Genomic DNA, 72,089 nt, shown 5'->3' with positions numbered 1-72,089 from the left:
TAGAAGACAATGACTACCGGAAGATTGAATTATGATTACCGGAAGAATGAATTATGACTACCGGAAGATTGAATAATCAGATTGAATAGTCAGATTACAACAACAATTAACACCAGCCATTTAATCAACACCTGTTACGATAATAGCAGTTAAATTTAGTTACGATCGACACTAGAAAAACACTTCAGCATTAGACTACGAGTTTATCGCCACTGTTATTAAGTAAACAACACCTAAGGATGAAAACAATTTGATAACCTTGTAGTGTATAAACTTGTGTGATGTGTATGTGTGTGTGGTGTGTGTGGTTTGTGTGTGGTGTGTGTATGGTGTGTGTGTGGTGTTTGTGTGTGGTGTGTGTGTGTGTGGTGTGTGTGGTTTGTGTGTGGTGTGTGTATGGTGTGTGTGTGGTGTTTGTGTGTGTGGTGTGTGTGGTGTGTGTGGTGTGTGCGGTTTGTGTGTGGTGTGTGTATGGTGTGTGGGTGGTGTGTGTGTGTGTGGTTTGTGTGTGGTGTGTGTATGGTGTGTGGGTGGTGTGTGTGAATGGTGTGAGTGTGTGTGTGGTGCGTGTGGTGTGTGGCATGCGTTTGTGTGTCTGTGCGCGTGCATGTGTGTGTGGTTTGTGTGTGGTGCGTGTATGGTGTGTGGGTGGTGTGATTTGTGTGTTGTGTGTGAATGGTGTGTGGGTGGTGTGTGTGGTTTGTGTGTGGTGTGTTTATGGTGTGTGGGTGGTGTGTGTGAATGGTGTGTGGGTGGTGTGTTTGTGTGTGTGTGTGTGTGTGGTGTGTAGGTGGCGTGTGTGCGTGGTGTGTGGCATGTGTTTGTGTGTGTGTGCGCGCGTGCGTGTGTGTCAATGTGTGTGTTAGCGTGTGTGTGTGTGCGTGTGTGGTTTTGTGTGTGTGCAAGTGTGTGTGTGCAAGTGTGTGTGTGTGTTTATGTGTTCGTGTGTGTGCGCGCGCGCGCGTGTGTGTGTGTGCGTGGGTGTGTGTGTGCGTGCGTTTGTGTGTGTGTGTGTGTGTGCGTGCATGTGTGTTTGCGCGTGTGTGTGTGTGCAAGTGTGTGTGTGTGTGTGTTTATGTGTTCGTGTGTGTGTGCGCGCGCGTGTGTGTGCGTGGGTGTGTGTGTGCGTGCGTTTGTGTGTGTGTGTGTGTGTGTGTGTGTGGCGTGGGGGGGGGGGTAGGGGGGCGCATGAGAACAAAAAGAAGAACAGATCCGAAGAAATATTATTTACCTTTGAAAATGTAATTGTCCTCGAAAAATGGAAAGGGGAAACCAATAAAATTGTGTTCAATTTTGAAATGATCGCAACAGGTGTTGATTAAAAAAATTACCATACTACTTACAAAACACACAACAAAATGCGTGCACAACGTTAAACATTTCAAGTTAATTACACTGTAGTAGAAGTAACAGAAATCCAAATGAATGAATGACAATGACGTACATTTCTAATCTCGCAAATCAAGTTTTTTTGCAGTCACTTAACTAAGATCTTTAAATCACAATCTGCATCCGAAGCTTAGCCTTATCGATCTTCAAATTTGAAAATATCAATGCTCAGATCAAAATAAAAAAAAAATGACATTATCTGATTACTTTAAATTTCCGGCCAAAATTACCTACTATGAAAATGTCAGATTTTTAGATATTTGTACATTCCAAAGGATTTTTGGTTTCTTTTTAAGTTAAAACAATAATCGTTGATCCCATTGGTTTTGAAATTTTGCGCAATCGAACATTGGATAATGACATGAGATGCCTCAATTGCTTCATATGTAGATATAAATGATTACTAGCAGGTGCGTAAAGGCTATCGGAAGGCATCTTAACTTGAAACTTTAACAATCGATAGTCTCATTGAAAACCTATTCGTGATAACTGGTGTACATGCATTCTTTTGTGAATTCAATGAATTTTTATGCAAACTACTTTGGACATCAAAAAAATGGAGCGCCAAATATGTGAAAGACAAGTTTTAAGCGAATTAGGAGTAAAAAACGTTCTCACAGAGCATTAAATATTCAAAACCGTTAGGATGAGGTATAAAGAGGGTGAGAAAGAGAGAAATCGATTGCAGCAGCAATATACAATGAGTCGGAGAGCAAATAGATTTAAAAAAACGAAAAAACCCAAAAGACAGAGAAAAAAGAAGGTTGAACGCAGAGAAGGAAACAGAAAAAACGAGTCGGGGAGAAAACCAACGCGAACAAAAAGCGAAAAAAAGTGGAGTTAAAGACAAAAAGAGAAGGAAAACTCGAAAATGATGAGAGAGGTAAAAACAGAAAGAATACAATACAACAGAAACCACAAGAACATCATGAACCAACCGTAAGAAAAACAATTGGAAACAAAAAAATGAATCAAAAACAGACAAAAGAAAAAATGAAAAAAACAAAACAAAAAAACAACCAAGAAAAAAAAATAAAGAGTGAGAGAAAGGAGGAAAAAGGAAAGTGAGCATGAGAAAAAAGAAGAAAAACAGAAAAAAACAAAAGCGATAGAATGAGAGAAAATGGAACAGCAAAAATAAAGAAACCCAAATCATGAGAGAGAAAGTACGAAAACAGCGAGATAGTGACCAAGCGCAAAACAAAGGCAAAAATTTGAATGCAAAATAAAAAATACAGTTCGATAAACACTTGAAGTGCAGAAATAGAAGATCGCACAACAGAAATAAGAAAGATAGAGAAAGAAAAAGAAGGGAGGGAGAGATACAACAGTTCAAAGAAGATGAGAAAACAGGTCCTGGGTGAGACGATGAACTGCAGTTCTCATAAAAAGGATGAATGTGCTAATGAGATCACGTTGGACGTGCCCAAAACGAGGAATGTGCCGATAAAAAGGAATCGTTGTTGAGCCTTTGCGAATGCTTTTACGAAGTCAACACGCACAGAACTGAATTAAAGAGCTGACTAATGCCACCAACAAAACTTTCCTTGAAAAAATAAAAGAAGGAAATGATATACCTATCATGTTTTGTAAGCAATATCTTATTAGTAACAGCCCCTAATATGAAAAAGTCCTCAACTGTGCGCTAAAATTTTTTCTATTTATTTCAAGACGCCAGTTTTGTCATATATAATTTTTTGGCACCTAAATTAGGTTATATCATTGTCACCTTTTGGGTCTTTTAAACTTCACAAATTTTGTTCGCTGAAATTCTTCTGTATCAAAAAAGTTTCGTACAGTGAAACTGTGGCAAAACAAATTTCCATCCTCCACCCTTTAATCCTTGACGTTTTTGGTGAGCGACTTTTCCTTCACAAATATTCAAGACAACCTTTTTCATCAATAATTTTTTGAGAATGAACTACTAAAAACAATTGTTTTTTTTTCGGTAAAAACTATTTGTCTTGACACAATTTCGATATGCTACTATCAATGAAAATTTGACAATAAGTAATTTTTGATTTATATTCAGATTCCCGCTCAGTGAGATTTGAACCAACATTTCATCCTCTAGTTTGCATATTTTCAGATGTTATTTCGCTCAACAAAATGACTCGTTCGTTCTCCATTACAAAGTCATCAAAAAAGAGCCGAATTTTGTTATTTAAACTCCTCAGAAGGCAAATATTTTCTTCAAGGAGCCTTGTGCGCTTTATTTTCATTCACATAGAGTCACTGAAGAGTACGTTAATGAGCAGAATCAAGGGTTATTTTAAACTTTGTCAAACTGGTCACCACAAAGCAATTAAACCAAGATTACTGTCGCACAAATCTCTCTATTTTGCGGTGGAAAGCAAGTATTTCTTAGCTAGTACGTGCACTTCTATTACCAAGTACAGCGAAATACTACATACAAAACACACTTGCACACAATTATAGGGATTGTTAACTAGAATAGGAGCATTGTTAACTAGATAAATCATTGATACTGATCATTGGCGGCACATTCATTTTAAAGTCATCCAATTGCACATTCATTTTAAATTGCACATTCAATTGCACATTCATTTTAAAGTCATCCAATTGCACATTCATTTTAAATCGCACATTCAATTGCACATTCATTTTAAATCGCACATTCAATTGCACATTCATTTTGCTCATTTGAATTAGATGTTTAGTCGAACTCGTAGGTAGTGTGGAAATTTGAGACCGCACAATATGATTACATAAATTGTGTTCATATTGAAGCTGTACATAGTTCTGGCTCAGTTAATTCTATTGATATCTGTGCTACGACGAGATCGCTCGCTCCGGCTAACAGCTTTCAGCTCATTTGCCAAATATCCAGACCATGTATACGTGTTTGAATTTGTCAAAACCAGACAATACACCGATCGTACATGCCGAAGTAGAAGCCTCGATACACAAAGATACCCACGCAAACGATCACGAATCCTCTGTACAGTCCTCCAATGACGTCAGATACAAATGTCTTTCTGTAGACGTCTACCATTCCGTTGAACTGTCGCTCTCCGCTCTTTCCAGTACAATTAGCATCATTTGCCAATCTGGTTCGTCAATAATTCAGAGAGTAGACAAAGCAGAGAGACAGTGACCCGGCACAGCAATGTTCTTACTGAAGTTGACTACGTTGACTAAGTTGAACGTTGACTACGTTGTTCTTACTGAAGTTGATATTTTTTGTTGGACTTGAAGAGAGCCTTAATTTGATCTTTAAACGCAAAATTAAGAGCTTGCGATTTTAAGTATCTAATAATTGACTGCAAATTGTTGAACTACGATCAATAATTGACTGCAAATTGGTATTACGAAAGTAACAGGTAATCCAGTAAACAAACTAAAGTAAAACAAAGAAGTAAAAAAACAAGTATCAGTCAATGCAATAATTAATTCAAAGGAACAACTGATGATGATGATGATTTTGCACATGACTTTACGCTTGTTCACCCCGACTTTGATCCCGACTTTGATCCCGACTTTGATCCCGACGGCTTTGACCCCGACGACTTTGACTCACACCTCAATCTCAAATTAACAGAATTATGGACCCTTTGATTATGTCTCTTCAAATTCGCAGAATAGATAGTCTTGAATGGGCATAGATCACATTTTGTAGGCCGGACGCTTTTCAGATGAACGCGAGCAACGTGACTTGCAGTGATATACTGCGCACGTGATTCATACTCACAGTACCCGCATTCAAATCGCCTCCCGTTCCGTCCATTCACTACAGTACTCACACTCGCATCAGGTGCCCGTCTTTTTTGCAAATTCCGTACTTGATCCATTCGTTCGTTATCGATGTCGAACACCTTCCTCGCTGTTAGTATTCCATGGCACGTCTTCTCTTCAGGATCCGCAACAACAAACATTATTTCCCCCCTGCATTTCATAATCGACTCGTGTAACTCCACCGTAATAACAACCTGTTCCATCTTGATACAATCCAAACAATTCAATCAAATCAAAGTCAGTTCAACAAACACAACCTTCAAATACAAGTCTCAATCAAATCTGAAATACACAACATATGAAGACATATGAGTCTACTATTCAAACACTGGAAAAAGGTTAACATAAATACACTGGTGCATTCACATCAATCAGGTAGAAACGGCGGAGGTCGGTGGAGGTCGGCGGAGGTCAGAAGTCGGCGGAGGTCGGTGGAAGTCGGCGGAGGTCGGAAGTCGGCGGAGGTCGGTGGAAGTCGGTGGAAGTCGGCGGAGGTCGGTGGAAGTCGGCGGAGGTCGGAAGTCGGCGGAGGTCGGTGGAAGTCGGCGGAGGTCGGTGGAAGTCGGCGGAGGTCGGTGGAAGTCGGCGGAGGTCGGTGGAAGTCGGCGGAGGTCGGAAGTCGGCGGAGGTCGGTGGAAGTCGGCGGAGGTCGGAAGTCGGTGGAAGTCGGCGGAGGTCGGTGGAAGTCGGCGGATGTCGGAAGTCGGCGGAGGTCGGCGGAAGTCGGTGGAAGTCGATGTGTCAGTTAATTGTGGTGTAGTATGTACAAGTTAGGCTAGAATGCAGCTCCGGGTATCGCCACGTTGAAAATTTCATGCATGATATCAGTCATTCGAAATTTTCAAAATTTGCTATGTACAGTCTGTTAGTTCTTCGTCTGTACAGTCTGAACTGAGACATTCTGTGCAGTGTTAACCAATAATATAAATGATGCTGCGAAGAAAAGAAACAGACTGGGATTTTTCTTAATCGACTCTGGGCAGACTGGCAAATTTATTTACACTGCTATTTGTCTGGTACAGTACTGGTTACAATTGAAAGTCAATGGTACAGCGCTGAAACTCACTGCGACCTAGGTACGGGCTGCGAAATGCAAAATACACAGTATTCCTATGCCCGTTTGTTTCTGCTCAATTAAAAAAACATTGGTTACCACTGTTCTTAATGTAAACAGCAAGCTGTGGCAGCAGTTTTTGGCTTTTTTATTCAGAATCTTTGCACTCCCTACCAATTTTGTTACCCATTCCTTCTGATGATATCTAGAACTCATTTTGGATTGGCAACTATCAACGTATAAACAATTTTGCTTCTGTTCTGCTTCTTTTTCCAAAAAAGCAACATCACCGATTTCCCTCTAAAAAATTAATATTAAAAAACTCGAAATTGAAGAGAAGATAAATCTAGACAAAAACTGTTTTCTGCGGATCGTTTTCAATCAATCAAGTAATTCTTACACTCGCATTTTGATCTTGTTTTTAGAGCGGTTCTTGAATGAAAAAGATCAAAGGATTCACATTTTTTATATATGCACTTCATACCTAAAAAAAGAGAACGCACTCTTTTTGCCGCCCACAAAGTCAGGACTTTAAAGCATTGAAGACATTTTTGCTTAGAAGACTTTCCAGAATTGTGTAACAAAATTATCGCATTACATGTATAACCTTTTTCTTATAAATTAGGCACAAGTCTTGTAAGAAAAATGAAATAGCTAAAATTTCGTTTCATGTGATTCAGCGGTGCTGTCATTTGCGTAACATTTGATGTTTCTTCCTCTTTTATTGCATTACTTCAAATGTCAATTTAAGTTCATCCTCTAGCACCAAAAATTAAAAAATGAAAAATTTAAATAAAAATTGTTTTTCCGCAAAAATTAGTTAGAAGTTGAATACTTTTCCTGGCTGATCTGAAAAAAAAACTGATTAAATAATCTTTCCCCATTTGTTTTATAATAAGCACATTGTTAAAGCTGTTTTGATCAATAAAGTCAAAAACTAGTGGGGATCAACATGCGTTCTACAAACATGCGTTCTACTGTATTGTTTGCTTAGGTAGTGAAAAGAACTCTAAAATGAAGGAAAAAGTTCAAAACAAGGTGCAGCACCTGTAAACAGCGTAACTATGGAAAGATGGAAAAACTTGACTGCTCAGGCGATAATTATAATAATTTTTCAATTTGAACTAAAAAAACAGCTGCAGGTTGCCACAAAAATAGCTGCGATTGCATCGCAGCACTGCAGTCGCAATAAGAAAAAAAGGCCAAAAAATAAATTTTCTTTTTAATTGCTGAACTTTCCATTTTGATAAAGAATCATTTTAACTTAATCCTGCTTCTTTTAGCTGCTCTAAAATAACCTTCAATCAATTTTCAATCACACGAAGAATAATTAAACTTAATCTACTATTAATAAAAATGGCGTCCCACACGATATTTAATGAAAGTTGCATTAATGATTGAAAAAAAAACAGATTTCAAGTGATCATGATGCAAAATGGTCATGTCATACCTGGACATCATGCATTACTTTAGTGCAGTAAAATTAATATGATGCAGTTTTTAGTTCAAATTATTTTGCCTTTTTGTACCTGTAAATCAGATTTGATTTCATATTTCCCGCAAGTCTAAGTTACTGTCTTTTCACTCCTACTTTAATTCCCGCTGCATGATCAATCAATTCTGTTCAGAAAGTCTTTTTCTGACGAATACTTCACTTTTCGTTCTCTGAATTTAACAAGTTCAAATTCAGTCATCAAACGTTTCTTTTGATTTTGCGCTGCAAAGCTGAGGCTAGAAAATAGACAATTATTTTGCTTAGCGAAATCCAATCTCAATGTTAAGTTGTCATCTCGCGCCGCGAAGACGGTAGTAAAACAATTAAGTACGACATGGCACAGTCAGCAAACAAACGATCTCCTCTGGGGATGAGTGCATTTTGGGACAAGCCCACTCCTGACCCTCCCCTTCGCTGAGAAAAATGGTGAGTAAAATACAAGCTAGCCCTGCTAACCGCAGAAAATATCACTTTGAGCACTTACCTGGCTGCAAACCAGAAATGGTGGACTTGCTTTTAAAGCCGATATACGAAAGACAATCTTAGGCTCATCGGCACAATCGGAACCAGATTGCAATGCCCAAAATTCTGAGCAGTAAACGAACCGGCAGAACAAATGTCAACGTTTGATAGAAGTTGGCATAATTTGCGGGGATAAACCATGACAACTCGTCAAACGAAAGAACGTATCGCTGCTATACTTGAGTATTGGTGTGGAGGGTTCCCGAAGTAAGAACCCGCACATCATATCCGACCCATTTTGGAAAATGGTTGAAAAAGCGTTCATCAGACCCCGTAATATAACATTTTACAGACAATTTTCTCTCATAAGGAAAGACTTGCGAGTGGAGACATTGTAAAATTACTATGAAAGGCTCTAAGAACTGGCAGAGAACAGCGATTTTGACAATAAAGAAGATGCACTCCTCAGAGATGTCTTATAACAAACTTGATCTATCCCGAATTTCAAAAAGAGTTGCCGAAACAAACGGCGGAACCAAGGAAGGCCCTCGAATTAGCCATCAACATGATACTCGGGATGCAAAATCAATGCCAAATTTAGGCCCATAATAAACTTTTGTCCCGGCAAACGTAAACGCGATACAATATCCGTCTAGCACTTGCTCCTCGAATTGGCCAACTACAAATTGTTTCCCAAAACAAAGAGCTAGACCACCACTGTTCCACTGCCCGAACTGCGGGGTATTATGGATTCCGGGCCACAGAGAGAAATGTATTTCACGCAAAAAAACTTGCAATAATTGCAGTCTAATGAACCACTTAGCCAAAATTTGTGAGAAACGAAACTAGCAAATGAATGCTCCGAAACTCTAGAAAAAATTGGTTGATGCCCTAGAAGAATCTCAACCTGGAGAATCAGTAGACATAGTACAATTATCACCAGGATTTGCTTTATTTGAATCAATCTATAGCAGTGAGGATGAAATTACGGTTGCTTGAATCGACAATGGTATCGAAAAACTGAACCTCTAAAAATGCCAATCAAACCGATAAACGTCTGTACTACCCTACTGGTTAATTCAGGAAGTACATGATGCATTTTGGACAGGTCACTTGCGACGCGAGTAGTTAAGAGTAACACACAAGCGATATGGGTGAGCAAAATGAATAGACCTCAGTTGCGTACGTTCTCGAACGAATCGATCCAAGTTAAATGAAAAAAATGCAAACAACGGTGACAAACACTAGCTGCAGAATCCACAGTTGCTGCTGCCAGGCTCATCCAAATAATTGGCTGCGATCTTTTTGACCGACTTGGACTCGCAGTCACACAACTTCCTTCTAAAAAAGGTAATCAAGGGAATAATATTTCAAAACATTGCGCAATAACACGCAGTGGAAGATCAAATAAACCTTTTGGCCAAATCAAAATTTTGTCAACATTTCTAAACAAGACATCAAAAAGGAAGACGAATTCCAATAAACTAAGAGAAACTAAGTAAGATATACTAATTCTAGAAATCACAAAATACTTGAAGAAAACCACATCATTAAACGCACAAAATGCCCAGACCAGTTCTTTTTCTCACCTATTGTAGTCACTTTTTTAAAAAGATCATGCCAAAAAGCTTGCAAACGATGCTACAAATCTAAACAAAGCTATCCACAAAATTCAATATCAAATGGCAAATATTGAAACGCAAATCGAACCAATATCTCAACAAATTAGTAATCTCGCATCGCAAAGCACTATCTATTTCCCAACGTTAGATCCTACATATTCATATAGCCAACAAAGTTTACCTTCCGAAACGGCTGACCACTGTTACTTTAAGATAATAAGGGGCGACATGAGAGGCACATATCGATTTCAGATTGGAACTTATGGCCTCACTGATATGCGCGCCGAAATTCAAAAAGGAATGGACTACACCTTAATAGAACTAGGACAATACCTATTGCTTTTTAGTTGACATATTAATAGTTAGCAAAGGAACAGAGCAGTAATATAAAAAATATATCTTCGAATGCCTGTGTCGTCTAGAAGAAGAAAATTTTCAAATTATTTTACCTAAAAGTCGCTTGTTAATACTATAAGTAGATTGGCTTGGTTATCACATTTTACAAACAAGACTTTCGCTCATCAAAAGTTAAACATCCGTCAATCTTTCCATTGAAGCACCGTAAACTTTATTGAAACTTCGATCATTTCTTGGTTTTGTACACTATATTAGCAAAATAATTGTAAATCGTGCTCAAATAAGTCGCCCACTACGCCCTCTACTACAGAAATTATTTAAGTTGGCCTCGATTGATACACAAGAAAACAGCATCACAGAAATAAAAAATCGCAATGAAAAAGCTACTGAAAACTGTCACTATAACCCGCAACTCGAAACGCGGGTAAAATGCGACGCTTCCTGTACCGGACTCGAAGCAGCTTTAAAACAATTTACAATAGATGGTTGGAAACTGAAGCTATTACACCTAGACTTCTAAATTCTTGAGAAGAGCGATTTTGCAATTATGAATAAGAATTGTAAGGAATCGTTTGGCCAATAGAGTACTTCAAAAATTACCTTTATGGACATCAATTCAAAAGATTAAGAGACCACAGAGCATTACTTTCATTACTCATGGAACACCGTTCCAATAAATCTTAAAACAGCCGCTTCACCCGTTGTGTTGAATGATCTATGCTGTATCACTTCCCAACAAAACACATGCCAGGTGCGAAAATGCGAATATTTCTCGACATCCGAACCACAATCTAAAGAGATATCTGTTTAGAATTAGAATGAGGATTTCCCTGTTCCCAAGTTAGAATTCATCTGTGCGTCTGCAAAGCCTTTTAACTAAAATTCCAAAAAAAGGGAACCCAATTATCCATTCTAATTGAAACATGACCTCACACCACGATCTAACACATTAAATGATTCTGCCACAAACGCAGTAAATATAATTAACAAACTTGCCACCCTTGCACACGCGCAAGCTTTTTTCTTGTCACCTGTTCAGCAACATTCAGCATTATTTAATAGTCAAAAATCAGACTATTCTAAATATGCGCATTATGCACCACAAATACAAATTAACACATCACTCGCTAGTCGTAATCCACCTGAATTTGTTAATAAATACGATATATAACCAAAAGAAGAACGTATCGCGAGGTTTGGTTCCCAGTTCGAGCGTCAATACACTTGAAAAGTACACACAGACCAACTTGTACCGCTACGGGTGAAAAACCTGTTGAGGGAAATATACAAAGCCACATCAATTCACACAAAATTTCGATGTCGATAAAAATGTGAAGCACAAAAGACGTGAACCGGGCAGCGGGGTCTCATCCTCAAAAGCGAATATTGCACGCTCTATGCGAGGGACATTCCAAAAACCCCGAAATTTGCGGCTATCAGAGATCAACATAATTCACTAACTGAAGAACCGCCCAGTGAGTTAGCCCTCACAATAATTCAAAATGCACACTCATCCGCCCTACAACAAGTTTCCAACACTCAAGCAGATAATACGAAGAAGCGATACAGTGCAGGAAACAGGAGGATCCCAAATTAGTATGGTAGTTTGGAATCGTTATCGCACACAAAAATCACCGCTCCACCTAGACAAAAGCGCCGAGCTGTAGATGTCGAAAATGCGCCGCCACCGTCCATATCCGTTATCGAAACCGTTTAAGAAACAGTGGAGCAGGCACCAACAGAGCGAAACGTCTCGCCTGTCATTGAAGAGGTCTCCCCTCCTAATCCGCGAGTGAAATCTTCAATGACAACAGAAGACCGACCCCCGAGGACGCTATAATTTCAATGACAGAATATGGAGCGGAATTAAATAATGACTCCGATTAAAAGTGTTTTGTGCAATTATTAAAACTCTTTATTATTACCTATCAGTAGCTATCATAACCAATAAAATTGTAATTTTTACCTATTTAAAAGGTAATAATTATTAATATTGTAAATAAGTCACTATAATTAAAATTTTCGTTTTTGTGCAGTTTTAATCAAAATTCTGATGTAATATTTGGACATCGTTCATTAATTTCGTACAGTAAATTTAAAATGATGCAGTATTTTAGTTCAAATTATTTTTCTTTTTGTTTCCTTATTAATCAAATTTCAGTTCAACTTTTACGCTTGTCTAATTATTGTCGGTTCGAATGCGGTAGTAAAACAATTAGTTACAACAGGTTGTAACAAAAATATTCAGGTCGCAAGACTTAAGAACAGCCAGAATATTCAGGAATTACAACCAACAAAAAAAATGAATTAAAGAACCTATTATTAGCACTTCTCCAGCAAATCTCGGCAGTCAATAAAGTACATGGCCATATATACACAAAATTATAGAGGAACAATCAAAAATTAGTGCGGTCAAATTTAACACAAGGGTTTAGAGAAAATGATACTACACGTGCTTAGAAAACATAAATCCTTGTTGCGGAAAGACAGAAAAAGAAAAAATGGCAAAAAAATTAAATTATTGTCGTTAATCTGCAATGTTTTGAAGAATAGTTGAATCTGAGTTTTAAAACAACGCAAAACTACAAATTAAAACTCCTAGTCACAATATACAAAACAACTTTAGGAGCAAAAAACATCTGTTATTGGATCCAATAGTTAGATAAATGGACAAATATAGCAAGCAGAGTTAAGTTTCAAGAATAGCAAAAAGTTTTTCACACACAAATAGTCGTGCAGTCAACAAAAAATGAGCTCAGACGCACAATCACTAATATGGTTACGCCGCACTAGAGGACCGAAAGCGACTTTTTATAGTTGCGACAAAGCAGCAAGATTACAAGAAAAACTAAAATTTTCCTTGAAATTCAAAGGCACTGTTGTGTAAAATAAGGTTTGTGTAGTATGAACTAGACTTGACTTACGATAAATGCCCTTCAAAATTAAGTATGTCATTAAATTAATCAAATCGTATAAAAATTTTACTGCACTAAATTAAAGTGAGTTTATTATGTACAGTTTTTCTATCAGCATCAAGTCTAGTAGACAAGTTCAGACTAAGCAACTCGCCAGGCGAACCTTTTTGCAAGATTGTGTAAAGTGCGCGCGCTGCGAAAAGACCAATTTTGTACACAATCAAGTTTGTGTACTGTAATTGAGTTTCGAATCACAGTTCGTATATCAAATCAGTCGTTTTGCTCAGCGCCTACATTTTATACAATCTTGCAATAGGATTTGCCTTGCGGATTCCCTAGTTTAAACTTGTCTACTAGACTTGATAATAAATACTGTTGTAGATCAATGAATTGAATTGAGCGGCTAACCGCGAGAAGCAAAATGAAGATAATGAATCTCCAAGAACAAGAGATAATTATTACATGAAAAAATAAAATTCCGATGCGGAAATAAGAAAACCAGTCACGCACGTGATAAATAAGGTGATTTGGGGTACAAAATGAACTGAACTTGACTTATGATAATTACCCTTCAAAATTCAGCACGTCATTAAATTAATCACATCGTATAAAAATTTTACCGCACTAAACTAAAATGAGTCTACTATGTCCAACTTTTTTTTTACCAGCATTGATTTTTTTAAGAGAATCAGTGACTAATTTGAAATGATCTGCTTCGGAAATTTTGCTTACAATTGATAGGTTGTCAGGTAAGCAAAAAGTATTTTTAGGGCCTATGAGAGTATTTTCCATGGCTTTTTGGAACTCGGCAGGCATGTCGGTAAGTCCATAAAAGCCAGTTTTTAATCGATTAGTGCTGGTCAGGTCGTCACTTACAATATCGCAGTTACAGTTTTTCGCGGTATTAGAGTGAAGATTTAACTGACTATAAGCATTTTTGAGATCTATTGTAGAAGAAAATTTATCAGATGATTCAGTTTGGTAGTTTCTGATTATATGTGATACAGAATCAATTAGTGTGTTATTATTGGGGTTCTAGTGCTTGTTTTTATGAATAGATTTGATAAGATTTTTCGAATCAGGAGCTGATTTTTCAGTTTGGTCTCGTTTAACTGTGATAACAATGGGTGAAGTAAAATATTGACCTAAGCAGTTGTTAAATTTTTCCTTATATCCTTCTTTAGCTAATTTTTTATTTTCAGTATTAACTCTTTCTTGTAAATTGATAGGTACTCTTCTACCGTTTTGATGTTTTGGTGTGAAATATTTTGAAATTATGATTTGACAATATATACATTAGATTGTCCAATACGTGAAATAAGATTTGGGAACGGATTTCCTATTCCAGTTTCAAATGGACACTGTGTATTGATAATGTTGTTCATATTTTCAGTATTAATCCTTTCTTGTAAATTGATAGGTACTCTTCTACCGTTTTGATGTTTGGTTTGAAATGCTTTTGAAATTATGATTTGACAATATGTACATTAGATTGTCCAATACGTGAAATAAGATTTGAGAACGGATTTCCTATTCTAGTTTTAAATGGACACTGTTTATAGATAATGTTATTCATATTTTCAGTATTAATTCTTTCATGTAAATTGATAGATACTCTTCTACCGTTTTGATGTTTTGGTTTGAAATGTTTTTGAAATTATGATTTGACAATATGTACATCAGATTGTCCAATACGTGAAATAAGATTTGGGAACGGATTTCCTATTCTAGTTTTAAATGGACACTGTGTATAGATAATGTTGTTCATATTAACTTTAATTGGCTTTAGAGTTTGGGTTACTGATGTGCCCAGCGCATCAAACAGGTCTCTGCCAATGAGTGGTTTTAGGCCTTTTTTGACTACAACAAATTCGGCATCCTCAATTCGCCAACCATTGCCTTCCACTGGAGTTTGTATCATGCCAATTACTGGAATTTGCTCTTTGGCAAAAGTTTTGAGGTCTTTTGAGGATGCGGCTGTTAACCATCATGCAAGGGATGAGTTTTAAAGATTTTTATGTGAGTGACTCGTTCAGGATACAACAGACACTTCCAGAATCAATTAAGTTAAAGATGAATTGAGAAAATTTTTGTCAACGTCAATTAGAAATAAGGATCAATTGTGGTGATAGGCCATGGAACCAAGCCGATCGAAAATCCGTCTCTGTAAGTACCGGAGCCTTGGAACAGAAGGAAAAAGAATTATTTGTAGCCGAAACACGCACATCAGGATGGATCCCCTAACCACAATAGAACTCTGGCGTATCATGGATCAGGTTTTCATTCGAACAAGGAATATAACAGTTGATAGATATATGCCCGTTACAACGAAAGAAATAAAACGAGAATCAATTGAACAATATTACGAAGAACTGAAAGAAATGTCAGAAAACTTTGAACTCGGAAACCAAGAAGACACTCTAATAAGACAACTCTTTAATGCCAATATGCAAGATTCTGGAAATCAGAAAGAATTTTTGAAAGGTCGAACCCGCCAAGGCATTACGTTTAGCAATTATAATTGAACCTGGACAGCTAATCCAGCTGCAAATCTCTTACAGTCAAACTAACCTACAAGCAAACGCTGTAGTACCAAGAAGACACTCGAATAAGAGACTCTTCATTGCCAATTTGCAAGATTCTGAAATTCAGAAAGAAGTATTGAAAGAAACAGTCGAACCCACCAAGGTATTACAATCAGCAATTAAAATGGAACTTGGACATAGAAACCAGCTGCAAAAGCCTAACAGTCAATCTAATCTACAAGTAACGCTATAGTACCACAGGACCAATTTCGCAACTCGAATCAACGTCAAAACTTCGAAGTACAAATTTGACCCGCAAAAAAACTTTGTCGAAATTGTGATCTCAATTGTTCAGCCAATCATAAAGACAATTGTATAGCAAAAAGCAAAACCTGCAGTAATTGAGGCCTCAAGAAGCACTTTGCTCGTGTGTGTCGAAAACCAAAATCCAACTCTAAAAAAACTATCTGCCCAAATATGAACTCAATTGACAAAAAAAACAGCTGGCAACTCAGTTAAAGCTGTTTCAAACACAAATTACAACCCCTAATCCCAATCCGACCATGATAGCTCAGATGAAATTATGGTAGCAAGTATTGCAAGCAAAACTCTCCGCATTTAACCGAAAAACTCGCGTCTACAAATTGGAAACAAAAAAACGGGCCTCTTAATTGACTCTGGAAGAGTCTGTAGTATCCTGAACAGGTCACTTGCTACAAAAATCATCGGCACTTCATCCCTTGCACGATGGTTAAAAACCACAACCTCGAAAGACCACAAAACTTTCGCCATTGAGCAAATTCCTGCAATAGGCATGATAAAAACTCCAGTGAAAGCAATGTTTGGCTAATTGAGGATGCCGAATTGGTTGTAGTCAACAAAGGCCTAAAACCACTCATTGGCGGACATTTCTTTGGTGTGTTTGGCATATCAGTAACCCAAACTCTAAATCCAATCAATGGTATTATGATCAACAAAATCAATACACAGTGTCCATTTAAAATTAGAATAGCAAATCAATTCCTAAATCTTATTTCTCAAATTAGACGATCTGAAGTACATATTTTCAAATCAAAATTTCACAAGCACTTCCAGCCAAAACATCAAAAAGTAGTAGAATACCTATCAATTTAAAACACGGAGTTTATAGTGAAATTTAAAAAATACTTGAAGAAGGACATATAGAAAAACTTACCAACAACTCAAATCATTATTTTTATTTCACCAATTGTTATCATAGTTAAACGAGTCCAAACTACAAAATCAGCTCTTGATTCAAAGACTCCTATCAAATCTATTCATATTAAAAAATGCCAGATGCGCAATATTGACAAACTTATTGATTCTATATCACATATAATCACAAACTAACAAACTGAATCATCTGTCAAAATTATTTTTTCTACCACAGATCTCAATTCTGCAAATAGTCAGTTAAATCTTCGCCCTGATACCCCAAAAAACACAGAGACTTCGATGTTGTAACTGATGACATGACAGGCACGTATCCATTCAAAACTGGCTTATATGGACTTACCGACATGCCTGCCGAGTTCCCAAAAAGCATGGATTATACTCTCATAGGCCTCAGAAATACTTTTTTTTCTGGACGAAAATTAATTGTCAGCAAAGGTTTCGAAGAAGATCATTTCACGATCGTAAGTCAAGTTTAGTTCAGTTAGTACCCCAAGTCACCCTAGTTTTCAGGTGCATGGCTGTTATGATTATTCCCCCCCCACGGAAACTTATTTGTTCAAGTACTAAGTACCTCTTGTTGTTGGGGATTTATTCTCTTCAATTTGCTTCTCGTGATTAGTTGCTCAATTCAATTGTTTAACCTACAACAGTATTTATTATCAAGTCTAGCAAACAAGTTAAGATTAGGCAATTCGCGAGGCGAATCCTATTGCAAGATTGTGTAAAGTGTAAGAGCTGAGCGAAACAACGGATTTGGTATACGAACTGTGATTCGAACCTCAATTACAGTACACAAACTTCATTGTGTACGACATGGCGCAACTAACTGCATAAAAACGGACACCTCTGGTCGTTGAGCTGCTGTGGGGAAACCGAGCCCGGACCCTCCTCCCAAATGGGAGAAGTGGCAGATCCAAGTGAAGTTAGCCCTACTAGCGAATGAAAAATCACCCTAGACACTGTACTTGGCCCTCAACCAGAACAGAAACAACTTCCACTTGAAACGATTTATAAAGACACCATTCAAGGATTATCTGCTCAATGAAAACGCAAGAGACTAGCCAGAGACGCACAGTTAAATATGAATTGGGAAATTTTTTTGTCAACTTCAATTAGAAATCGGGATCATTTGCGGTGGTAAGCCTTAGAACTAAGCAGATCGAAAATCCATCTCTGTAATTTACCTCAGCCTTGAAACGGAAGGAAAGAGGATTGTTCGTAACCGAAACCAGCACCTCAGGATGGATACTTTAAACACAATAGAACTCTGGCGCATCATGGAGGAGGCTTTCAGTCGACCAAGGAATATAATAATTGATAGATATATGCTCGGTACAACGAAACAAATAAAAGGAGAATCAATCAATCACTATTATGAAAAACTGAAAGAATTGTCAGAAAACTGAACTCAGCAACCAAGAAGACACTCGAATAAGAGACTCTTCATAGCCAATTTGCAAGATTCTGAAATTCAGAAAGAAGTATTGAAAGAAACCGTCGAACCCACCAAGGTATTACAATCAGCAATTAAAATGGAACTTGGACATAGAAACCAGCTGCAAAAGTCTAACAGTCAATCTAACCTACAAGTAACGCTATAGTACCACAGGACCAATTTCGCAACTCGAATCAACGTCAAAACTTCGAAGTACAAATTTGACCCGCAAAAAAACTTTGTCGAAATTGTGATCTCAATTGTTCAGCCAATCATAAAGACAATTGTATAGCAAAAAGCAAAACCTGCAGTAATTGAGGCCTCAAGAAGCACTTTGCTCGTGTGTGTCGAAAACCAAAATCCAACTCTAAAAAAACTATCTGCCCAAATATGAACTCAATTGACAAAAAAAACAGCCTGCAACTCAGTTAAAGCTGTTTCAAACACAAATTACAACCCCTAATGAAAATCCGACCATGATAGCTCAGATAAAATTATGGTAGCAAGTATTGCAAGCAAAACTCTCCACATTGAACCGAAAAACTCGCTTCTACAAATTGGAAACAAAAAAACGGGCATCTTGATTGACTCTGGAAGAGTCTGTAGTATCTTGAACGAGTCACTTGCTACAAAAATCATCGGCACTTCATCCCTTGCACGATGGTTAAAAACCGCAACCTCGAAAGACCACAAAACTATCGCCAATGAGCAAATTCCTGCAATTGGCATGATAAAAACTCCAGTGAAAGCAATGTTTGGCTAAATGAGGATGCCGAATTGGTTGTAGTCAACAAAGGCCTAAAACCACTCATTGGCAGACATTTCTTTGGTGTGCTTGGCATATCAGAAACTCAAACTCTAAATCCAATCAAGGGTATTATGATCAGCAAAATCAATACACAGTGTCCATTTAAAATTAGAATAGCAAATCAATTCCTAAATCTTATTTCACAAATTAGACGATCTGAAGTACATATTTTCAAATCAAAATTTCACAAACACTTCCAGTCAAAACATCAAAAAGTAGTAGAGTACCTATCAATTTACAACGCGGAGTTTATAGTGAAATTTAAAAAATACTTGAAAAAGGACATATAGAAAAACTTACCAACATCTCAAATCATTAATTTTATTTCACCAATTGTTATCATAGTTAAACGAGACCAAACTACAAAACCAGCTCTTGATTCAGCGACTCCTATCAAATCTATTCATATTAAAAAATGCCAGATGCGCAATATTGACAAACTTATTGATTCTATATCACATATAAACACAAACTAACAAGCTGAATCATCTGTCAAAATTATTTTTTCTACCATAGATCTCAATTATGCTTATAGTCAGTTAAATCTTCGCCCTGATACCGCAAAAAACACAGAGACTTCGTATTGTAACTGATGACATGACAGGCACGTATCGATTCAAAACTGGCTTTTATGGACTTACCGACATGCCTGCCGAGTTCCCCAAAAAGCATGGATTATACTCTCATAGGCCTCAGAAATACTTTTTTTCTGGACGAAAATTAATTGTAAGAAAAGTTTCCGAAGAAGATCATTTCAAGATCGTAAGTCAAGTTTAGTTCAGTTAGTACCCCAAGTCACTTTAGTTTTCAGGTGCATGGCTGTTATGATTATTCCCCCCCCACGGAAACTTATTTGTTCAAGTACTAAGTACCTCTTGTTGTTGGGGATTTATTCTTTTCAATTTGCTTCTTGTGATTAGTTGCTCAATTCAATTGCTTAACCTACAACAGTATTTATTATCAAGTCTAGCAAACAAGTTTAGATTAGGCAATTCGCCAGGCGAATCCTATTGCAAGATTGTGTAAAGTGTAAGAGCTGAGCGAAACAACGGATTTGATATACGAACTGTGATGCGAACCTCAATTACAGTACACAAACTTGATTGTGTACCACATGGCGCAACTAACTGCTTAAAAACGGACAATTGTGGTCGTTGAGCTGTTTTGGGGAAACCGAGCCCGGACCCTCCTCCCAAATGGGAGAAGTGGCAGATCCAAGTGAAGTTAGCCCTACTAGCGAATGAGAAATCACCCTAGACACTGTACTTGGCCCTCAACCAGAACAAAAACAACTTCAACTTGAAACAATTTATAAAGACACCATTCAAGGATTATCTGCTCAATTAAAACGCAAGAGACTAGCCAGAGACGCACAGTTAAATATGAATTGGGAAATTTTTTTGTCAACTTCAATTAGAAATCGGGATCATTTGCGGTGGTAAGCCTTAGAACTAAGCAGATCGAAAATCCATCTCTGTAATGTACCTCAGCCTTGGAAAGGAAGGAAACAGGATTGTTCGTAACCGAAACCAGCACCTCAGGATGGATACTTTAAACACAATAGAACTCTGGCGCACCATGGAGGAGGCTTTCAGTCGACCAAGGAATATAATAATTGATAGATATATGCTCCGTACAACGAAACAAATAAAAGGAGAATCAATCGATCACTATTATGAAAAACTGAAAGAATTGTCAGAAAACTGAACTCAGCAACCAAGAAGACACTCGAATAAGAGACTCTTCATTGCCAATTTGCAAGATTCTGAAATTCAGAAAGAAGTATTGAAAGAAACAGTCGAACCCACCAAGGTATTACAATCAGCAATTAAAATGGAACTTGGACATAGAAACCAGCTGCAAAAGTCTAACAGTCAATCTAATCTACAAGTAACGCTATAGTACCACAGGACCAATTTCGCAACTCGAATCAACGTCAAAACTTCGAAGTACAAATTTGACCCGCAAAAAAACTTTGTTGAAATTGTGATCTCAATTGTTCAGCCAATCATAAAGACAATTGTATAGCAAAATTAATTCTGGAAGTGTATGTAGTATCCTGAACGAGTCACTCACATAAAAATCATCAACCACTGATACCTTGCATGATGGTTATCAATCGCATCCTCAAAAGACCTCAAAACTTTTGCCAAACAGCAAATTCCAGTACTTGGCATGATACAAACTCCAGTGGAAAGCAATGGATGGCGAATTGAGGATATCGAAATTGTTGTAGTCAGCAACGGCCTAAAGCACTCATTGGCAGACACCTGTTTGATGCGCTCGGCACATCAGTAACACAAACTCTAAATCCAATTGAAGATAATATGAACAACAATATCAATACACAGTGTCCAATTAAAACTAGAATAGGAAATCCGTTCCCAAATCTTGTTTCACGTATTGGACAATCTAATATACATATTGTCAAATCATAATTTCAAAAGCATTTCAAATCAAAACATCAAAACGGTAGAAGAGTACCTATCAATATACAAGAAAGAGTTAATACTGAAATTAAAAAATTAGCTAAAGAATATATAGAAAAATTTAACAACTGCTTAGATCAATGTTTTATTTCACTCATTGTTATCACAGTTAAACGAGACCAATTAAAAAAATCAGCTCTTGATTCGAAAAATCTTATCAAATCTATTCATAAAAACAAACACAAGACGCCCAATATTGACACACTAATCGATTCTATATCACATATAATCAGAAACTACCAAACTGAATCATCTGATAATTTTTTTTCTTCAATAGATCTCAAAAATGCTTATAGTCAGTTATATCTTCACTCTAATACCGCAAAACACTGTAACTGCGAAATTGTAAATCACAACCTGACCAGCACTTATCGATTAAAAACTGGCTTTTCTGGACTTACCGACATGCATGTCGAGTTCCAAAAAGCCATGGAAAATAATCTCATAGGCCCTAAAAATACTTTTTGCTTACTTGACGACCTGTCAATTGTAAGCAAAGTTTCCGAAGCAGATCATTTCAAATTAGTCACTGATTCTCCTAAAAAAATTGATGCTGGCAAAAAAAGTTGGATATAGTAGACTCATTTTAGTTTAGTGCGGTAAAATTCTTATACGATGTGATTAATTTAATGACGTGCTGAATTTTGAAGGGTAATTATCATAAGTCAAGTTCAGTTCATTTTGTACCCCAAATCACCTTATTTATGACGTGCGTGACTGGTTTTCTTATTTCCGCATCGGAATTTTATTTTTTCATGTAATAATTATCTCTTGTTCTTGGAGATTCATTATCTTCATTTTGCTTCTCGCGGTTAGCCGCTCAATTCAATTCATTGATCTACAACAGTATTTATTATTAAGTCTAGTAGACAAGTTTAAACTAGGGAATTCGCAAGGCAAATCCTATTGCAAGATTGTATAAAATGTAGGCGCTGAGCAAAACGACTGATTTGATATACGAACTGTGATTCGAAACTCAATTACAGTACACAAACTTGATTATGTACGACATCGGTCTTTTTGCTAAGCGCGCTCACTTTACACAATCTTGCAATAAAGTTCGCCTGGCGAATTGCTTAGTCTGAACTTGTCTACTAGACTTGATAATAAATACGGCTGTAGATTTATTGAATTGAATTGAAAGACTAATCACGAGAAGTCAAATGAAGAGAATTAATCTTCAAGAATAAGATACACTTAGTACATAAACAAATAAGTTCCCATTGAGAGAATAAGCATAACAGACATGTACGTGAAAACTAAAGTGACATGGGGTACTAAATGAACTAAACTTGACTTCTGACAATTGCCCGTCAAAAAAAAAGTACCTCATTAAATTAATTACATCGTAAACGAATTTTACAGCACTAAATTAAGATGAGTTTACTATGTGCAACTTTTCCCCTTGTTGTCAAATTTATAATTGCACTACTGAAAAATTTTAAATAACAATTTTGATAACATAATAAAATTATTCACCCGTTATATAACAATTAACAAGATATTTATTGGTTGCGATATCTAGTGATATTTAAAAAATGAAACGAAGATTGAGTTCTCAGAAATTATTCAAAGTTCAAATTTTCCCCATCTAATACCAAATTGTCATCTGCTCTTTGATCTACCGCGCAATTTAGGGGAGGCATGGGAGATACTATACCAATGACTGGCGAGAGATAAGGATTTGGTATGGGCCCAACTTTCGCTGCGGTGTTCACTATTGATTGCATAATTGAAGATTGTAAAGATTCAAAGTCGCCTACTCGTCTTTTCTTCTGGGTTGGAGCCAATTTGGAAGGCATGAGGTTGTAGATTCTCCAGACGAATCATCGTGTCGCAATGGATAATATTTGGGCTCTTCCTTGTATGTTTACCAGTCTTTGGTAATATTTTTGTAGGGCTTCTCGGGGTGCTGATATCGAGGGAAATTGCCATTCTTGAGAAGTATTAGTCGGCGGAGCTGCGACAATCGGCTGTTTAGAAGAAAGATTATAAACTGGAATTTGTTCTGTGATTTGGGGAGCCAAATTTACCGGAAATTTTTGCATTCGAACTTTGTTGAAGATACCCTACTTGAACTATCTAATCTTGTCTACTAGACTTGACAATAAGTACAGTTGTAAGTTAATGAATTGAATTGAGCGACTAATCACAAGAAGCAAAAAGAAGAGAATGAATCTCCAAGGTTTGCTTACAATTAATATATCCCTCTTGAATACTCTTTTCGTTACTTTTTCCTTCAAGTTCAATTAAAAAGGATCAAAATTGTTAAAAATTTAGCTCGCGGCCAGTAAACAAACTCTTCAAAGAGCAGCTATATTTTATGACTTTGACCATTTGTGGTCATGGTAAAAAAGTAAAATTTGCCCACATTCTGTTTAATTTTTGTTGTCTTTTTAATTGATCTCCTGTGAAAAGCAATTACTGTAAACTTGTCCGTGTTTTCTCGCAATTTTTTGCCGGATTCTTTGAGCGGTTTTCTTCTAGAAGAATCTTTGACTCCTCAAGTGACTTTTTTCCGCACTTAATTTTTGAGTGATTTCAATTGAGCACACTCCGAAATAATGTCTGTTGTTCGAACAAAACCAATTGTTAGAGAGACGAAGATATTGCCCTGATAACCGAGTGGTTAAAGACTCTGTCGAGGTTACGGAATCGGATTCAGGAGTTGGAGGCTCAAACCCGAATCTCGAGTGTTATTTTTGCAAACAAAAAAAATTTTGTCTAGGTTACAGTCCCTGAAATTAATTGCCCCGCTTATCATACGAGAGCAATTTTTTCGACGTAAGTCGATTTGTGTTTGTTTATTTCTTAGATCTAGTTAAATCTGCTGTTAATGAGGCATAAGCGGATCTAATGAATCGTTTCCGCTTCTAATGAATCGATCTAATGTTTCAGAAAAAATTAGTGAATTTTTGTGTTTTGTTTTTTTTTACTGTCGAAGCACCTTCTCTCAATAAAAGCAGCTCAATTTGGTCTTCGATAGAAATATTTGTACAGGTCTTTTTTATGTTCAAGTGATAGCTGATGGAAGTGGTTACTCTGATTTTGAGTCTGTTTACAAAAAAATATTGAAAACTTTATGTTTTACCCTTTTTTGTCTTCAGTTTTGTAGTCCTGTTTATTTTTTTCTTTTTTGTCAAGTCGCTCGGTTGCTAATGGGTTGAAAATGGAACGGAATAATGTTTCAGTTCTTCGCTATTGCTTTGAACGACTTCCACAAAAATCATTTAACAAAATGTTGCTGAGTTCGTCCGTATTTGTTGTCATGCTTGTTCTCGTTTCATCCATTCTTCTTTAGTGCGTTCTTTATAGGTTACTTGTAAGATAGAAAAAGAGAATCTAGTGATGTTTCTAGTTGATAGATAATCGTTTTTAAGACTTAATGCCTTTATTTTCATAAAATTTAATGAGCCTGTTGTACATATCAAACTTATCTTAATTTAGTGCAGTAAAATTCATATAAGATGTACTTAATTTAATGACATACTTAATTTTGAAGGGCAATTATCATATGTCAAGTTTAGTTCATTTGGTACCCCAAGTCACTTTAAATTTGACTTATTCCGCATCGAAAACTTATTTGTTCTTGTACTAAGTATCTCTTGTTCTTGCAGATTCATTCTCTTCATTTTGCTTCTCGTGATTAGTTGCTCATTTGAATTCATTAGTCTACAACTGTATTCAATATCATATCTGTTAGACAAGTTTAGACTCGACAATTCGCCAGGCAAATCCTATTGCAAGATTGTGTAAAGTGTACGCGCTGATTGAAACGACTGATTTGATATACGAACTGTGATTCGAACCTCAATTAACGTACACAAAACTTATTGTGCACGATATGGCGCAATGTGTTTTTATTAAGAGATTTGATAAAAAATGTTTGAATCAAGAGCTAATTTTATTGTTTGGTCTTGTTTAACTGTGATAGCCATGGGTGAAAAAAATATTGATCTCAGCAGTTGTTAACTTTTTCTTTATATCCTTCTTTAGGTAATTTTTTAATTTCAGTTTTAACTTTTTCTAGCCAATTGATAGGTATTCCTTAACCTTTTTGTTGTTTTGGTGTGAAATGCTTGAAAAAATTGTGATTTGACAAAATGTACTTTAGATCGTCAAATACGTGAAACAAGATTTGGGAATTGATTTGCTATTCTAGTTTTAAATGGACGCTGCGTATTGATATTGTTGATCATTTTACCTTCTATTAGAATCAAAGTTTGGGTTACTGATGTGCCAAGCGCATCAAACAGGTATCTGCCAATGAGTTATTTTAGGCCGTTGTTGACTACAACAAATTCGGCATCCTCAATTCGCCAACCATTGCTTTCCACGGGAGTTTTTATCATGCCAATAACAGGAATTTGCTCATTGGCGATAGTTTTGAGGTCTTTTGAGGGTGCGGTTGTTAACCATAATGAGTTCTTGATAATTTCTGTAGCGTGTTACTCGTTTGGGATACTACAGACACTTCCAGAGTCAATTAAGAGGCCCACTTTTGTGTTTCCCATTTGTAGACTCGTGTTTTTCGGTTCAAAGTGAAGAGTTTTGCTTGCAATACTTGCTATCATATTGTCATCTGAATTATCATAGTAGAATTTGCATTCTGGGTTTTAATTCATGTTTGAACCAGCTTTAACTGAATTGTCGGTTGTATTTCCCTCAATTGAGTTCGCATTTGGGCAGGTAGCTTTTGTAGAATTGGATTTTGGTTTTTGACACACTCGAACAAAGTGCTTCTGGAGGCCACAATTATTGTAGGTTTTGCCTTTTGCGATGCATTTCTCTTTATGATTGGCTGACCAAGTGAGACCACAATTTCGACACAGCAGATTTGCGGGTCAAATTCGTAATTGAAAATTTTGCCGTTGATTTGAGTTGCGAAATTGGTCGTGAGGTACTATTGCGTTAATTTGTAGATTAGATTGACTGTTAGACATTTGCAGCTGGTTCCTTTGTCCAAGTTCCATTTCAATTGCTGATCGTAATACCTTGGCGGGTTCGACTGTTTCTTTCAACACTTCTTTCTGAATTTCAGAATCTTGCATATTGGCAATAAAGAGTCTCTTATTAGAGTGTCTTCTTGGTTGCTGAGTTCACAGTTTTCTGACAATTCTTTCTGTTTTTCATAATAGTGATCGATTGATTCTCCTTTTATTTGTTTCGTTGTAAGGAGCATACATATATCCAATATATTCCTTGGTCGCTTGAAAGCCTCCTCCATGATGCGCCAGAGTTCTATTGTGGTTAAAGTATCTATCCTGAGGTGCTGGTTTTAGTTACGACCAATCCTCTTTCCTTCCGTTCTAAGGCTGAGGTTTATTACAGAGACGGATTTGCGATCTGCTTAGTTCTATGGCTCATCACCACACATTATCCCGATTTCTAAATTAGGTTGACAAAAAAAATTCCCAATTCATTTTTAACTGTGCATCTCTGGCTAGTCTCTCGCGTTTGCATTGAGCAGATAATCCTTGAACGGTGTCTTTATAAACCTTTTTAGGTGGAATTTGTACTTGATCTTGTTGAGGGCCAAGTACAGTGTCTAGGGTGATGTTTTCCTTCGCTAGGAGGGCTAACTTCACTTGGATCTGCCACTTCTCCCACTTGAGAGGAGGGTCCGAGCTCGGTTTCCCCAAAACAGCTAAACGACAACAGGTGTACGTTGTAAAGCGGCTAGTTGCGCCATGTCGTACACAATCCAGTTTGTGTACTGTAATTGAGGTTCGAATCACAGTTCGTATATCAAATCCGTTGTTTCGCTCAGCGCGTACACTTTACACAATCTTGCAATAGGATTCGCCTGTCGAATTGCCTAATCTAAACTTGTCTACTAGCCTTGATAATAAATACTGTTGTAGATTAACAAATTGAGTTGAATGACTAATCACGAGAAGCAAATTGAAGAGAGTGAATCCCCAAGAACAAGAGATACTTAGTACAAGAACAAATCATTTCCCGAAGCGGGAATAAGAATAACAGACATGAACTTGAACACTAAACTGACTTGTGGTAGGACATGAGCTGAACTTGACTTATGATAATTGCCCTTCGAAATTAAGTACATCATCAAATTGAGAAATTCGTAATAAACTTTACTGCACTAAATTAAAAATGAATTTACTATGTACAACAGGCTCTTAGTTTTTATGAAGATAAGTCCATTGAGTCTTAAAAAACAAAAACTATTATCTATCAACTAGAAACATCATAAATTTCTCCTATTCTATCTTACAAGCAACCTATAATGATTGCACTGAAGAAGAATGGATGAAAAGAGAACAAGCATAACAACAAATTCTGTCAAACTCACTAATTCAGTAACATTTTTGAAAAGGAATATTGTGGAAGTCGTGCAAAGCAATAGCGGAGAACTGAAAACAATATTTCGATTCACTTAAGGCACAAATATTTCCATCGAAAAACCAAATTGACCAGCCATTATAGAGAGAAAGTGCTACGACGAAAAAAAACAGAAACACAAAAGTTCACTATTGTGTGAGGTACATTGGCTCCATCAGCAATAAACAGAAACGATTCATTAGATCCACTTATGCCTCATTAACAGCAGATTTAACTAGTTATTACGGAAACAAGCAAACAGAAATCGACTTACGTCGAAAAAATTGCTCTCGTATGACAGGCGGGGCAATTTAATTCAGAGACTGTAACTTAGATAATTTTTCTTTGTTTGCAAAAATAAAACTCGAGAGTCCAGACTGAGCCTTCAACACCTGAATCTGATTCCGTAACCTCGACAGAGTCTTTAACCACTCGGTTATCAGGGCATTATCATCGTCTTTCCAACAATTGGTTTTGTTCGAACAACAGACATTATTTCGGAGTGTGCTCAATTGAAATCACTCAAAAATCAAGTGCGAAAAAAAGTCACTTGAGAAGTCAAAGTTTATTCTAGAAGAAAAGCGCAAAAACAATCAAGCAAAAAATTGCGTAAAAAGACGGACAAGTTTACAGTAATTGCTTTTCATTGGATATCAATTAAAAAGACAACAAAAATTAAAAGGAATGTGGGCAAAATTTATTTTTATACCATGACCACAAATGGTCAAAGTCATGAAAAATAGATGCTCTTTGAAGAAATCGTTTACTGGCAGCGAGTTTTTTTTTATAACACTTATGAAGTTTTTAGTTGAATTTGAAAGAAAAAGCAACGAAAACAACCAAATTATTCCACGTGAAAAAGTTCCTTTTAAAAAACAAAATTCGAAAAAAACTGACTCCTCATAAAGAGGAAATTGGGAAAAATTAACGCTTGAAACAAACTGTTTTCTTTACTTCGCAAGAAAATCTTACTTATTAACATCAGAATGTCGAGAAAAACTATGACCAGGTCAGTGTTGTGCAACAATCAAGTCAGAAGTGAAACTTGAAAAAACATTGACTTTTGTCCTTATCGCAACCAAAACGAGTTGGTTGTTCCCGCAAATTAAATCTGATATAAAAACTTTGCAAACTGTCTAGAACAATGTAATTGAATCCTTATCTACAATCTCTTACATTTTATGGTTTACCCCTCGTTCAAAAAACAAAAATTTTCCCCAAAACATTTTTGAGGACAAAAGTCTCCCCTGTCATTTGAAAAAAATTTCATAGGACACAGAAGAGACACAGAAAAGATACCGAAAAAACACAGAAAAGACACTGAAAAAACACAGAAAACACACAGCAAAGAAAAGACAAGCGATTTTTTCAGCGACGAAGCCAAGTTTGGGTTACAAACGTCACCCGACGAGAGGATCTAGTTTTTTTACTGGTTTCAGACGTCACCAGCAGAAGTCCGCCCGATGTCTCAGACGTTACCTCTGATGTCCTGTTCCCCGGTTAGATCCATCCAAAACGTCTATTTTTTTTCGACAAAAAGCCTACAAAAAATTGAAATATTTTCCTCAAAAAATTGTTTTTGTAACTGTAACAGCTCGATTTATAAGACTTGACAAGTTTTATTATTTTCAAAGCGAGGAGAGGCAGTTTTCTAACCTATAAAGAAAAATCTGCGGAAAAAAAAACAAAAGTCAGAGAAATGTTCCTTAAATCAGAAATTTCAAAAAACACAATTTAGTTTTGACTACATATTCGTTTGAATTGAGGAAAAAACTATTCAACCACTCTCCTGATTTCGTTTGCAATCAAACAGAAGGCTATTTCCATCGATATATCCAATCAATATCATATAAATAAAAATTAAAAATTCAAAAATTTTTTGAATTCAGAAAAATCAAAAAAGACAACTTAGTTTTCTGACTACATACCCGTTTGAATTGCGGAATAAACCACTTAACCACTCTTATAAATTAGTGTGCAATCAAACAGAAAGCTAATTCCATCGGTTTATCAAATCAGTATCATATCAATGAAATGTCAGAAAAAATTTATAAAATCAGAAAGTTCAAAAAACACAATTTAGTTTTCTGAATCCACATATGTTTCAATTGCGGAAAAAACCCGTAAAGCACTCTCTTGAATTGGTTTGCAATCAAACAGAAAACCATTCCCGTCGATTTATCCAATCAGTATCATATAAAAGAAATGTCAGAATAATTTTTCTGAATTCAGAAAGTTCAAAAAACACAAGTTAAGTTTCTGACTACAAACTCATTTGAATTGCCGAATAAACCACTAAACAAACCCCTAAAGCAAGTCATTGTCAGGCGGTTTGATAGTTTCACCTGTATAGGGAAGTAAATTGAAATTCATTAGGCGCCACACCAAATATCAATACTTCCATTTGACGAAAATAACTACCATTTTATTTTTCTAGAAAAAACATCCAAAACTTGATTCTTTGCAGAAGTCGTTGGTCTCAGACGTTGCAGTCTTTGAATTCCCTGTATCCCTATTGATTTCAGACGTTACCATCAGCAGAAGAGGAGTTTTCGAAGAAAATTGGTTCCAGTAGTCACCTGAAAATTTGATGTTTTTTTCCTACTTTCAGTTTCTTTTGAAAGGCAGATCTCAGACGTTATCTGTCGGAGAGAGCTTTGAAAGTTTAGTACAGTCAATGCATATTAAAGATAACGAAGAAAAACTGAAAAACAGCAGATAAAGTTACACAGTTTTAAAGAAAACGAAGTTTTTGCAAAAACCGAAAAAAGACAATACACCAAAGAGTTCTAAAGATTTCCACAATATGACTCGTCTCTGCAATTTTCTAGCATTCAGTAGCGCTTCTGTAGCTCTTGTTGCCTCAACGCATCGCATTTTAACGAATTTCTTATCTTTAGCCGCCACAACAAATAGACTCCTAGAAAAAGAACAGGTTTCAAAGTTATAAATTCGCAAAAAACTGTGAGGTATTTATTAATCATAGTGTTCGGTTAGGGTTAGGGAGTTAAAAAATTTCTTGGGTAGTTTTATAAGCGTTCTGGTTGGTATTTTTTGTATTTGAGAGAAACAGACGAGTTTATTAAATATTTCAAGAAAAAGGAGTTTAATGTAACAATTATTTGAGTTCTGGTCTAACATTGGTTCAACTGCATAATTGTAGCAAAGCACAGTTTTCCTGTCAACCACAGCAGCCACACACACTAGTTAAAACAGTTAAAGCCAGCTATTTAAGCAAAACTTGTGTTTATTCAACAAAAAAACAAGCAATTATTTACGTCTGTTGAACGAAAATCGATAAAAGCGCGCGAACGTTCGGAAAAGCTTTGGTTTTTTTAAGTTCAAAAAACTAGATATAGCTCAAAAAAACGTCTTAGGACACCATTTTTCGAGAAAAATTGCGTCGCTGGTCTTTTGAACAAGAAAAAACTAGGATCATTAGCATTCAAATCTTAGACACTTTTTTTACACAAAAATTTGCGTCGCTCCGGTTCTCAAAGCCGTTTTTTACCTTCAGTAACGGGCCTCTTCACGAACATCATCAACAATCAGCTACAACAGAGCAACAGCCACCAAGATGTCGAAGCAGAACAGCGCTGAATGACAGTTAGCCATCAATATGTTCAAAGCGACAGAAATGTCAATGAAGAAACTGTTGGATCTCCTTGAGAAAACTGTGGAGCAGAAAAGGAGTTTCCGATCATTGTCTTTGATGATCAACAAAATCAAAGGCCAGGAAACAGAGCTTAGGAAACTCTCAGAGGAAGTGATGAGACAGCAGCCACATCAAAGCACTGCATCATCAATATTGAAAAGGCAAACGACACTAATAACTCGACTCAATGAATTGGAACTGCAAGTAGATCTGTTGGACGATGATGGCCAGCTCAGTCAGTCTTCCAGTCGCACTAGACATGATTTCAGCATGATATCCAGCAGAAGAAACTTGTCTCGGCAATCAACACCTTCGCCCAGTGACGACAAGGAACGAATCCAGCATCAGCGCGATATAGAAGAAAAGCAGACCAGCAGTGACATCTTCAATCAGCCGCCCCGGCCAAGACAACCATCATTGTTTCTACAAACATCTAATGAACCAGGACTTCAAATTCAACATGTGCTTGAAGCCCACGAAAGAAATCCTAAGAAGGAAGTTCATGAAAGTCCTCTAAAATCGAAAACTAACCTTGGAAACCAAAAAAATGTTCCCAATCCTTTTCCCTGGCATTGACCAAGATACCAGCCAGGAATTCACATCTGCAAAAAGATTAGGGAAACTCGAAAAAGCCTCCAATCTGGTAAAAAGAGATTTCCGCGAAATTGAAACAGCTCAAATAAACTTGAGTGACAACTTTAACACGTCGCAAAACCTTTTGCCTCCAATCCATAATTTGAACATTTCAAGTAATCACTCACTTTCAAACACCTTCAATTTGGCAGATCCATCTATTCAATTACATGCAGATGATCTATTTGCCCAAAACACGGCATTAGAGGAAACCTTCAATTTAAACTTGCCAAAGCAAAGAAACAATCATGATTCATATGCCAATAGAAAACCTCAATATCATAATTTTCCCAATCTGCAACAGAATTTTGGACCTTCTGAAGTTCAACTCGGAACAAATAGATACCTAGATAGTCAACTGTTTAACTGTGATCTGCAAAAACTCCACTGCTTACCCACAGTGGCAAACAGAACCTCAAATCTTGCAAGTAAAACTGATAAAATAGTCGCAGAAAACAATTGCCTACAATCAAATCAATGTATTAATCCTATAACTGGGGTACATTCCGCAAGTGTCCCTCCAATTGCCGTGCAACTCATTGAACCACCGAATCAAAACACCGTTTTAAATCCTGCAGCCCCTAATTTTCTGCCAAACCAGGTAGCTTCACAATCAAACGTAATTGCAGCTCCTCTGCAATTTCCAAAACCTGTGAACAGTCAACACGGCCTCGTCAGCACAGGCCTCTCAGTTAATCAAAATATGGCACAATCCAGTCAGTTGTGTAACAACCAGTTTGTTCCTGGCTCTCAAGTTCAATCGAATTTTCGAGCCCCAGTAACTTCCACGATCCATGGCCCATGTGAATTAATCAACAGCTAAATCCTGTTGGACAAAATCAGTTCAGCCAGCCTTCAATCAACCAGAGTTTACTAACCACTGTCAATCAACACATTAGCTCAGTACACTCGAACACTAATGTAACACATGAAAAAGGAAATGTTGATTTCAAACATTCAATCAAATTGCCACCTCTGAAACTTTCCAATTTCAATGGTAACCCTATCCACTTCCACGAGTGTATCAATAACTTCAACACAATGATTCACAACAACATTTCCATTACAGTCGCGCATCGTATAACCTACTTTTAGAATTCTGTAAGTGGGAAAGCAAAGGACTTGATTCATGCTTACTCCTGCGATCCATCTTATTATCAGACAGCACTAAAATGAACTAATGCGACATTTCTAGTGATCAAACTATTGTTGTTAATGCGTTCTTTAACCAGCTCGAAAACTGACTAATGAACTTCCAAAACAAGCAAAGCTTCATTGTCTTTTCCTCGTTTTTGAAAAGACTAGTGCAAGCCTTCCAATACCTTGGTTTTACAGCAGACCTCAGGTCTACAACACTCATTAAGAAAGCCAAAGAGAAAACACCACATGATTTGGTTCTCAAACGGACTGAACATTGTCTTACCGAGCTCAGCTCAGACCCGGCTCTTGTGGATTTTCAACAATGGTTAGAGCTCCAATTCTACGACAAAGGGAGTCGAGAAAGCAATCAAAGAATCATCAGTTCTCAAGGCTCAAAGTTTGTCAACTCAAACAACCTGCATACCAAGCCATACAATAGCAACCTCTAATTGTCAGTCAACAACGCAGCAGCGAAAAACAGTAGAAAACATTGGAACTGTGCGCCTCAGCAAAAACAACCGTCAATTTCACAAAACGTGCTGAATAAAACTTTTAACACAAAACGATCTTGTGAGAAGTGCAAACAAGAAAACAATATTGCCATATGCTCTGAGTGTCAGTTGTGCTCACCAGGTGATCGATACAACCTTGTCAGCCAAAACAATTTGTGTGCAAACTGCTTGAGCAACAAACACCACAAACAATCGTGCCCATCGCAAAAACGTTGTCAGGTTTGCAGTGGATTCCACCACACAACTCTTCAGGATCCTGCCGAGAAAATCAAACACCCTACAACAGCTTTTTCTACTGAAGTTTTTTTCTGTAAGCAATCCAACAGCTTCGTCTAGTAGTAAAGCTTCGAGTTAAACTCCAAATACATCTTCTCAACAGAAAAGTCAAACAAACGAAGCCCCCAACAGCCGTTAAGGCCAAACTTTCAACAACCCAAGCCAGTAAAACGTGCAAGGACGTAATTTAAACAGCAATGCAAATAAACAACCGCTTAGCATTAACCAATGCTCAGAAACACCGAAAAATTGGTATGAGCAATTGCAGCTTGTTCCTGTTTCATTCCTCAAGTGGCATAAAGCATTCGATATCTACGCCCTCATAGACCCCGGTAGCCAATTCAGCTTTGTAGTTGACGCCATAGCTGAATTTATTGAGCTTCACCGAGAAATTCAACAGTCATTACCACTACAATTTTCCAATACAGAGAAAAGCATGTCCCTCTCAAAAATTGTTGAGCCAGTCACAATAACTCCATATAAGTCAACTGAAATATTGTTTGAACTCTCTCGAACGTTCAGCACCCCGTCTCTGAACGTCGCAACTGCAAAAATTTTCGAAATTAATCAAATTTGTGATACCTTCAATAGTTGGCGCCACATACATTTCCCAAGTATTGCCAATGACAAAATCGGCGCCCTCCTCGGTGTTAACGCGTTCGCATTCACCTACCCTACACATGTTATACCTGGCAATCAAAATCAACCGTTTGGTGTGAAAACTAAACTTGGTTGGACCCTCGCTGACGAATATCAGAATGAATTGTATCTCAGCCACCACTCAGCAGCCCGCAAGTCAGCAGAAGAAATTTATTTTCCATGTGTCAAGAAACACAACAGATGAACCCGGACTTGACGGACATGTTCAACAAATCTGGAGTTTTGAAGCAGATGGCACTCAGAAGGACCGTGAACAAGTTTACACAAAACAAGAAGAACAGTTTTTTGATATTTTGAAAAACTCCGTCAATCACAATGGTGAGAAATATGAAATCAAACTGCCCCGGAAATCAGAAATAAATTTGGAAAACAACTTCTATTCTGCACTGAACCAAGTCAAAAGCCTCATCACACGCCTTCAGCGAAAACCTTTGTTGCAAGAACAATACAGCAATTCTCTCTTGGCAGACCTTGGGAAAAACTATGTCAAACTGGTGGAAATTCAAGATCCTCAACCAGGCAGAATTTGGTACCTGCCACACCATCCTGTAGAAAATATCAATAAGCCCGGAAAAGTCCCTCGAGTTGCAAAGGCCGCTTCAAAATTCCGCGGCCAATTGCTTAATTCAAACCTTCTTACAGGACCAGATATCCTTAATTATCTTTTATGTGTCCTGATGAGATTTCGAGAACATCCCGTTGCAGTCCTTGCGGACATCGAAGGCATGTTTATGCAAATCGCTATCCATCAGATTGATCAATCTGCTCTTCGATTTCTCTGGTTAGCAGACAATCAGATACAGCAAAACCAATTTACCAGACTTATCTTTGGAGCAAATTGCTCGCATTCGTGCGCAATATACGTTCTTAACCATAGTGCCAAAGAGAACAGTCAACAATTCCTAGAAGCCCTCGAAGCCGACAGAAAGCACTTTTGCATGGATGACTACATCCAATCACATGCAACAGAAGAAGACGCTTGTAAGGCAGTTCTTGAAACAAAACATTGTCTGCAAACATGTGTTTCAAACAGCTCTCTAGTTCTAAACCAAATCCCTCTAGAAGACAAAGACAACCAGAATAGATATTGTTAGAGTTCTTGGTGTTAAATGGAATCTTGAGAAAGACTGCTTTTTTATGAAACCTCTCACTGATTTTCCAAAAGATGCCTCAGAATACACTCAACGTAAGGTCTTTAGTCTTGTCTCCTCGATCTTCGACCCAAAAGGGATAATGTCGCCATCAACGATCCGTTTCAAAATAGTTCTTCAAGAACTGTGGAAACTTGGAAAAAATGGGACGAGCATATTGATCTTCAAGTAGTTAACCCACTTCAAAAGAATATGGACTTATACTTTTCTTCACCAGAAGTGACATTGAACAGAACTCTCAATAAGATGTCCATTCACCAGAAAGTGAAAATGAAATCCGTATTTGTCGACGCCTCAGCTGTAGCAGTTGCAGCCGTTGCATACTTGAAAACAGTTCCTAACTTGGCCACTCATGTTGAAAGTTGTTACTTAATAGGCAAATGCAAAGTTGCTCCAATTAAACAAATAAGCATACTCAAAATAGAGTTGGAAGCCGCAGTATTCGGAGTGCGCCTTCTTTCAACCATCATAAAAGAGTCATCGTTTCACATTACTCGTTCTACACTCTGGACAGATAGTCACGTAGTACTTGACTGGTTATCCACAACCAAGAAGCAACCTGTTTTTGTTGCGAATCGCCTCAAAGAAATCCTTGCATCTACTGATGCTTACCAATGGAAACACGTTACCACCAAAGAAAATCCAGCTGACCACGGGACCCGTGGTCTCAATCCAGACGAAACTCCAGCCAAGTGGCTAACAGCGCCAGCATTTCTTTCCACAAGACAGCTCAGCGCTTCTGGAAACTTCAAAGAATGTGTTAGCAAAACATGAATTTTCACGCAATTTGTCGGAGCAAATAATCAACCCGACACGGTTCTCAACTTGGAAGCAATTGCTCCCGGTTTTAGCAACAGTCTTCAATTTGGTCTTTCGGATCAAAAAGCAAAGACCTAAAGATCAGCAGTATATAACAGAAGACGTCATTCTTGCAAGAAATCAGCTGATCAAAAAGTCGCAGCAAAATTTCTTCTCAAAAATCCAAGCCCTGAAACGTGGTTCCAGGATAGATTCAAAGTGCAAAATCCGTTCGCTCAACCCAATGTTGGACAACATTGTAATCCTTCATTCATGCGGAAGATTGCAATTTGCGCCAGTTATCCTCGAAGCCGAGGAATTTCCGATTATACTGTACGCAAAAGACAAGATAGCGAGACTCTTTATAGAGCATGAACACAACATTTGCGTTCACCAAGGAACAGAGCCAGTGAAAGCTTTTGTGCAGCAAAGGTACCACATCATTGGACTCAGAAAAACACTTTTGAGTATAAAGTACAGATGTTTTCTTTGCAGACGATTTGCCTCTCAAAACATTCAACCTGTCATGGCTCCCCTTCCTGCCGGGCGTTTCCCGACAGACTCTACCCAGTATCCTTTCGCGATCAGCGTAGTCAACTTTTTTGGACCGTTTTATATAGAAGATGCCAAAGGACAGATTGATAAACACTACGGCCTCATCTTCACTTGCCTGGTTACTAGGTGTGTCCATCTAGAAGCTTGTCCCGATCTCAACACTGTCACTTTTTTAAACGCTTATCGACGTTTTGTGAGCTGCCGATGTCAACCAACAACAATGCTCAGTGACAATGGCAAGACATTTATTGGTGCATCTGAGGAACTAAAAAGATGTGTGAAACGTCTGGACAACGACTAAATCTACAAAGAAATGGCAACAACGAACACAACCTGGAAGTTCAATCCTCCCTATAGACCTAATTTTGGCGGTATTTGAGAGCGCTTGATCCAGACCGCAAAACACACTCTATTGATCATTCTAGGCTCCAGACGATTGTCGCTTGATGTGTTCAGGACAATTTTGGTCGAGACCGAAGCTATATTGAACTCCAGACCACTTACAATTGTCGCGGACCTTCCAGAAATTGAAATGCCCCTCATGCCAAACCATTTTCTGATCAACAGACCGTTCAATTCTCTCCCACCAAGAAAGTTCGACAGCCAAGATCCCGCCAGCTTCAAGTCTTGGAAGAATGTGCAGCAAATGGTCAACTATTTCTGGAAACGACTCGTCAAGGAGTATCTTCCGACACTGTTAAAGAGGTCCAAATGGAGCGAAAGTGACCAAACACCACTCAGAGTCAATGACATCGTTTGGATTCTGAAAGATATGACTCCACGTGGAATCTGGCGCCTTGGACGTGTTCTCGAAGTCTACCCTGGACGAGATGGACAACACCGTGTAGTGAATGTGAAAACGGCACGTATGTTCGCCCTGTCTCCGCGATCGCAAGCGTTTTGGCTGATTAGACCAGTTTTTTTTTACCTTTTTTCGAAACGGTTCTCTAGGCAACTTGGGTTACACCCTCTTCGACTATCTGGTCAACCGTCTGTGTTGTGTTAGTTGGCCTCCTCTTTCCCCTGGAGCATGTGCAACAATCAAGTCAGAAGTGAAACTTGAAAAAATATTGACTTTTGTCCCTATCGCAACCAAAACGAGTTGGTTGTTCCCGCAACTTAAAACTGATATAAAAACTTTGCAAACAGTCTAGAACAATGTAATTTACTCCTTATCAACAATTTCTTAGTCTGTAATGAAAATTTATAGCTGGAAGAATTCTGTAAATGACTCAAAAGCTCGTCTTTGCCAAAGAGACTTTCCTTTCAAGGGATCGGGGCCTATTTGAACCATACAAAGTTGTTAAATAAGAAAGAAGACCAGCTCTAAAACACCAGATTCACAAAAATAAATATTCGAATAATTCTGCATATAACAAGTGCATTCAGAAAAAAAATCGTCAAGGAAATAGAAGACATTGAAATGGTCATACAACAATACGCAAACCAAAACACAATCCCAATTTTTCAGATTTTCACTAAAATTTGAAAAACTCAAAAGAAATTTTCTAAGAAGATCTTAAAACAACTTTAAAATCACTAAAACAACTTTAAAACCTGCAACACAGCAGAAAAACACCAAGTTAACATGAAACTCGTAATAGATCAATAGTAAATAGTAAACGAGTTTAAAATAGTTCCCAATCCAAAATACAGTTATTACTAGAGTCAATAATACTTCTGCACAGAAAAAAAACCCAGAACTTTGAAAAGCCGTAGGTAAACAAAACAATGAGCTCTTACCGAAATTTATTTCGAACCTGTTTCTCAATACAGAAAACCAATTTCTTTTCGCTTCAGTCCAATTTTGTTGAACACTCGCATCACTGCAAAGGTTTTCAAACGTTTAATTGCATGCTTAAGAATTCACTCAAGAAAATTGATTAAAAAATGATACCCAGAAATCGGGAAACGCCTCGAAGTTGTCTCTTGCCTTTTAACAAAAATAACCTTGTTGAGCAAATAACCATCTTAAGTCAAATAACAAAAGAAGCCAAATGCAGCGAAATCTTAGAATGGGCAAAAATAGCATGAATGATAGTTGCTATCCCAGCCATTAAGAATAGTGGCATCTCTCGATCAATTAATTTTAGAATGCCAAGACTGTAACTTCCAACAGCGCCTTCCGAATGACAAGTGCGTAACTCATTCTCTGAACCTGATTGGGTGTTTTATGTTCATTCCATTGAAAGCCGCGAACTAATATTTAAGCCATGAATCTCTGACAGAACGGATTTCTATATTGCTGGTCAGTAACGTTTATCCTCGTAAATAAATTCGCCAAGTTTAATCTTAACTTCCTGACCGACAGCCTGATTATCGAATTAACGACCAAAAGTGACTAATCCTATTTTATGAATATTTTCTTGCGGCGTTCCCACTCGAACGCATAAAATTGCGATTATCAACTTGTTAGCTTACCTCAAATCGGTATGTTTTTACTTTGAACAATTTGTCATATAACACTTAGATATTCATTGGTGCGTACTCTTCATTTAGCCCACTTGTGAGAAGTACTGCAGCTAGAAATTATAACCTTATGGCATTAGCTTGTCAATTGTTATTAGCCTAAACTGGTAAAACTGTTCCACGTTTATGGTCCAGAACACACTCATGCTGGTAAAAAAAGAATTGAAGAAACATTAGAATTAACAACTGGCAATTTGAATAAATCCAACAAACTATTTTGAGTTAAGGACATCTCCACATAACCCCCTTTATTGAACCCAATTAACAGTTCCCGACTGCTAAGATATGGGAGGGTAAAAGGTGGTTAAGGGAGCGAGATTGGCAGCGATATAAGTTAAGAAAGTAATCGCACAACACTCACTCGTTCGTATGCACGTTCAAACTCACCAATAGCTCCTTGTTGGGATTGAGGCGGTGATGGTTGTGGTGTTTTCATTTCGCATCCGGTCAAAGTATAGCTAATAATGGGCAACAGCAAAATCTAGTCAGAATCAGAAAGAGGAAAAAGCACCAGCATTTTAGTTTCATACTACAGTCAATACAATTCCGATTGTTCTTGCCGTTCAAACATAGCTGGTTCTTTTTATAGCACAAAAAGTACAAACATTGTAAAAACAATCATTTTCTATTTAACTTTAGCACTTGAATTTGAGACTCTTATAACATTTCATGAGCGCATATCCAAACACGCTAGGCAGTTTACAAATTGTACTGCGAATTATTCCACTAATATTATCTAACAAAACTCACGCTCTCACATCGATGCAAATCAGAAATTAAAGATTGCATGAAAAAATCAGAAAAAAAACAAGTTTTATGATACGAGTTCTCCAAGAATGAAGAAACTTTTAGTCAGAAGCCAAGTTGATTAATTCAAATGGTTTCTCAAGAGCAGGGTCACAAACAGTTGTTGGCCTAATGTTCATTGTGTGTACTTGTGTTGATGCTTGTTTGTTTTTATGAGGTTACTGTTGTTTACAATCGGGGTTCTTGCCATCCGTAGCACCTCCAGCACCCGCTTGTCTCGCACCTGCACCCCCTCTTCCCCCAGCACCTCCCCCAGGGAACTTCATAGGGTAGTCTTCGTCATCATCCTCATCGTCTTCATCTTCGTCGAACTCATCCTCCGACTCTTCCAAGGCTTCCCCAGTAAAGTACAGTACTGCACGTGGCACTATTTGCTCTCTAAAATTTAAACGCCCTCAGGTTACAAGGCTAAGTCCTTTATAAGTGATTTGCCCATCTTCAATTAATACATTAAAAGAGCGAATCTTAAGCGAATTGAGGTCTAAATTTAATTGCCCAAAATGAGGCAAATCAGCCACCTTTCACCGCTTTGAACTTCACTTATTAAAACATCGAGAAAAACAGCAAGATTACCAATTATAACCGACTAACGTCGGGCGAATTGCTCTCAAACGACGACCGGCCAGCGGTTGGCTTGGTCAGTAGCTAGCCACGGTTTATTGAAGCTAGCGCTAGCTTGATTCGACTCTTCAAATTTTAGTTTTCTAGTAAACAAATCAAATAGAAAACTGTTATTTGAAAAAATTGAAAAATATTGCAAAATTTAAAAGAAAAGCTTCCAGATTTTGCAGTGAAAATGTTCAAAACTATTTTTATCTCCTGAGTTATGTCAAGTAACCCATCTGCAAGACTTGAAAAACTTCGTTGGCCAGTAATGATAGTAAAACTCAGAAAAGGACAAAAACACTCAGAACATTTCAACACATTACTATCTTCAAAACCATTTCATTGTCTCAAAAGACTATCCAGTAGCACTATTTCAAGCTTTAATTAGTTTTACTGGCTCAAAAACATCCATAAACTTGGAACATGATAATAACTTTTCGTAAATTTAAAAAATTAAATTTTATCAAAAAAATTGATAACAATTCCATGAATCTAGAAACTATGCGACAGCTGTTCATTAAGCATAGGAGGAGGTCCCTAGGACCCTGGTGCCGGAAAAAATGATTAAAAAAGTCAAAAAGATTCCAAAAACTTGAAAAAATTGCAAATAATTTTAAAATTTGTTGATCCTAAAATCTTGAAGAACCTTCCATTACACCTAGAAGCTATGCAGTAACCTAAGCTCAAACTCTAAAGGAGGTTATGTGGCTGTTGAGGTTGGAGAAACCAAGAAAAGGACAAAAAATTTCAAAAAACTTGAAAAAATTTGTGAAAATTAGTATAAAATTGCGTTTTTAGCGATCGGTTGTTCGTCAGTAGCCACGGGAGGCGGGGGGGGGGGGTACACCTGGGGTGTGATGGGGAGGAGGGTGGGCAACATTGGGGTGGGGGGTGGGGGTTCAACAGTGGGGGTGTCGTCAACCTCTATGAACCGCCCTTCAAAACATAAGTATAAGTCTCTAAAACAGTTTGAGCTGAAACAGAGCTGAAAAGCTCTAAGAGCACTTAATGCCCGCTGGGCGCTACCTGTTTATCCCGTTTTTGAAGACGAAAAGTCAAAAGCGTCAGACGAAAAATCCTTCAAGCGTAAAATCCCATTTAAAAAAAGACCGACAGGACTAATATAATTGCTACAAACTTCGTTTGAGAGCAATTAAAAACATAGCTGGCAGATTGCCAGAAAATAGCCGCAATAGATTCGTAGACCGGCAGTCTAAAAAAACAGTAAAAAAGACAGACAAAAAAACGTCTTTTCATTGAAGGCTGATCTGTTATATTTTGATTAAAAATCTGTATAAGTTATTGCTGCCTCTATTAGCTGATCTCAATTAACCTTCATTTAGAGTGACACACACCCATTTGACCTTATCTCTTTGAATTAAAGTAAATAAAAGTCAATTTCAAATTGAGGAAGTCATTTTTGAGAGTGAGGTAAGTCAAGTGTGACCAAAAATTTAATCACGCGCATGAACAAAAGAACTCGCTCCACTAAGAGCGAAAAATGACGTCACACATGCAATTCAGTTGAAATTGCATGAACGAATGAACAAAAAGTGGCTGTGACGTCATATGGTCGTAACAAAAATCATGACGACGAAATAAAAAAAAACCAAGAGAAGGCCAATAATAGCCCCAGCTATCGCTGTGCGGCTATTAAAAAACACAATTGATTGAAAAAATCCACTAAATATTACTCATGCTATTAACAGATAAATTAATGTTGGTTTACACTGGCAGATTTGGTTGCGGCAATTTGAAAGCGACACCCATTAACAAAAGTAAATGTTCTAATCGCAAAATTCAGTACGCTCCATGTTCTCTAGACTATTTTCAGAAACTTTGAATTTGCCAGTATTAATGATCATAAAAAAATTAACTTGGATTGAAATTAAAGTTTGGATCTCAAATGAGAAATTTTCTTTCAGTGTTTGAGAAACGATCAGGTTAGATTTCTTGCTCTACATAATTTAAGACAGCTAACAAAATCAAAACACGCTCCTGAATAATTTTCGATAACATGCAGCCGGCCAATATAATTACACGTAAAACGTTTACTTTTTTCAAAGACTTTTTATTCAATTGTAAGCACCCCAATAAACGTTTTTCGCAAACTGCCTTTGCTAGCAACAAACTCATTAGCTAAATGTTGTCATAAATGTTGACACAAAATGTCAGAAATACTAAGAGAACAAAATTCCCGTGTCCGGGCATCGCAAACTTAGTCAAAAAGAAGACGAATTAGTAGGACGAACAAACCGATTAGAAAAAATTGAAAACGGCCAAAATTCATCTAACTGCTGAAAAAACCGTTTAAGAGGAAAAAATCATATTTTGATCGCAGACAGCCTTATGATAACGTACGGTACCTGATGAAATGGCCGATTTCGTAGTCCGTCTGCAATTGAGCCTCAACTTCTTCACTAGATGGCTCATCTTGTTCCTCTTGGCTGGGTGGGGAGAAGAAATTGAAGAACGATTCATTCGGCACCTGTTTGGTCACGGTTCTCTGCACGCCACTTTTCTTATGTTTCTGCTTCTTCTTGATCGTCTTCACGGTCACATTTTTGCCAGTCTTCCAGTCAATTTCACAGCCTTCGCTGCTGTTTATTTCGGGTCCATCGAACAGAATATCACCATCTTCAGGTTCCATCTTCATGTTGTACTTCTTTGTCAGCATTTTGTTGTTGAAATACTCATTGGCTGAGAAATGAAACTCAAGCGTGTAGCTGATTGGTTCACCAGGCTCTGAAAGCTTCAATTTGATGTCAGTCAAGTGAGAGAGGATTGGCTCATCGTGATCTTGAATAAGTTCAGCAACATCCCCAGCATGCTTCAGTACTGTCAACCAGAAGTCAGGTACACCTTTGACATCTGGTGTATTGATTGCATTTGGGCTTTTCGTATCTCCCCCCGCTTCGGGCCCCTGCTCGTCAGTGCTTTCCTCGTCTGATTTCCAATCACATTCACTGTCAGTTGGTTCAACATCTCCACCAGCAATATTTGATCTTCTCTCGTCTAAGGGAGCAAATTTAGGAGCGTACTTGGCTTCCAGGTGGTGCAACTCTTCATAAAATTTTGACTCAAGTTTAACTCGTTCCATTTGAAGTTTCTTCAAAGCCTTAACTCGGCGTTTCACTGGCGCTGGAAGACTGCGAATGAAAGCTTCGGGATCAATGTTCAGGCCATTTAGTTGCTCATCCAAATCTTCCATAGCATTAACATTGATTCCCTTCAACTTTCCAGGAGAAACCTCTGGGCTGGAAACTTCCTCTCCTGATTCCTCATTGTCATTGCTGTCGACCATAACTTCGCCGTCGCCGTTAGACATATTTTTCACTGAAATACTAAAAATTATGCAAAAAAATTTAAAGAGCCTTTAGTCTGCATCTCTCCATACAATTTGGACTCCAGCAGTGATCAAACATCTGATTCTTACTTTACTTTTTCATGTTTCTGTACAGCTAAGCTAACTCGCAAGAAGTGAAGACGGCTATAAATTTGACCATCGTTCTTTTCCATTCAAATGATTGCATGGGAGGTCAGCACCGATAGTAGTAGTAAGAGGCTTAATTACAACATTGTGTACTTTAAAACAAAATTAAAAACTGAAATAGGAAGTACAGGAATTCCACTTATTTGAACTCCGCGAAAACTATTTTCCTACTAGTAAATCCACAGGGACCACGAAGGATCTGAATTGCACTGGAAATTGATAACGCACAATCAGTCACCGGCACTAGATATTCAATAACTGCAAAAGATTTATGCATGCACACAAATTGTTTTTATGAAGTTTAATTTATTTGAAGCGGAAATCACGCCATGAATTAAATGTTGTGTAGTGTTGGTGCTGCTAACGTCAGAGAAGCAAACTAATCAGCTTGCTTCACTGACGCCAGTGTTGGTGGTGTTTCAAAAAAGACCCTTGAGTTATAGTTACTATGGCACGATATGCCTGGGTTACCCTTTGCCCACTGTTGTTCCTTGTCAACAGTTGAAACTTTCGTGAGATTTGCTTCACAAATCTTCTTTTGCTACCGTGAAAGTCATCCATTTCCTAACCGTTACCAAAAATTGGATGTGGATTCGACGGTCTAAATCGCGATACAGTTTTTCATTTGATCGAGCGTAAATTTGCTAATTGAAATGTCAACGTTATCATTCACGTTTGATGAACAAAGATGGGGTCACTTTGCTCCCCCCAGTCAATCACTGGAGGAAATTGCAAATGAAAAAATCAAAATTTTAAAATCTGCTTGATTTGAAAACATTGTTATTATTATTACGATTTCAGTGATGATGACCGATCAGCCGTTATGTTTGAAGAGAATCCTAGAGTATCACTATTTCACTCAAGCCTATACTCAACCATCATGGGGTCAGTGCATCAGAGGAGACTGAAACCTACTACGTGCACTCAACAACCTCTTACGAATTTGGATATGCATTACGTTACATTGGAAGCTCCTATGGACACGTACACTTTCAAAGTGGAATTTGACCTTGAAGCTGATGTCGGAGATACCAACATAGGGAGGGGGTTTCGACCCTTATTTTGGACAAACAAACTATACAATGATATGGTTGGTTTTGCCTAAATCCGTCAAAAAATTTTGCTGAGAATGCGTATGTAAAAATTTCAAAAATCACTCAAAATTTGATATTTAGGTTCCATTTTTTCTTAGAAAAACCACACAATAATAGCCGAAAGCACTTGTTCAACAATCTTTGGACAAATGTCGCCGGAACCAACAAGAAACGACTTTAATTTACAATAATGCTTAAGTTATTGAAAGAAAAATGACTACAGCCATGAAAACTGTAGTTCATCCAATGAAAACGTTATGAGTTTATGATTCTTTGAAGGAGGCTAATACTTCTGATTGCTCACAGTTTCATTATCATCGGAAACCGGCGTGCTAGAATAGAGTCATTAATTTAACCTGTGTCAAAAACGAAAGAAGTCTACAAAAAAATTGTCCATGTATTACGTACCTGTCAAGATACTCGGTAATTGGCAGGCAGTGGAAATATGGTTCACCTTTCCAAAACTTCTCCTCATTGCAAAACAAGTGTGTGGCATAAAGATTGCTGGGCAGTGCGTTACAACAACAAAACACAGTTCAACCCAAATGGAGGGAAAACTTGTAGAAAACGGCTATCTTCACCCTGAGAAGACAAGCGAGGCCCAAATACTGAAAACAAAGCCAAAATTGTCAAACACGGAACTCTGTTGAACAAGAGAAGGCTAACGTATGACTCTCAAAATGGAAATTGAATCCAACCATTGTCAAAATTAAGCCTCTGAGCGAAAATCAAAGCCTAAATTGTAAAAACTTGAGCAAAAAAAAACGTTCACTAACCCAGTGTTCCGAAAAAGACACCTGATTGTCTCATTTTGAGAGCACCTCATTGGAGGCCTAACTCAGCTGAGCCTTGCAACATGCTGAAAACCCAGGTCTGCGCAGATCCGCTTCATATTTCTCATGATTTGAGTATGCTTTTTAGCCTGGTTCACCCCAACACCAGTCACAAGGAAGGCCACACTCAAAAAGACACAATTGCTCGACCCTTGTGATTTGAATTTAGGCTCACCAGGGACACCGACGCCACCGAGAGAAATGCTATCCACAGGGCAGGTACACGGGTCTCTATTGAATTGGACCCCAAGTTTTGCACACATTGAATTTTTCTTGTTCTCCGTAGCGCCCTTAGTTTGAAACTAGGATAAGACCGAAGGAATTTAAGCTGTGTAAGTTCTTTTAGACTGAACGTGTGACTTAAGTACGTGCAATTAAAAAGGATAAGAAGTATTACTTTGAAAAAAAATAGATCTTTTACTAAATCTTGGACGACTCCGGAGACTCCTCCCAAGAAAGCCGGGATAACGATAGACAGGAATCTAGAGCTGACTCTAAGGTTTTCAGCCGCTGAAAATGGCTACGCGCTCTGATGTTAGCTTCTTGAAGCACAACTGTGTGTCTTCGATAGTCGGCACTTTCTCGCCTTTCGTGCCATAAATAAGTGTGCGATCTTGCAGTCGAATTGAGCGGGCACGATCGTGAATTGTCTTCAGCAAGCCAGCATGTGGCATATACTTCTTCTTGAACTGGCTTGAATTGTTCAAGAAGAAGACAAAAGCTGAATAGAGATTGTGTTCCATTGGATCTGAAAGACTAATCACCCTGTTATTTCCATTTTATTTCCATTGGAATCTCACCAGTTCTGTCCACAAATAGTTATACGAGGTACTTGGAATATGTTTCAAAACTTAGACTTTTTGCCCTCTATGTCCACTAGTATGTTCTCTTTCTACTGGATCTGTCAGTGGACAGCTTTCAAGAGCAATCACCAGTTTTGTTTTTAATGATAACAATTTGCTGTGGCAAAGTTTTACCTTGCTCGACTCAAGTTAAAATCCGAATTATTCGTATGTTAAACCAAAAATTCCAAAGATTGTCAAGCCTTCTGAAATTTAAATTGCCCTCTGTTCAGATAATTTAAAAAATTGCGATTAACTCCACTTCTGAACTTTCCACACAAAAAACAAAAGATTTTAAATGTCAAGCAAAAGACTGATTATCCGGATTGTTCACTTCATCATAATAACTACAACTACTGGTGCAAACCATTTCAAACCCAATGACTAGAACACACCGCAGTCAAACGACAAAATGAGTTTCAAGCCCATTATCGGCGTTCTTACGGCATTAATGTTGAATCTCTTCGCACAGACCGGAGCAACAGATGACTACGGCGACGTTTTGAGAAATGAAATCATTTTTCATCAAAAATCAAGATTGTTCTTGCTGAAAAGTTTGTAAAAGTTGCGTTCCTTCTCCAATTACCCAAATACAACTTCGAATTGAAAGCTGAAATCACTGAACTGCTATCAAAAGTAGGAGACGAATGGAGAACTCCATCTGCATTTCGCCCAATGGATTTTTCAATACCATTTACTTCAACGGACAACTCTTTCCATGTAAATTGGTGATAAGCAAAAATCAATGAGGATGTTGTATTTGTACAACGCCAAACCGATTTAATTCGAATTGAGCCTGCCGAATTGTTATACAAGCCAAAGGAAAAATCAAATTGCGTACGATGGGACGATGGCTCTACATTAGCGACCAACGCCCAAGTTGGACTATTTAGACCAGGACTTCTACTGACAGGTATCAGAGGAAGCTGTGAAATTTTAGGAATTTATGGATCATGCAAAGACAAATCAAAAGCAAACGCAGAAAACATCGAGCAAATGCATGTATACACAATGGCGCTAACAGACTACGTCAAAGATATGAAAGACAATTTGAACAAAAATTTTTTCCTTGTTACAAACGAAATTGCTGAATTTCCACGCATAGAGCAACTGATGACTGAGAATCAGAATAAAAATACGAAAACTATAGATGAACAGTTTCAAACAACAGAACGTTTTTTTCAAATCCTGAGTGATTGCACGCAAATCTTGTACTCTAATCAACAACTGAATTTTGATCTTGAGTTCAGTTCTTAATCTTGTTTATGTTGACGTGAAGAGCTACAAAACCGGGCTTTTTACATTCAAAAACAATCATTTGAGCTCGGTGCCCTTATTGCTAGATCAGAGTTTGTTAATATCTTTAATGCCAAGCGATTCACTGCTCGCTGTCTTGAACTCAGTTTTCATTTTTAAAATTAATTCACCAGACAAACTGAGCCAAGCAATACCAACAAACGATTTTCACTCGTACTATGATCCCAGAAGGTTTGCTGTTGACCCTTGCGATACCTCTTGCTTCCAGTCAGACTGCTTTTCAAATCGAACGTGCCTATGCCTCATATTGACCCAAATGAAGCCAATCAGTGGTCAGTAGAAGAGTAATATCTTGCGATCTCAGAAGATTCTATGGAATATAATGTTCTAGCATAGGAGCAATTTGACAACTGCCTCGGTTCCTCTACTAACAAAATCTGTCACCAGACCACGGAGACACACCTCAGGTAGTCATTGAGTCTCCTAACATTATTTTTTCACAGTGAGGTGACGGCGCTTACTGTTTGCGGGACAGAAAAAGTGCTACTGCCATCGCCTGAAAAAACCACAAATCTGGTTTATGGAATCTGGTTGTTGAAGTCAGCATCAGACTCATTCATCTTACTTGATTACAGCCCCAATCAAAAGACTGCGCCCAAAACGTAGAGAACAGCCTGCATGTATCATCTGCAACCTAACATTAGCCTGCGGGACACAATTAATTTCGAAACACATCAAGATTAGGCCAGATTTAAACACCAGCGCTCAAATCAAAGCGACCAGAAAAAATGTTTCATTACTAGAACAACTTCAAAGAATGATGTCTGAGCTACCTGATCTCGAAGAGCTTCCCTATTTCGAATCTAACATCGATGCGGGGATAAATTTAGTACGAGACGTTAAGACAAAGTTGATAGACAGCCCTCAAATTACGAAGACCGATCAGCTTGACGCAATTGCCAAGCCGATAGCGCACGATATCAAACTTCTTAAGCCAACTCTTACATCCAAACTGGAAACTTATGTGCCGTTGATACTCTCACTCATGCTTACAGTAGTGGTCGTTTGTGGAAATATTTAACTTCATCTCTTGTTTACGTATCTTTATCACAGATTCAAAGTAAATCGAGACCTTAAACAAAAATTTCTAAAAACCCAGCACGGCGATCTTCAAATAAAACCTATATTCAGTGTGAGTCCTGACAAAAATGACATCATCGATATATCACCTAACGAAAGGAAGGACAAGATAGAAAAACAGCCGGAAACAACGATACAATTTTGAGAAGATGACACAGAAGAACCCCTGAAACGAACTGACCTAGATAGACGCAATTCTGTTGCCAGTTTACACTTTCATTGCAGAATTTTCAGCGGAGACTTAGAACTGGATCCGACGACAGCAGGACCATTCGGAATAATAAAAGGTCCAATCCAAAAAATTGCGGCACATGCAACAGTTCACGACAAAGTTCAACGTACTCGAGAAAAAACAGGAATATCATAATTTTGCAAAAAAAAACTCAGATTGAAATCATTAATCAATCTCAATGATTGTTTGGTAAATAAAGTGGCTATTTCAATTTGATCGTTACAAAAATGATAATTTACTGTTTATCTATAAATATGATATTTTTATCCTGATGAGTTAATAAATCCAATGTACCCACACAGCCCACTACTATTGTGTATAAATTTTCTATGCTTAAATCGTAAAAACTAGTAACCGGAGCTAAACATTATTTGTTACTCGTGTATTTGGATAAGATCAGTGCTTTCCTTTATTTTTTTTCCAGCGGGGAAGAAATTTTAAAAACCAGGATAAAGTGACATCCCTGAATGTTACGTCATACATTTACGCAGTAATCTTGTTATATAATGTTTGTTAACCATAAAAATCTTGTTATTTAATAATTGTTCACCATAAATTTCCATTAGTTAAAGTATGAAATTTGTTACTCTTTATATAGTGTGATGGAATTCTAACCTTAACATAATATGAAGGAATTCTAGCTTTGATATAGTTTGAAGGAATTCCCTTTTTGTTACATTACTTATGTAAACAATTAAACATTAGTTGTATTACCATTCAGAAATGAAATCGCTTGTACCCAAGTGTTGTTTTGTTAGAAGCGAGAAGTGATATTGTTTTTAAGGTAAATAATAAAATATTGCAAACTCACTATACCCAGTTTTATAAAAAAGAAGTAGATTAGAGTCACTCCGAGCATCCCTCTAAACAAAGACACTGCAGAGCACATCCTCTGCCAATAAACAAACAAGCTTTAAAATACACCCTATCAATGATATTTTAAATAGCGACAGGAGTATATTACAATGAAGTTTTCGAAATATGCGTTCAATTAAGAGATAGATTAAAATTGTCAAATTGTCATTATTTTTTATAAAATGATATTAACTGATCATTTTCTTATCTCTTAACTAAAATAAATGAATTTAAAAAAACACGGAATGAATTCTTTCAATATGCTTGTAATACAAGAGGCGGCACATTCATCAAAATTCGTCAATTGTAAATAAGAGGTAGTCTGGGACTTTGAGCGCAGGACAAAAAGATTCTATGTGGACAAAACTCAGCACTTTCAGTGACGAAATCTTGTTGAATCTCTTTTTGCTTGAAAACAATATTTAATCATAGCCGCTTTATATTGTATTGACAACTGAATCCCTCCAAGTACGCTTTAACTTCCCAAAACCAAAAATACGATTTCAAGCATGAGTGTTCTTTATCTACATTTTAGCGAGAAGTACCTGTTTCCGGGTAGGGGATTGATTTGCGTTGGCAGATGAGGTTGCAGATTGGTTGCAGATTGATTCACTGTACAATTGTTTTTTACCGCTAGAGTTCATTGGATCCAGAAATTGTCTTCACTTCCTTTTTCGCACAAAGTTTGAACTTTTCAATATTGCTGTCTTTGTCCTTCTTTTTGGCATTTTCATGATGTAAACAGGATAATGATTACTCTCAGGTGCTTCCTTTGGAGATATATAAAGAACATTTTAGTGATTTCAATTAATATGTAATGATTTTCTTCGCTTTGAAAATAATTGTTTTCAAAAGTAGAAACCGTTTTTGCTCTTTTTTGTTGATATGTTACCCTGTCGCATTGAAGACAGGTCCTACATCTCTTCTAATGAAAAATAGGATGATTGGTTTTTAGGCTTTATCTTTGATTGTTTTTTTAAAAGAAAAAACGGTGGTTTTGGTCGTTATTTTTGTTTGTTATTTTCTGTTTTTTTATAGTGTTTTCTAGTAGCTTTTTCAGCAAATTTCATCGGCCCTTTAAAGTGACATTATGTTATTCCATTGATGGTTTGCTGAACGATATATATGTTTCTGAAAGTCTTTGAAAATCTTTTCATCATTTGGTGGCCAATTAGTTTAAGAACGTGGATGAGCTGGGTCTGAACATTATATGCAAATGCTCATTACAGAGCCCCCTTGTTTCCCTAGTAGCTCCAAATAGTGTTTGAATAAACGAAAGAGACAAAAATGGAATTTCATAGAAAAAAAGAGAAACTTTTTTGATCTTTTTCACGTTGACGAAGTCATTTGTTTAGTAAACTGTGGCCACTTATCTTCAGCAGATTAAGTTAATGAATGAAAGAGCAATTCGGGTCCAAAAAACCCAATGGGAAAAACGTAGTAATAAAATTCTATAGATATGTCAAAACGATTGCGCATAAGATTCTTATTAACAAAACGGCACAGTGCAGAAAAAGCTCTATACTCCATTCGAGAGCAGTTAACATGAGAAGTTCAAGAGATAAAATGTGTAGTAAAATGTTTTGATGCTTGGAGCCTTGTCCATCGTAAAAGATACAAGATAAAACATCCAATTTTCCAAGTCATTCGAAATTTGACAAATATGAAGTTTTCCAACTATGCGTTCAAGTAACCCACATTGGCCAAACTTACTAAACTTAGTTGTACGGCACCGTATAAGTCTGATCAAAACCGTAATAAGATCTTGTTAAGTTTTCTACAGGCCGTAGTCAGGCCTTACTAAAATTTCTAAGATTCCGTACTAAAGCCAAACCAAGATTAATAACGTGCTGTACTAATGTCGTACCAATATTAATAAAGTTTTTAAAATTGCTGGAAAATTTTCGGAAAAGGCTCCAGTCAAATTGAAAAACCGACTTTTGAGACTTTTCCAGTATGTTCTGGGTGTGTTTCCCTCCTCCTTTCTCATCCGGGCTGGGGACTGGCTACGGCGGAGTTGCAAACTAAAGCAATAGGAGATTTGAGCAGAACACTAGATGAAAAAACTAGGCTCAAAAAGCTCTCTCCAAAACAGACATTTTCAAGGTGAAATAATACAAGGAAAATTGTCGGAAAAGGATCTAGTCAAGTAGAAATACCGACTTTGAGACTTTTCCAGTATGTTCTGGGTGTGTTTTCCTCCTCCTTTCTCAACCGAGCTGGGGACCGGCTACGGCGGCGTTACAAACTAAAACTATAGAAGAATTGAGCAGAGCACTATATAAAAAAACTAGGCCCGAAAAGCTCTCTCCAAAATAAAAAAACTTTTGGCGCAATTTAAACGTCAATTTTGAGTACCCGGGATCAAAATTTTTTAAATCACGAGGACCTAAACCAAAAGTGAAACTCCTACGTTGGTTTTTGTCAGCTTTCGAAAACTCTAAGACCCGATTAAAAAAACGACGTTTTAAAACAACGTCCGAGTAGGGGGTTTGATTTGCGTTGGCGGATGAGGTTGCAGATTGGTTGCAGGTTGATGCACTGTACAATTGCTTTTTACCACTAGAGTTCATTGGATCCAGAAATTGTCACCGCAAAATTTTTTTCAAATATGGATGCAGTGTATCTGGTGACCTGATGCAGGATTCTTATTTATTTTGGCAGTGATCCCAAGTAATTTCATCGCGTTTTTATACAAAACTTTTTATAAGGAAAATTAAAAACTCAATTTAGATTTGGTCCGTGTTTTTTATGCTTTGTTTTCTTTTGGTCCCCTTGCTGTAAAATTGGTCCCAAATATATGTTGAAAAATTTCATAACATTCTAATAGTTTTTTTCTCATTTTATAGGAAAAAAATTGAGAAAAATCTGTGCTTGAGTTGAAACATTTTTTGGAGAGGCCGAATTGCAATTTCCTGCTAGCTTTGAGGTCACATCAAATTAATGGCGTTTAAAACAAATTAAAATTATAGGAGACTTGAGCAGAGCACTATATTAAAAAAATTAGGCCCGAAAAGCTCTCTCCAAAATAAAAAAACTTTTGGTGCAATTTAAACGTCACTTATGAGTACCCTGGATCAAAATTGTTTAAATCACAGGGACCTACACAAAAAGTGAAACTCCTACGTTGGTTTTTGTCAGCTTTCGAAAACTCTAAGACCCGATTAAAAAAATGACGTTTAATTTAAAATTTTCAAATAAGCGAAAAACCTCAACCAAGAGACGAACTTTTTTTTCTATACAAGATAAACCAAAAATTCGTTTTTGCACTTGGATCTCCTCGAAAAGTGGCAATCCTACGTTGCTTTTCGTTAGCTTTCGTCAACTCTAAGACCCGATTGGAAAAAAGACATTTTAAAAATTGTCTTGATTTTTCTCTGTCAATAGAAACCTCAGAGATCGACTCTGGAGTGTTCTCTTAGCAGCCTTGTATTTGACGTGATCAGACTCTGAATCAGGCCTGGGACCTTGCCTGATTTTTTTCTGAATCAGGCCTGATGGTCTCTGGAGGCTCAGTACGGGTAATAACTTGAAACTTTGAGCAATTCAGCAGTACTTCTAACACTTCTAGTACTTCTAGTGACCTCAGCTAGTGACCTCAACCGTACTACAGCCTTACTAAGTTTAGTAAGTTTAGCCAATGTGGGAGCCAACGTACGTACGAAACTCGTGGGAGTCAACGTACCAAAATTGTACGAAACGCTTCAAAGATCGATTTTTCAATGAAGTGACGTTGAAATCTTTTAACGTTGAAAGCTCTAAAAATACAGAAAAGGTAGCTAATATTTATAACAGGGATTGTTACACGCCAATAAACAGAACAGATGCCGCAGGAAAATCTACAATAGAAAATGACAGTGGAATTGGTGTCAGAAATCAACAATTAAAATTAGATCGTTCAAAAATAAACGGAGAAAGTTTAGCAAAAAACGGACCATTCAAATCTAAACGAAACGGTTCGCAAGCTGTTGTTAATAGTAGTAATAACAGTTGTAACAAAATTGGGAAAATAGATAGTTGAATTTATTTTTCACCAACTATTACCAAATCAAAGTTTTTACAATTTAAGGATATTAGCAGCGAAAAATGCGAAACTATTCCTGATCGAAAAGTTAGAAAAACTTTGGCAAAAACCTTCCCGGAAAAATCTCAAAACAATCCGATCCGCAACAAAAACACAAAAATTTATCAAAGCTGGGTCCTTTGAAAAACACCGAACAAATTTCGAAACATTCTAGTTTCGAGAAGTGCTAAAAAGAGACTTCTATTACTGCTGAAGAACTGCTGAAGTGCTTCTGGAGACTTCTAGAGACTTCTAGTGCTTCTCTTTTAGCACCTATTTTTTTGCACTTGAACCACAGGAAAATTGGGACACCTACAATGCTTTTAGTTTGCTTTCAGCAACTCTAAGACCCGATTAAAAAAACGACATTTTAGAATAAAATTTTCAAATAAGCCGAAAAATTCAACTAAGCGACCAACTTTTTTTCTTTACATGCTAAACCATAAAATCTAATCTTTTTGCACTTGGACCCACACAAAAAGCAGGACTCCTACGTTGGTTTTTGTCAGGTTTCGGCAACTCCTAGACCCGATTGAAAAAAACGGTGTTTTAAAATAAAACTTGTAAAGAAGCGATTTGGAACCAAAAGCAATACCAAAAATTGTTTTTGCATTAGAACTTACGCAAAAAGAGGGAGTACTACGTTAGTTTTTGTCAGCTTTCAGCCATTCTAAGACCCGATTGAAAAAAACGATCTTTCAAAAAAAATTGCGAACAAACAAACAGGATTGAGAACAAATAAGAGAATAAATTTTTTTAGTAGAGGTATTCTAAAAATTGTTTTGGAGCGTGAGCTCTACGTTAGTTTTTGCCAGCTTTCGACAATTCTAAGACCTGATTGAAAAAAAATGACGTCTTAAAATAAAATTGCAAATAAGCGGTCAAAAACAACCGCTAGAGGCATTTTTTTCTTTATACAAGCTACACAAAAAGAAAACATTGTTACACTAAAATGAACATAGCAATCGCAACTTCTACGTTTGTTACCTTTGCTACCTTTAAGTTTGAACAACTCTGAAACCCGATTGCAAAAAAACGACGTTTTAAATTGAAATAGCAAAAAAGTGATCAGGAATAACCAACAGACGCTTTTTTTCTATACAAGCTGCACTAAAATATGTTTTTGCTATAGAACCCACACATCAAGCCTGACTCCTACGCTGATAAATATAAGTTTTGGACAACTCTGAGACTCAATTGGAAAAAAATACGTTAGAAGACTAAGACTATCAAAGCAAGAATCTGTGACCACGTAAGTGATTTTTTTTCCAGAACCCGCTATAATAGAAACTGTGATTTGTTTTAGAATAACGTAGGTCTATTAGTGGTAACTACCAGGTCCTGAACGCGAGAGAACATAAAATAAATAAATTAGTAAGATAATTTCAAAAACGAGGCTGAAATCTTTGAGGCAGAGTACACCAATGTCTTCTGATTTGCAAATATAGAAATTCGATTCAAGTTTTATTTTGAAAATTTTCGTTAAAATGGACACACAGAACCATTAAAGCAACAGAAAACGTTCAGAAGCTAACACAATTTGCTGCGGGCAGTCAAACGTAGATTTGATAGTTTTTTCCCGAAAAAAAACAAAAAAGTTGAAACTTTCATGAATTTTGCAAAACCAATATTTCTGGCTGTTTAGGCGCATCACAACACACCATATGCTTGTCAGTAATGGATTTTAGCTTAAAAGCATGACAATTTTGGAAAAGGACTAAATTTTGGAGCTTTTCATATTAGGGGGCATTTTCGAAGGGAGAATTTTTGGCCACGAAAGGCAACTCTTGTTTTACAGGACGTGCTATAGAAGAACGTGTTGTTGTTTTTTTTAGATTTAGATACGTCTAATAGTGTAACGGCCAGGTTCTGACCGCCAGAGAACCGAAAATAAAAATAAATAATTGAGATATTTTTTTTGAAAAAGAGGCTGAATTTCGTGAGGCAAAGTATACCAATGTCTTCTGATTTGCAACATTTTTATGGTTCACGGGAACACTCAGTCAATATCGTTAAAAAGATTTAAAAAAACTGAATAACTTTATTGTCTTACTTGTTATAGAATTAGTGGTCTTAACCACTAAAGATACCAAAATGAAATTTCCAAGTGAAAAAAATAGGAGCACTTTTTCTAAGTTTAAAGAAGCAAAAAGGAACCACAAGGATACAGTAAATTTAAACCAATTACTGGTAATTGCAAAGCTGACCAAAATTGACTTCTTTAATTTACTACAATTGATTTGGAAGTTCAACTTTTTATGAGGAATTTGAACATTAAAACTTCTATCAGACTCCTGTATTCGATGAATTATCTTACGCTGAATGTTAGACCAGTTTCTAAATAAGCCATAGCTGAGTCAAAATAACAGAGCTTTTATAAACAATTATTTATACTTATACCTTAGAGAGGATAATATTGACCAGGTCTGCCATTTTGTAACATCAATAAAATTCATTCGCATATTTGGAGTTTTTTTAATAGTTTTCTCATTTGCTGAGTAAATTTATGCTTTATGAAATAAAAATAACCTGTTCATAAATTGAAAGAATAAAAATAGTAAAAAAAATTGGTTTTTTTTTTCAATATAGGATTGGGAACAAATAAGAGAATAAATTTTTTCAGTAGAGGTATTTTAAAAATTAGTTTGGAGCGTGAGCTCTACGTTAGTTTTTGCCAGCTTTTGACAATTTTAAGACCTGATTGAAAAAATATGACGTTGCAAACTTAAGTTGAATAACGTAGGTCTATTAGTGGTAACTACCAGGTCCTGACCGCGAGAGAACATAAAATAAAGAAATTAGTAAGATAATTTCAAAAAAAAGGCTTAAATCTTTGAGGCAAAGTACATCAATGTCTTCTGATTTGCAAATCTAGAAATTCGATTCAAGTTTTATTGTGAAAATAATCGTTAAAATGGACACACAGAACCATTAAAGCAACAGAAAACGGTCAGAAGCTAACACATTTTGCTACGGGCAGCCAAACGTAGTTTTGATAGATTTTTGCCGAAAAAAAAACAAAAAAGTTGAAACTTTCATGAACTTTGCAAAACCAACATTTCTGCTGTTTAGGCACATCACAACACACCATATGCTTGACAGTAACGGATTTTAGCCTAAAAGCATGACAATATTGGAAATGGACTAAATTTTGGAGCTTTTCATATTAGGGGGCATTTTCGAAGGGAGAATTTTTGGCCACGAAAGGCAACTCTTGTTTTCCAGGACGTGCTATAGTAGAAAGTGTTGTTGTTTTTTTTAGATTTAGATACGTCTAATAGTGTAACGACCAGGTTCTGACCGCCAGAGAACCGAAAACAAAAAAAAATTGAGATAAATTTTTTTTTAAAAGAGGCTGAATTTCGTGAGGCAAAGTATACCAATGTCTTCTGATTTGCAACATTTTTGTAGTTCACAGGAACACTCAGTCAATATCGTTAAAGAGATTTAAACAACTGAATAACTTAATTGTCTTACTTGTTATAGAATTAGTGGTCTTAAACACTAAAGATGCCGAGATGAAATTTCCAAGTGAATGAAATAGGAGCACTTTTTCTAAGTTTAAAAAAGCAAAAAGGAACCACAAGGATACAGTAAATTTAAACCAATTACTGCTAATTGCAAAGCTGACCAAAATTGACTTCTTTAATTTACTACAATTGATTTGGAAGTTCAACTTTTTTATGAGGAATTTGAACGTTAAAACTTCTATCAGACTCCTGTATTCGGTGAATTATCTTACGCTGATTATTAGACCAGTTTCTAAATAAGCCATAACTGAGTCAAAATAACAGAGTTTTTATAAACGATTATTTATACTTATAACTTAGAGAAGACAATGTTGACCAGTCTGCCATTTTGTAACATCACTAAAATTCATTTGCATATAGAGAGTTTTTTTAATAGTTTTCTCATTTGCTGAGTAAATTTATGCTTTAAGAAATGAAAATAACCTGTTAATAAATTGAAAGAATAAAAACGGAAAATAAATTGGTTTTTTTTTCAATTTGTTCGTTTTATATCTGTATAAAATTTCAAAAATGATGAAACTCTTATCGAACAAAAAAATCATTATAATTTAATTTCTGAAGCAGAAAAGTAGAGTAAACATCCAAATAAACTTTTTGATTTCATGTTTTTGTTTATCTGTTACACGCATATTCCACAATAACCTCAATGATTTTTAAAAATCTATTGTATTTTTCGGGTAATATTTATTGGTCCACGCAATCCAAAAAATGTCGTGGACAATATGCAAAGTTTGTTTTTGTGGGTTCTTTCCTTTCTCCTCTACAATAAAGATGCCACACATCAAATCAAAAATTGACTGAAACGAAAACAAAAATGTCTTCTTATATTTGTTCTGAAAATGCGTCAATGATGTAGAGCAAAATTCTACACAAGAAACATTTCATCGTTTAAACTAAAAGTCATCCGTTTGTACTGTTTGACTGCATTATGGGTGATTTGAATGAAGCCTCAAATAGATTTTGACAGAGCCCCTCTAAAATGTAATGCTAGATAAAATTAGAGCAATGCTATGAAAATAAATTATCCACTCAGATTCATGCTGTATGCTTCCACGCCTCATTTTTTATACAAAATGACTTCCAAATTTTTCATTTTGTCTGCTGTTCTCAGTTTCAAAAATCTTTTTTACTTTTTTAAAATAAAAAAGCAGCACTATTAAGGCATACATGACTTGGATTGTCATTACTATCAACTTATTCTTGATGAAATTTTTGAACTGCAAATTTTCTATGAGATTCTTGTATCGGTGAAACATCTTATGTTATATGGAAAACCATATTTCAAAAAGAAACAAAATTGTCAGCGTGAAAAAAGTTTTTGAGATACAAAGGAAAATCCGTTATCATCGAGATTTCGACAGAGATCATCTGAAAATTAATGTAAGTCTAGGATAAGTCTAGAAAGTGATAAGTTATGCTATGGAGAAATTTTATGCGCCCAAAATCATTCTCTGTGTTTCCACTCCTAATTCATTATCACTATTGCATATCTCAGTTAAGCTCATGAATTAAAAAAAATATGTTGTAGTGAAAAGTAGCAGGGAAAGACAAATCCTTTTAAACCGGTAGAAAACTGGCATTTCTCACTAAAAATGGGGCTTAAATAGGTTTTTGATAATCAAAAAAGGATGCATATAAAGTTCAATGTATTGACATATTCTGAATTAGAAGGCAAAAAAATGTCCCGAATACCAAGACCTGATTAACAAAATGCAAATTGAAAAATTTGACGCACTTAAATTATAGATTGAAAAAAAGAACAGAGAAAAAGTACGAAAATGAGTTTTTCATTTCTGTCTTTATAATATAAAAATTCGAGATGCCAGCTACCGAAGAATTCAACTAGTTAAATTTAAATACTTCGAACCATCATGTTTTCAGCTATTGCTCTGAGATTTTTTTTCTCAATAATCATTCAAAACCACTAATTAATATTGATTGAAGAACTCATTATAGCTTCATTGTTAAACAATCCTTCTTTTGGATATCTTCAAAATAGTAAATGGAACACTTACCAAACTTTCCGCCATTTCTGAAGTTTTGATGCGCTTACAATTCGGAGAAATTGAACTTTGAACTTTCTAATTTGTTGACCTCATTTGCCTTGACTAGCAGTAACATCCTTGCTATCTTTAGAACAGTTAAATGAAGAGAAACTGAGGCGTCATCATACTGAGAAAGATTATTATTATTTTTTGCAAACTACAGTGAAATTTTACTCCCGATTTTTACGATTTTGAAAAGGCTAATTTAGAAATATTGCCCTATACTAATTATCAAAGTTTCTACTATTTTGATGAAGAAAATATGCGATCAAGTCAGCAGCAACATCTTCAGCTGATATAGTGTTGCCGCTTTTACAATACAGTTTTTGATGTGCAAGACTTCTTAAAAAAGTTTTAAGAAAACTTTTTCAGTTTTTTTGCCAGAATATTTACCCTGTAATTAGCGCAACAAATTTCCTTAATCTTCACAAAGACACTAAAAAGCACTCTTTTGGTACGAGGACGTTGTTCACCCAGGTACGAGTATGATGGCGCTCATGATTAAAGGAGCAAAACTATAAGCTTGTGATCATTTGAAACATTCATTTTAAGTTATTTAGTTTTTGTGTTATTTTACGGCCCCTATTTATTTCTCATTCATGGCAGTTTATCGAGTTTTATATCGTTGTATAGCAGGGAAATTTGCCTCTACACAGATTGTCCTGGAACCCCATATTTCATATTGGTTATTGGGATAATCATTTTTTGTTTATAAAATTTCTACACAAATTTGAGATAACTTAAGTTCATAAAGTTATTTAAGTTTATATTTCAAAATGTAAAGCAATGAAATGTTTGTTTTGAGATCCACGGATGCTAATGAAGATTAAAATAAATAAATAATAAGTTATATAATAGTAAATGATCAGCCGTTAAATTTGATGCCACGGCCCAGGAAAAAATAGATTAAAATTGTCAAATTGTCATTATTTATTCTAAAATGATGTTAACTGATCATTTTTTATCTCCTAACTAAAATAAATATATTTATATAAACACGGAATGAATTCTTTCAATACGCTTGTAATGCAAGAGGCGGCATTTTTATCAAAATTCGTCAATTGAAAGTGCGAGGCAGTCTGGGACGTTGAGCGCAAGACAAAAAGATTCCATTCGAACAAAACTCAGCATACTGAATGGCGGATTCTTGTTCAATCTGTTTTTGATTGAAAATGATATTTAATAGCATTTTTTAGTTTTTTTTGTTATTATAGCCACTTCATATTGTACTAACAACTGGCTCCCTCCAAATATGCTCTTACTTCCCAAAAATCGAAAATACTATTTCAAGCATGAGTGTTCTTTTAAAAACTTTTAACGAGAAATACATGTGTTCAGGTAGGCGTTTTGATGATTTGCGTTGGCGGATGAGGTTGCAGATTGGGGGAGTACAAAGCGTTTTCACTGTACATGTGCTTTTTTCGCTAGAGTTCATTGGATCTATTGAAATGTCACTGCAAAAGTTTTTTCAAATATGTATGCAGTGTATCTGGTGACCTGATGCAGGATTCTTACTTAGTTTGGCAGTGATCCCAAGTACTTTCATCATGTTTTTATACAACACTTTTTTAAAGGAAAATTAAAAACTCAATTTAGATTTGGTCCATGCTTTTTATGCTTGGTTTTCTTTTGGACCCCTTGCTGTAAAATTGGTCCCAAATATCTATTGATGAATTTCAAAACATTATAAAAGTTTTTTTTCACATTTTATAGGAAAAAAATGAGTAAAACCTGTGCATGAGTTGGAAGATGTACCCATTATAAAGTTTTTCCTTTTCTTGAAGGAACCATTTTTGGAGAGGCCGAATTGCGATATCCTGCTAGCTTTGAGGTCACATCTAATTAACGGCGTTTAAAACAAAAAATTACAGAAAAAAAGTGCGCAAATAAACATCTTTAATGTTCTTAGTGACTGATTTTATTGTCTTCACTGGCTTTATGGTTTTATTGTATTCTGAATAATTTATGGTTTTATGGTTTTATGTGGCACTTCTAAATGTAAGGTAGTGTGGGACGATGAGAGCAAGACAAAAATATTTTATGAGGAAAAAACTGCATCTTGAATGCCATCTAGAATCGTCTAGAGTCTGTTTTTCCTTGAAAAAGATACTTAATAATATTTTTTGTTAATAGTATATTTTGCTATTATAGCCACTTTGTAAAGTAGTGACAACTCGCTCCCTCCAGGTATGCTCTCACTTCCCAAAAACCGAAAAAACTAAATCAAACATCAGCGTCTTTTTATATGCTTTAGCAAGGTATTCGTGTTTCGATGTACGCGCTTTGATCATCTCTAGTAAAACAATTCAGAGATTTTTCAATTTTTGAAGCTAGGTCATATTCAATATTCAATTGAATTCTAGGCAATAATATAGTAGACGACAGTTACTGCAGTAACTGTTATCTAGTATACGTATAACTATGTATTCAAACTGAATCTGGATGATACTATTCACCAAATAATCGATCTAGGTGAAGCGATTATTGTGCCCTATACATGCAACCGTCAAAAGTGGGGTAAAAAGGAGTATGTTGTTGAGGTACCAGGGGGAAGGGGTGGGATTGGTGGATGTGGTTGCAAATCGGGGAAGTACAAAGCGTTTTGAATTCATTGGATCCATGGTAATTTCACCGCTAATTTTTTTTCAAATATGGATGCAGTGTATCTGGTGACCTGATGCAGGATTCTTACTTAGTTTGGCAGTGATCCCAAGTAATTTCACCGCGTTTTTATATAAAAAACTTTAAGGGAAAATTAAGAACTCAATTTAGATTTGGTCAATGCTTTTTATGCTTAGGTTTCTTTTGATCCCATTGCAGTGAAATTGGTCTCAAATATATGTTGATGAAATTCAAAACATTCTACAGTTTTTTATCACATTAAATTGAATTAAGATTTCCAGCTAGCTTTGAAGTTACATTGAATTAACAGCGCTTAAAACAAATAATTGCCGTGATCCCTTTTAAAAAAATTAATTGAACATATTACCAATTGTATTATCAATATTTTTGACATGTTGACCTTAAAACGAGTTAAATGGGATTTGAACTAATTTTTTTGGTTATTTTTGATAGTTATGTCTTTTCAAAGTAATTTTGTCCATATTATGTGCTGGATAATAAAAAGAGATCATCTGAAAGTTCTAAGATAGCTGATTAACTCGCACCTATCAGACAGACAGTAAATCTATGAGCTACTAATAAGCGAGCGGCATTCTTTTTGGTGTAGCACCAGTCGCAAAAATAGTTACTTTAATCTTTTGAACTAACAGTTTTGTACTGAATGAAACTTAATAAAGTAATCTGCGAACTTAATACATGCATTGAATGGTAATTAACGTAAGTACCATAGAGCAAATTGATTTGCATAGACGAAAACTTAAGTAAAAATGGTCTCGGATAATGAATCAGAAAAAGAATGTCTTCTCGAACTCCAAAAGCAGAATCAATCAGTTGGCAATAAAAAATTACCCTGGGCAGATTTCAACCCGCAAACTGAATATTCACCCAGTGATGTGATCACAGAAATAGGATTTGGGAAGTATCAGATCATTTGGCTGTTTATTGTTGGTTGCTCTTTCCTTGGAGGCGCTGCTATGGTCCAGTTACAGGCAGTTTGGTCATCTAGACTGTATGTTGAGTTGCAATTGACACCCACGCAGGAGTCTATTTTAAGTGCTGTATCATTCACTGGACTAACTTTCTCCCCTGTTATTTTTGGGTGGCTTTGCGATCGGATCGGACGGAAGAACTCGATGGTGCTAGCAAATGCTTTGCTACTTTTTTGGAACTTGATGACGTGCGTTTGGGAGAATTATACCTGGATTCTATTCATGAGGTTTTTTGTGTCACTGTCGAGAGGTAAAGATCAGTTCCAACTCATCAGTTTATAATCGCTTTTGAGCTAATTGTAGGTGTCAGGACAAATTACCCAATGCCAAAATACCCAATGCCATTATACCCAATGCCAATATACCCAATGCCATTATACCCAATGTACTTTGATATTTTCGTTCTATAATCCGACAACAAATTAGCAGTCGCTATTACCCGTATGTTTTAACATACTTAATGGCCATGGCCATGCCTCAGCGGCCCGTAGGACTTTGATATGAATCTATCACAACCGAGCTAGGGGTTATAGTATCCGCTTGTTAAATCATACGTGTAAGAGCTATTTTCTGCTAATTAGTACTCGGATTATGGAACGAAATTGTTAATGTGAATTGGTTATTTTGGCATTCGAGTTGAAATGTTTTCTTCAAATAATGAATTTCGGATGTTTATCTGCGAGATAACAAGGTGCTTGAAATGATAAACTTTCCTTTTACTTGTATAATATCGTTCGTATTTTTAATGTAGATGTTTATTATAAAAAACAGAAACATGGAATGAAGTTTGATAGCATTTAAGAGAAAAGAAATGCAGATGATTGGTATAACAATGCCTTCATCAGTTTTCTTGTATCAATTGTGAAGCATTTTTTTGGCATATATTGTAAAAATTTCAGAAGCTGCTTTGAGTAAAAGGTTTCCACATAATCTTGGCAGCCTTAGTTGTTACCAAAAAGAGCATTTAGGTATTCGACAGAATGTTTTTTAAATGAATTGAGGTCCAGCGGTTTACTCTTTCAACATAACACCTCTTTAAAACATCCTTCTAATACTTTAGTAGAAACAATGATATATTTTTTTCTTGTTTAGAGCCTTTTGATCTTTGACTTTTTGCCTTTGTCTTTTGCAAAACACTGATGACCTATGGATAGTTTTGTTTTTTACAGTCCAAGTTGATAATTTCCGGTCGATAAACATAGATGGCAATTACATTAAATTTTTAAGCTGATTTCTGCGTTTCCAGACCATGTCCAGTTGTGATCAGGACATCAGACCCAGTTATATAAAATGACTATCGTGCGTTCAAAATTGCATATGTCCAAACTATCGTGCGTTCAAAACTGCATATGTCCAGACTATCGTGCGTTCAAAATTGCATATGTCCAGACTATCGTGCGTTCATTTTTTTTCCAGACCGTGTAATTTTGAACGCACGACGCCACCTTGTGCGTTCCTTTCGGTCTGGACATATCGACTTTCGGTCTGGCACCTCAACCTGGGTAATGCTCCCGAATGTGACACCTGGAGCCGGTTATATATTGGTTGAAATTTATTGAACCAAGATTTATGGTATGAAAAACATACTCGTTCAATTCAATATGATCAGATTAACAGTTCTATATTTCGAAGTCTCGTTTGCGTAAAGGCACGCATCTTTGATTTGCCTATTTTTCAAATCATATCAAATTTAATGTACTACATCAAAAAATTCTTAGAGATTTAATAGTGCGATTTAGAGATTTACACCTATTCCACTAACCGAAATGTGAATAAATGTTTTATCTGAAGTTGATTTTTGTTCTAAGGTTTTGTACCTTTTATCTCAATTTATAATAAGAGAAACAATATCTGGCTCCATTCTCCCCCGTGTTTTTTATACCCCACGTAAAAGTTTGTGAGTTGTTATATAGCAGATTACTATGTAAGGAATGTCTCCTGCACCCTGGGGGAGTAACAGTTATGTTCCCACTAAGCTAGGGGCCAAAAATGGAATAGATCACAGCATGTTTTTATAACTCTGATGAAAAACATTTTAGTCAGTGCAAGCGCTTAGTAGAAACATGAAAAGGCGACCCGGGCCGAGGTGTCAACGCTAAAAAACGCAAAATTATGTAAGATTGGCGTTGAATGCGTAGAATTTATGTAAGATCTACGCTTAAGCGTAGATCTTACTTAAATTCAACGCATTCAACGCTAATCTTACATAAGTTTGCGTTGAATTTTGGCGTAGATCTTACATATTTAGCGTTGAATTTTAGCGTAGATCTTACATATTTAGCGTTGAATTTAGCGTAGATCTTACATAAATTCAACGCATTCAACGCTAATCTTACATAATTTCGCGTTGAATTTTGGCGCAGATCTTACATATTTAGCGTTGAATTTTAGCGTAGATCTTACATAAATTCAACGCATTCAACGCTAATCTTACCTAATTTTGCGTTGAATTTTGGCGTAGATCTTACATATTTAGCGTTGAATTTTAGCGTAGATCTTAAATAATTAGCGTTGAAATTTAGCGTAGATCTTACATAAATTCAACGCATAAAACGCTAATCTTACATAATTTTGCGTTGAATTTTGGCGTAGATCTTACATATTTAGCGTTGAATTTTAGCGTAGATCTTACATATTTAGCGTTGCATTTAGCGTAGATCTTACTTAAATTCAACGCATTCGACGCCAATCTTACATAATTTTGCGTTGAATTTTGGTGTAGATCTTACATATTTAGCGTTGAATTTTAGCGTAGATCTACATATTTAGCGTCGAATTTAGCGTAGATCTTACATAAATTCAACGCATTCAACGCCAATCTTATATATTTTGCGTTGAAGTTTGGCGTAGATCTTACAAATTTAGCGTTGAATTTTAGCGTAGATCTTACATATTTAGCGTTGAATTTAGCGTAGATCTTACATAATTTTGCGTTGAAATTTGGCGTAGATCTTACATATTCAGCGTTGAGTTTTAGCGTAGATCTTACATATTTAGCGTTGAATTTAGTTTAGATCTTACATAAATTCAACGCATTCAACGCCAATCTTACATATTTTTGCGTAGAGTTTTGGCGTAGATCTTACAAAATGAGGGTTGAATTTTTTGAATTCCGTTTCAGACCACTTTATGATTTCAAAAGTTTTTCAAGTTTTTTTTTCAAAAAGTCAATTTTTTAACTGTTTCGACCCTATACTGCACAGGTGAGAAAAATCACTTTTTAGTGCTCTTTCAAAGTGCAAAATCCGTTTCAGACCATTTTACGATTTCAAAACTTTTTCAAGTTTTTTTTTCGAAAAATTAATTTTCACTATTTCGAACCCTATACTCCTAAGGTGAAAAACAAGAAGTCAGAAAAAATCTTTTTTAGTGCTCTTTTATAGTGCAAAATCCAATTCAGACCATTTGACGATTTCAAATTTTTCAAGTTTTTTTCGAAAAATTAAATTTCGACCCCTACACTGCACAATTGAGAACAATGAAGTCAGCAAAAAATAACCATTTGCTCTCTTACGGTGCAAAAACCATTTCAGACCATTTTAGGAATTCAAAATTTTTTCAAAACTTAAAAAAATTTAAATTTTTCCCAGTACTTCTCACATGATAAATGCGTTGAATACGTTGAAATTATGTAAGAGCTCGGCTAAATTCAACGAAAAATATGTAAGATCTACGCTAAAATCAACGCAAAATATGTAAGATATACGCTAATTTCAACGCAAAATATGTAAGATCTACGCTTTATAAGGATTGCGGCTCTTAAGGAAAGCAAGGTACGGTGGCGCAATGGTAGAAGAGGCGACAAGTAAACAGGAGGTCAGTGGTTCGAGTCCCATACCCAGAGTTCTACGCGTTGATTTTTTGTAAGATCAACGCTAAATTCAACGCAAAAATATGTAATATCTACGCTAAATTCAACGCTAATTATGTAAGATCTACGCTTAATTCTACGCTAAATATGTAAGATCAACGCTAAATTCAACGCAAAAATATGTAAGATCTACGCTAAATTCAACGCTAATTATGTAAGATCTACGCTTAATTCTACGCTAAATATGTAAGATCTACGCTAAATTCAACGCTAAATATGTAAGATCAGCGGCAACTAGCGTTGACAAGTTGGAAAATTCACCGCCATTTCTTACATAATTTTGCGTTGAATGCGTTGAATTATTGTCTTTAAATTCAACGCATTCAACGCAAAATTATGTAAGAAAATTGCGGTGAATTTTCCGACTTGTCAACGCTAGTTGCCGCTGATCTTACATAATTTTGGCCAAATTCCTCGGCCCGGGGAATAAGGCCAAATTACCGTTCTCTAAAAATATTGCCGGAAAGATGCACGAGCCAAAACTTTGCATGGATTACGCAGACACATGACATCGATCGATTTTAACTCAGGAGCATTTGAGTCGATCACTAAGGTCTCTATTAAAAAGTTGTTAAGCACTATAACAACAAGGAGGCTCGTTATTGTGAGTTCGCACATGATATTCCGACCCGAGTTTAACTAAATGTTTGACTAAGCCGTAGAATAAGACTAAAAATGCAGAAAACTTGAGAAATTACACTCAATCTGCGAAAACACAAATTATTGAAGCCAATAAAATCATTAGCTCTTATATGAATATATTTTTAAATTTCAATAGTTAGTTATACTGGTTCAGCTAAAATTATAATGAAAGGATGAATTAACTCAATTGGGCTTGTTTTGAAAATCATTGGGATCTGTTATTACGCGAAAGTTCTACATGAAGAGTAAAAGAAACACAAATATTGACCACTCACAAAAGTTTTATGAAAATGCATGTTGTCTAACAAAACATCAGGTACAACACAACATCAACAAACACGTCATTTTTCGATTTAAAAGAATGGGATAGAAACTCTCAAGCATGAGAATATGTGACGGCCGATCTTTAAAAATTTCCTCAAACACTTTATTAAAGCAACAAACTTAGAGAAACATGCACCGCAAATTTGAGTCATTAACTGTCAACATAATTCGTTTCTAAATTTGATAACACGGAGAACGTTTCATCTTATCGTAGACTACTACGTCAATTAAACAACAAAATATTGACGTCCATTTGGAATATTTTATGGATAATCTAAATGGTTAACAACCAACCCCTGTCGTCAGTTTTGCATGGAAAAAGTGATATTTTAGAATTATGTCGATATAGTTGAGTTCAACCAATCAATGCATAAGAGTTGTTATGTAAAACAAGAATAGCAGGCTATAGATAGAAGGAAAAACACAACCACGAGGAGAAGAAGACTTTAAAGTTGGAATTTAAAATTTTAAAAAAATTTGCCTTGTCGCAATCTCAGTTGAGAAGTATAATACTGTGTCCTGTTACCGTGAACATTTTAATTTATCTAACCCTCGATTTGGTCTCAAAAATATTAGGTATCCTGAGAGAAAAAAAATTAAGGAACATCTGATAGCTAAACATTAGGGTGACGAGAATTCCTTTTTTTTAACCAGGCGAACGATTTATAATCATTTCGTTAAAAATAGTAGGCAGTCAATAATATCAGTTCTCAGATTTCAATTATTAAACCAAAAATTTAGATGCCACAAGTCGTCTCTATGGCTTCGGCCCTAGTAATGAACGCTGAATCTTTGTTTTGAACAATAAATCAGGACCGCTTATGGCAAAATACGGATTCTGCTCTGTGAATTTTGTTCTATTTTGAAAACAAATGTACCCCTCCGATTCTTTGATAAAGATAAATAATGAGCGGTCTATAAGGATTTAAACTTTCAGATTTTTAACAGCCCTAAAATAAGTTATTAACCACAGACCTAAAAAGAGTTATTAACCAGAGCTCAGAAATTTTTTTTTTGATTAGTTGATTGGAACGTACTCAGTAGTTCCAGCAATCGAATTGATTATTCAGCAAAAGTGAACGATTAGCAGTCTGGACTATTAAACCAACGTTTAATGCGACACTATAGCTGTTTAATTGACAGTATCGCGGACATATAGTTACAGAAGCAAATTGCACAACTTAGTATCCCAAGAGCTTGTAAACCGTTAATAACGAACAGAGGGTATAAAATTTTCTTGTCATTGATAGGAAAGCTGCCGTTACATTTGGTGCGCGTCCTGGACAGTGTAATACAAACCACTGTCTAATCTCAAACAAAACAAAAACCAACGAGGCAAATCTACTTGCACAGTCGAACGACGTTGAGGTGCCAATTTGTCTTAAAACAAAACTACGGGACAGAAAAACGTCAAACTGAGGCATCAAAGTCAACGAATTGTGAATCCAACACGTAGTCAGAGCAATTTAGAGAGACAAATCAACCACTGCATAAATCAGAACGCGCTGAAGGAAAAAGAAGGTTACGAACTAATATAAACTAAAGATCAGCCTAGCACAGTTAAAACAGTATATAATCAAACTTTACATTTCGAAATTAGCATAGAGGAGCTGCTTGACAAAAGAAATGATATTTTTAACAAAGTGGAATCCTAGCTACTACGCAAATCCAAACAACGCGATTATTTCATCAACCTAGAATCTAATTGGTTAACATAGATCTACAGTCAGACACGTTTGTTGGGTCAGCAGATTCAGACCCCTCTCCAAATCAAGTTTGCAGAATCGAATGATAAAGTTTCAAGCTCTTTTGAGAAACTTCCCAAGAGTCAGTAAAGAATCAACTAAAGAAATTGCAGGACAACGAGTTCAAAAGCGTCTTCTGATGAAGAGTCAAAGAAAACAGAGAAGCTTGCACCTCCAGAATAGGAACCCAACTCCAAGATTTGTTTCAGGAAAGTTGAATCTGAATTGGGGCAAAAGGAGCTAGAGATGGAACTGCACCGTCTGGAAGAAGAAAGTGCGCTCACATTGGAAAACAGAAAGGAGCATTTGATGCCAAAGTCTCCGGTTCTGATGATGGAGCCGTGCTTATTTTTAAAAGCCGATTGCCTTTCAGTTGGCAAAATCCAAGCAGCGAATACGTCTTCCGCTAGCTTTACAAATCAAATAAATTTGTAAAATTTAAGGACTGTAGTTTTGATCACACCAGGAACGAGCACGATAACTATGGAGTCAGTTTTGATAGCCAAAATTTTCTTAAATACAGATCCCCATACGGCGAGCGTTTCAAACTCAACCGTTTACTGGGTCAACCGTTTAGAACGCAATGTAACGAGCAGTAGTAGTCAGCCACCAAGGTTGAAATAAAGTTCTTTTGAGGGAAATTCAGTCGAGTGGCAGGAAAGGTCGAATCTGTTTCTTGCAGCAGTTCGTAACCTTGCCATACTTAACTAACAGAAATTGAGCCACTCTAAAACATTGTTGACTACAGCGGCTCGGGCAAATATGGGCTACTCCCAAGAGCTATATGGTAAAGCGTGGGTTTTATTGGAACGGAGATATGGCCGACTTTAACTAACTGTTGTGGCACAAATTCAATTCTCTGCGAAAACAACAAGCAATCCAAATGTACGATTCAAAAGCTTGAGTCAGTTCTTCAATAACCTTTAGCAATATAATCAGTGTTCTGAAGGACTACAAATGTGAAAGCGAATTGCAATCTATTTCAACACTGCAAATGGCTATCGAGAAGTTGCCACAAAATCTGAAAGAGAATTGGTGGTTCTATGTATATACAACCAATGAGGACCGACCAGATCTCTGTCTTCTAGGAAAATGGCTATCAAAAGTGTCATTAGTTTAGGAAGGCAAGCACAGCCCCAAGGGGAACTTAAGTAGAGTCATCAACGAAATGCAAACAAAACTATGCAATTTTGTTGATCCTCGAACTTTAATGCCATTTCAAACGCAAAGAAGCATAGCCAACGAATAACATTCACTGACCATTAGCCAATGGAACAACTAAAAAATGGAGTTGGCTATATTTAAGAACATGACCGTGAATAGGCATTATGCAGCCCTGAGGAAGCAACGCTTATGTTACTGATGTCTGACGCAAAAAGATTCAATCAAAGATCGTAAAGT

General features: G+C 36.5%; 1 protein-coding gene across 1 annotated transcript; it reads right to left on the bottom strand.

The window, feature by feature from the left end:
- Positions 1 to 39,860: 39,860 nt before the first annotated feature.
- LOC142337596 (nucleosome assembly protein 1-like 4) lies at positions 39,861 to 44,479 on the bottom strand. Its single transcript, XM_075386940.1, has 2 exons — positions 43,478 to 44,479; positions 39,861 to 40,883 (listed from the first exon to the last, which is right to left on the bottom strand). Exons 1-2 carry the CDS (start codon positions 44,437 to 44,439, stop codon positions 40,664 to 40,666), a joined length of 1,182 nt encoding a protein of 393 aa, XP_075243055.1. The 5' UTR covers positions 44,440 to 44,479; the 3' UTR covers positions 39,861 to 40,663.
- Positions 44,480 to 72,089: the final 27,610 nt, after the last annotated feature.

This window comes from Convolutriloba macropyga, chromosome 4 (assembly GCF_964194025.1).
Source record: "Convolutriloba macropyga chromosome 4, txConMacr16.3, whole genome shotgun sequence".
Lineage (NCBI taxonomy): Eukaryota > Metazoa > Xenacoelomorpha > Acoela > Convolutidae > Convolutriloba > Convolutriloba macropyga.
This window is presented reverse-complemented; position numbering and strand designations above follow the sequence as displayed.

Bases quoted from the DNA above. Each gene is read 5' to 3' on its own strand.
- LOC142337596 (XM_075386940.1), bottom strand. From the start codon at position 44,439: ATGTCTAACGGCGACGGCGAAGTTATGGTCGACAGCAATGACAATGAG. The intron at 40,884-43,477 runs GTACCGTACGTT...TTTAAATTTTAG, and splicing joins GAAATCGGCCATTTCATCAG to AGAGCAAATAGTGCCACGTG.